Source organism: Astatotilapia calliptera, chromosome 22 (assembly GCF_900246225.1).
Source record: "Astatotilapia calliptera chromosome 22, fAstCal1.2, whole genome shotgun sequence".
Lineage (NCBI taxonomy): Eukaryota > Metazoa > Chordata > Actinopteri > Cichliformes > Cichlidae > Astatotilapia > Astatotilapia calliptera.
The window spans coordinates 32,153,186-32,220,503 of NC_039322.1; the positions used below are offsets into that span (position 1 = coordinate 32,153,186).

General features: G+C 40.4%; 3 protein-coding genes across 4 annotated transcripts; 1 reads left to right on the forward strand and 2 right to left on the reverse strand.

Moving 5' to 3' along the window:
- Nucleotides 1-13,336: 13,336 nt before the first annotated feature.
- On the reverse strand, nt 13,337-15,986 carry LOC113014514 (uncharacterized). The gene has a single exon (XM_026156098.1). It carries the CDS (start codon nt 15,658-15,660, stop codon nt 14,095-14,097), a length of 1,566 nt encoding a protein of 521 aa, XP_026011883.1. The 5' UTR covers nt 15,661-15,986; the 3' UTR covers nt 13,337-14,094.
- A 12,936-nt stretch (nt 15,987-28,922) lies between these two features.
- Nucleotides 28,923-33,799, reverse strand: LOC113014512 (uncharacterized). Of its 2 annotated transcripts, XM_026156097.1 has the most exons (10): nt 33,732-33,799; nt 33,491-33,579; nt 33,016-33,134; nt 32,494-32,913; nt 32,185-32,410; nt 31,856-32,005; nt 30,945-31,162; nt 30,703-30,856; nt 30,512-30,621; nt 28,923-29,608 (listed from the first exon to the last, which is right to left on the reverse strand). In XM_026156097.1, the coding sequence occupies exons 2-10, from the start codon at nt 33,528-33,530 to the stop codon at nt 29,297-29,299; spliced, it is 1,749 nt and encodes a 582-aa protein (XP_026011882.1). In that variant the 5' UTR covers nt 33,531-33,579; nt 33,732-33,799; the 3' UTR covers nt 28,923-29,296. The 2 variants fall into 2 exon arrangements, with proteins under 2 accessions (XP_026011882.1, XP_026011881.1); XM_026156096.1 differs by lacking the exon at nt 33,732-33,799 and having other exon boundaries at nt 30,945-31,159; nt 33,491-33,565.
- Nucleotides 33,800-34,100: 301 nt separating this feature from the next.
- On the forward strand, nt 34,101-38,015 carry LOC113014510 (uncharacterized). The gene is made up of 3 exons (XM_026156094.1): nt 34,101-34,493; nt 35,481-35,579; nt 35,714-38,015. The coding sequence occupies exons 1-3, from the start codon at nt 34,113-34,115 to the stop codon at nt 37,832-37,834; spliced, it is 2,601 nt and encodes an 866-aa protein (XP_026011879.1). The 5' UTR covers nt 34,101-34,112; the 3' UTR covers nt 37,835-38,015.
- The last annotated feature ends 29,303 nt before the right edge of the window (nt 38,016-67,318 follow it).

A 67,318-nucleotide genomic window follows, 5' to 3' on the forward strand; every position in this document is an offset into this window, starting at 1 on the left:
GGTTTTTAATATTTTTACACATTTTATTGTTAATTTTGACACTAAATGGAATAAAATTAACACTGGAAAGTTAACACTGGCCATAGAGTCAATTTTACTCTAATTTTGAGTGGGACCAAATGTTATCTGAAACGGAATTAAAATCAACTCTCTAAGTGTAAAATTGACACTTGGTTTTTGGTATGTGCAACTTTTTTCAATATAATGTATTTGGTGAAATGCACTATCCCTACCATCATTATGTCAGAGCTCCTGTAATTATTGACGTTAATATTCATCTGAACAAAGCTACTGACACTTTGGCACTGGAATTTACATGATTATAGTGTTGTGAAAAGGTATTTGCCCTCTTCTTCAATTTTTGTTTTGCATATTTAGATAACCCAGGTAAATATACAATGTAGTTTTTACATGATGACTTCACTGATTAAGGGGAAATAAAATTTAATTTAAAACCTACCTGGAACTATGTGAAAAAAACAACTTCCACCTAAACCTAATTACTGGTTGTGCCTTTCCTGGCAGAAGGAACTCCAATAAAGCTGTGAGAAGTCTGTGAAATAATTTTGGCTCACTCTTTGTGGAATAGTTATAATACTTAAGAATAGCTTTTATTCAAACACATTGGTGGGTTTTGGAGCATGGATGGCTCGTTTAAAGTCAGGACAAAGCATCTCAACTGGATTTAGCTCAGGACTTTGAAAGGCTAAAGAATGGTTTTGGAGTGGTCTAGTGGGGTTTCTGTTGTGTTTTGGATCATTGTTCTGCTGCAATAACCCAATGGGTTTGAGCTTCAGGTAATGTGGTGCCAAAAGCATGCATTTGATATAAACATGCAGAGTCCTTCTGAGGCAATAATGAGTCACCCAACTTTTGTTTACCGATGTAATATCAGAACATAGGATTGGGCCGAATAGTGTGCAGATTTACATTTAACAGCTTTACAACACTTCTTGGGGAGGAAAAGGGGACAAATGTTTGGGTTATCGCTTTTAATAATGATTGTTAATGGAATAAGTATCTCTTAACTTTTGAACAGAAATAAAGTGGGCACAATCACTTTCAGGAACATATTACAGGTTTTGCAATGATTTAAATCCAGGTTTCCTCTGTAGTGACTCTCATTGCACCTTGATGCACATCTCTCACTGTGACTCGGGGGAACTTAAGCCTTATTTGAGGCAAGCAGTAAAGACCTCATTCCAGCTGTGTAATTACAGTGTAGATTGGTAGATTATTTTGCATTACCAGTGCCTGTCGCTTCCCAGCGAAGAGTCTTACAGAGAATAGAACAAACTATAGAATGAGATCTAAATTCACTACTGGAGAAACATACTCCCAAATTCATTAACAGGTAAAGAAATACATATCAGTATAATGGAAAAGTTGCCTTAGCTTTTACATCTTCTCTCAGGTATCATCTTACCACATTTGATGCTATTGGATCACAGCAGTATTGTGACACTTCCTATTCCTGGTGATATGCACAGTGGTGTTTTCACATTACCAGTGGTTATTATTGTGTGTAACACATTTAATTGCAAACCTTTACATACTATTGCTTTCACATGCTTCATCCAAAGCTCTGCTGAATCACCTGATTTATATAATACCTTGGTAACAATATGATAACCTTCTTATTGCTAGCAGGTTATGTCTGTGTTTGAATTTTCACATCTTTTTAGACTTACCTCATAATAATAAGGTAATATTGGCCGATGTTTTATCATATTTGGATAGTATTACTATATTATAATCCTTAGTTTCCTGCTTTGCTTAAAAGTGTATACCCTGGATTATTAAATGGAAATACCTGTGTTTTCTATGTAATAAACACACTGTAAGACCGAATAGTAATAGTTTGATAAATGAAATGAGTTCCAACTACTTAAAAACCTGTTATAAGTTCATACACCTTTATTTTTTTGAGTAGTTTGAACAAGTTTGTTTTTTCAAGTTATCAGTACTTGAATATATTGATTAGTTTCTGGCATTGCCCTCAAATAATTTGAGTTTTAACACTGACGTCACTTACGTGCCTACGTACATACCTACGTGCGCCACCTGTTTCTTTATGAAGTGCTGGCAACCATCTTGGATTCCTCGCTTCGAGTGTGAATGCCCGCTCATTACTCCGAAAGAAACTTGTGGAACGTTAATATCCGAACAGAAATAAAAACATTTGTCAAGGCATTGCCTTTGACGCTGGATAAAGGAGGGCATGCTATGGTATGTTACGGACTTTTGAACTGGAACAGCTAACGCTCTGCACTTGGCTAGCTGCATTTACCGCCTTTGCAGCATCTTCAGGAGCGCTTTTGTGGTAAGTTTTATTTTTTCTGAAACTGTAGTTCTCCGTTGTAATATGGGTTTTTGTCGTCATAAATGTACAACTCTAGCAGGCATTTAAGAATTACATGCATGTGTCGTTTTATCCATGTCGGCTTGGCCCCAAAGTGTTTTGCATGAATTATGCTAATAAGCTCATATTTAGTATGGCCTGTAAATGGCCTGTATTTATATAGTGCTTTACTAGTCCCTAAGGACCCCAAAGCGCTTTACATATCCAGTCATCCACCCATTCACACACACATTCACACACTGGTGATGGCAAGCTACATTGTAGCCACAGCCACCCTGGGGCGCACTGACAGAGGCGAGGCTGCCGGACACTGGCGCCACCGGGCCCTCTGACCACCACCAGTAGGCAACGGGTGAAGTGTCTTGCCCAAGGACACAACGACCGAGACTGTCCAAGCCGGGGCTCGAAACAGCAACCTTCCGATTACAAGGCGACCTCCCAACTCTTGAGCCACGATCGCCCCATCATGGCTCAAGAGTTGTATAACACATTATTAGTCCCAGCCTCCGCTGGGACTAATAATGTGTTAATAACTTTTAGAATAACTTTTCTAATCTCTTACTATTTTAAAAGAAGTCTTTAGAAGGCATTTCTGGATTTGCAGATTATAAACTGCCTTGTGGTTAAATTGTTGAATCAATATGCACTGCTGCGCTGCTTCACACTTAGCGCATACGTGGATATTGATATTAGCTAGTGTTGTAGAGACCCACCTTTTAGCACATCCCAGCACACCCACTCACTTCACCAGATGCACCTTGTTTAGTTCTCTCACCTTTGATTGGGTGTGGTGCTTGTCCTTGATTGCACTCACCTGTCACACATATGTCACACAGTATATAAGGACTGCATTCACTTTTGGCTCACTCTTTCCGCACTTCCACACGGGGCGGCAGCTGAGCATTGGCAGTCCATGTGTGTCTTTGTTTCCTTCCTTTTTTGCCTTATTTATTTGAGAATAAAAGGAGTACCCTGAAAATAATTCTGCATTAGATGGCTGCTTTTCTTATTCTAACCGGATGAGCCCATGAAGCTGATTGCTTCAGCCCTGAACCTTCCTCCCTTCAAAACATGGTCCTCCGAGCCGGAGAGGTATTAGCATCATGGATACACAGCAGCCATCTAGAAAATCCAGTCGTGATAGTAAACCTCCTGCCTACCTGCAACAGTATGAAGTTCAGTACCCTGGAGCTAGAAGAGCTACATGTGAGACAGAGAGCCAAACTGAATGCCAGCACAGTGATAAAGACACACATGGGCTGCAGGATCCTGTCGGAGAGTCAGAAAGACCACCAGAGACATCCCTTGTTCCTTTACCCACCACCCAAGATGAGGTCATGAGGGAACTCCTAACGACCATGAGGGAGATTAAGCAATTTATGATTCAATCATCTCCTTCCCATTCTTGTAGCTCCAGATCTTCCATTCGCACAGTCTCATCTGAGGGAATCAAAGCTTCTGTATGCAGTATACGAGCCAGTCTTCAAACACATCAACAACCTGAGCAGCTCCCAGTGATTGATACAGTAACCTGTCAATCACCCTTCCAGCCCCCGCAGATTAGCCGTCAGTCTGGCTTAGTTACAGCTGCCAGCCCTCCTTTACCTAATTCAACAATACTAGATGCTGCTATCCCTTCAACTGGTTTGCCTAGACCAGTCCTTGCTACAGAAGATGAGACTCCCTTTGATTTCCTGGCCTTATCACGGCAGGATCCCCACCAGATCTCATGTGTTCAACCTGCTGTTCCTTTAGCTGAAGACCCTGTTCAACCTCTCATTCGCATATCTGACCACAAGCATTGCCCTCCTCTAGAGCAGCAACCAGCTACATCCAATACCTCATATGAACAGAAACCTTTGATATCTGGTACTGCTAGCTCGGGTCACTCCTCTAGCACGAGAACACATGTATATAAGCTTGAAGGTCCTTCATTTCCAGACCTTAGTAGAGAAGACGAAATGCAATACAGGATGTTACGGATGGCCCTTACAAACCTTCTTGATCCTCATGAGACAGAGCACTTCAAATATCATGTCCTTCTTGATCACCTCAAAGTAGACCAAGCTAAACGATTAGCTCTTGCCTTTTCCTACGCTCCTGACCCATACACTCAAGCTATCAAAGCCCTTGATGAGCGTTATGGGCAACCAAGACAGCTGGCATTGAAAGAGCTAAAGAATATACTGGAACTGCCTCCTATCAGAGCAGGTGATGGTCAGAGCCTTGATAATTTTGCTCTTCGAGTACAGGCTTTAGTTGGGTTGCTTAGCACTATGGGAGAACAAGGACGTGCAGAACTAGACTGTGGCTCCCATGTCGATTGCTTGTTAGTGAAGTTGCCTGCAGAGCATTTCAGTCGCTTCAAACGGCATGTTTACAGGGAACAGGGAGAAATGACGTATACCTTGCCTTTGTTCTCATCCTGGTTGCAAATGGAATGCAGGTGTCAACCAAAGAAGGCCAGTCCTGTTCCATCCTTCAACCAGACACGACCTGCCCGTAAGTACGCTTCTCCACTTACAACAATATTACATGAAGCAAATACATCTGATGATTCTGTACATGCAACACAGCCGATCATGACAACTAAGGCTACATGTGCATATTGCTGCTCACCAGAACATCACATTAGTAAGTGTCCTGGGTTTATTCAGAAGACAAAGGATGAGAAAACAAACTGGATAAAAGTAAACAAACGGTGTTGGCGTTGTGCTAGGAATCATCAGGCTGCAAAGTGTGACCTAAAGAAAGCATGTGCCACCTGTATGGGACTACATCTCCAGATCCTATGCGATGTAAATAAGAGATCTAAAACTGACACTCATCCTGTAGTGAGGACGCTATACTTTGATAGACCTAGTGATTGTCCTAGTGTCCTTTTAAAGGTCGTGAAAGTGCTCCTGCGAAATGGCAAAAGAACCCTTGAAACATATGCAGTACTTGACGATGGCTCCCAGCGTACCATTCTTCTGACATCAGCTGCACAGCATCTCAACCTAACTGGGGAAGCAGAGAGATTATCACTTAGAACGGTCCGTCAAGAAGTTGAAACTATTCATGGTTCTTCCGTAAGTTTCAAAATCTCACCCATCGCACACCCAGAGAAAACCTACACAATTACTAATGCCTTCACTGCAAATCACCTAGCACTTTCAGACCACACCTACCCTGTATCATCTCTCCAACGGAGATACAAGCATCTTCAAGGTATCCCATTACCCATTATTAATAAAGCAGCGCCACTCCTGCTCATAGGCTCAGATCATACTCACCTCATCACGCCTACTGCTCCATTGAGACAGGGACCATATGGGTCTCCTGCAGGAGTTAAAACCCAATTAGGATGGACACTTCAAGGCCCGATCACAGATTTTCATCCCCAGAGCAGTACAGAGCACGTGCAGTGTTTGTTCACATCTCTCAGTTCATCTGCAGATGTACTGCGTTATCATGTTGAGAAGCTATGGCAACTAGACACTTTACCTGAATACAGTGAGAAATCTGTGATCCGATCAAAGCAAGATCAACTGGCACTGGAACTCCTTGAACAGGCCACAAAAAGGGTGGAGATCAATGGTGTTAATCGCTACGCCACTCCTCTTCTTCGGATGGCAAACTTTCCTCCTTTGAATGTCCCTCCAAATGTAGTCATGTCTAGACTCCGCAACACTGAGGCTCGGTTAGCTAAAGATCCTGGCAAAGCCATGTCTTACAAGGATCAGATTTTGAAATTGGAGCAAGCAGGCTATATAGTCAAACTTAGCCCAGAGGAGATGCACAATAGCAAAGAAACCTGGTATATCCCTCATCATATGACAAGTCACAACAATAAAGATCGCATAGTCTTTGACTGCTCTTTCACATTTCAAGGTCAGTGTCTCAATAAGTACCTATTGCCAGGACCAATCCTAGGCCCAACACTTCTTGGTGTTTTGTTGCGTTTTAGGCAACATTCAGTAGCAATAAGTGGCGACATCAAAGGCATGTTTCACCAAGTCCGTCTTCTGCCTCCTGATAAACCACTCCTCCGATTCCTGTGGCGTGACATGAACAAAGCAGCTCCCCCTTCAGTGTATGAGTGGCAGGTACTCCCCTTTGGCACGACCTGCAGCCCTTGTTGTGCAATCTATGCACTGCAGAAACATGTGAAGGAATATCAATCTGACAAAGATGTGCAGTCTTCAGTAATGCAGTGTTTCTATGTTGATAACTGCTTGCAGAGTTTTCCATCAGCAGAGTTAGCTCGAACACTCCTAGACAAATTAAGAAACCATCTATCAGAAGGAGGCTTCGACCTTCGCCAGTGGGCCAGCAATAATCCTGTTGTGATTAGCCATCTACCATCTGAGGTAAGAACGGCAAGTAATGAACTTTGCCTGACTGAAGACAAGCCATCTGGCCCACCTGAACGCACATTAGGATTATTGTGGAATTGTGAGACTGATTTGTTTGCCTATAAATACAGAACTCTAGCCTCACACCCCACCACAATGCGTCGTATCTATGCAGTACTTGCTCGTCTGTATGACCCATTAGGCTACTTACTCCCATTCACAACACGCGCCAAAACCTTGGTGCAAGAGCTATGGAGAAAAGAGAGAGATTGGGACGACCCCTCCCTTCCACACGACCTCTTAGAGGCATGGAAGTCCTGGGAAGAAGAACTTTGTTATCTCCCACAAATTGCCATCCCACGTTGCTATACTTCTAAGGAAATGGATGTTTCTACCACAGTTCGAGACATTCATATCTTCTGTGATGCTTCGGAGCGAGCGTATGGTGCTGTCGCATATTTGAGATCAGATGATCTTGAAGGTCACGTGGAACTGAGTTTCTTGTTAGCTCGCTCACGTGTTGCTCCTAAACGGAATTTAACAATACCCAGACTGGAGCTATGCGCAGCCCTACTAGGCGCACGCCTCTGTGAGCTCATACAAACAGAACTCACCTTACCAGTCAGGACTACCACCCTTTGGTCTGACTCGACAACTGTACTTCACTGGCTTCAGTCAGATTCCTGCCGTTTCAAGATATTCGTAGGAGCCAGAGTCTCAGAAATTCAAAACCTCACAAACAGTCAAGACTGGAGATACATCAATTCAGCCACAAATCCTGCTGATGATGTTACGAGAGGTAAATCCCTGAAAGAGTTCCTTAGCTCAAACAGGTGGACTGAGGGTCCCTCGTTTCTGCATGAACCTCCAAATAACTGGCCCACAGTTACAGATCTCCATCCTGATGATGATCAGACTGAGTTAAAGAAATCCTACTACTTTGGTATTGTCAGTATACCCTCCCATACATACACACCCAGCTTCAGAACGTATCAAGAGCTATTGGATTTCACGGCTCATTCACTCTCCAACCAAAAGGGTAACATTCCTTCTGCAGCTGATTATCAAACAGCAGAACAAGAAATCCTTCGTCAGGCACAACTGGACAGTTTCGGTGAAGATTTAGCCCGTTTACAGTCAGACAAACCCCTCTCATCCGACAGCCGTCTATTGTGTTTGTCACCAGTGTTGTGCAGGAATTCTGGACTTATCCATGTAGGAGGCCGATTACGGCAAAGCCCAGACTTGGAATTGAATGTCATTCACCCAATAGTACTTGATCCTGCTCATCCAGTGACCAAACTGATCATACAAATTATGATGACAAACTGCATCATGCTGGTTCAGAAAGACTTTTTGCTGAACTACGTCGGAAATTCTGGATTCTCAGAGGAAGGGAAGCCGTACGCAGGCATCGGTATAGCTGCGTCACATGTCAGAAATGGAGAGCACAGCCCATCATTCCAAAAATGTCAGACTTGCCTGCTGCTCGTCTTAGGTTATTCAAACCACCTTTCTACTCCACAGGAATAGACTGCTTTGGACCATACAAGGTCAAGACAGGCCGCAGATCGGAGAAAAGGTGGGGAATAATATTCAAATGTCTCACCACTCGGTGTATACATCTTGACCTCCTAAACAGTATGGATACAGACTCCTTCCTCATGGCCCTCCAACGATTCATTTCTCGACGAGGAACACCCCTGGAAATTATATGTGATCAAGGAACTAACTTCAAAGGAGGAGATAAGGAACTACGGGCAGCTTTTAACAACCTTGCTCCGACTCTGCAGCCGGTCCTAATGACTAAAAGAATCCATTTCAAATTCAATCCCCCGCATGCACCCCATTTCGGTGGAGCCTGGGAGAGGGAGATACGTTCTGTGAAGAATGCTCTGAAGAGAACCATTGGTGCACAGATGGTCACTGAAGAGGTCTTAAGAACAGTCCTAATTGAGGTTGAAGGCATTCTTAACTCAAAACCCCTAGGCTATGTATCCTCAGACATTGCGGACATTGACCCCGTAACCCCAAACCTTCTCCTTATGGGCCGACATGATTCATCACTTCCCCTGGTATCCTATTCTGATTCTGACCTCCTAGGCCGACGACTATGGCGACATGCACAAATATTGGCAGATCACTTCTGGCGACACTTCATAAAAGACTATCTACCATCCCTCCAAAGAAGACCCAAATGGCAGAAGGAAAAACCAGATCTCACATTGAACTCTGTCGTCATGATTATGGATTCACACCTTCCACGAGCCCTTTGGCCTGTAGGAAGAGTGACGCGCTTGCTGAAAAGCCCAGATGACCACATCAGAACTGTGGAGGTCTTAGTACAGGATAAAACCTATATCCGCCCTGTCTCCTGTCTGATCCCCCTGCCCTCGCTTCCTGACGAAGACTGATCCTGATCATATCAACATATTTCTCACTAGAAATATGGGGGCGGCTGTTGTAGAGACCCACCTTTTAGCACATCCCAGCACACCCACTCACTTCACCAGATGCACCTTGTTTAGTTCTCTCACCTTTGATTGGGTGTGGTGCTTGTCCTTGATTGCACTCACCTGTCACACATATGTCACACAGTATATAAGGACTGCATTCACTTTTGGCTCACTCTTTCCGCACTTCCACACGGGGCGGCAGCTGAGCATTGGCAGTCCATGTGTGTCTTTGTTTCCTTCCTTTTTTGCCTTATTTATTTGAGAATAAAAGGAGTACCCTGAAAATAATTCTGCATTAGATGGCTGCTTTTCTTATTCTAACCGGATGAGCCCATGAAGCTGATTGCTTCAGCCCTGAACCTTCCTCCCTTCAAAACAGCTAGCCCATTTGCTAACTGGTGGAACTTGAAACTTACATTTAGTTCTCTGGAGTTGTACATATTAAAACTGGGGCAGCAAAATTGTAGGCACAGGACATATTTACAAAAGCAGTGAATAATCATTACATAATTACGCGGTAGAACTTGGTTTACATTGCAAATAGTTATGTATACTAAATTGAAATGTAGAATCTTCTGAACTGTAAAATTGTTGTGCCTGGTCTATTTTAGGTTAGCTTAAGGGTGAATCCATCAATAATATATTTACCAAACAGTTAATTTTTCGTTTTATTTTATTCTGATGCCCAGTGTTCATTAGTGAAAGACTTAGTTTTTTTTATCTGTCAGGGGCTGGGTCTGTGACACAGAATTTTGAGTTTATTTTGTATTTTTGCTTTCTTATGTTATATTGAAATGAGGTGAAATTCTTGTATTGTTGTTATTATTAGTTAAGGTTTAGTTGAGTTCTGGGCTGGTTATGTTTCATCTGTGTCTCCTTGGTTGTGTGTCTTTTCTGTTCTCTGTGTAGTCTGTCTTGTCTTCTGTGTTTTACTGTTATGTCCATGCCAGGGCAGAAGTAAATTTTCAGGGGTGAAGATGCTGTTTACCTTGACCAGCTAAGACTACAGATTGTAGATGAAGTCGAGAAAAGTGAAAAGAATCCTGATTACAAAGCTGATGCTCACAACTTTGGCCTTGCAATGCAAAGAGATCATCAATGATGACCTACCAGTAGGTCAGATCCTGGATTGCTGGCCTACTCTGAAATCCCAGTCCCAGGTAAGAATAATAATAATAATAATAATACATTTTATTTAAATAGCGCCTTTCAAAGCACCCAAGGACACTGTACAACAGATAAAAACTGGAAATATACACAATGGTAAAAATAGAAGATAAAAGTTAAAACATACAGAAATTTAAGAATAGGCAATTTTAAACAGATGAGTTTTGAGGGTGGACTTAAAAAGAGAGAATGAACTAATATTTCTGAGGTCCGGGGGTAGGGAATTCCAAAGTCGAGGGGCAGAGCAGCTAAAGGCCCTCCCTCCCATTGTGATCAGACGAGCAGAGGGAACAGAGAGAGAAAGAGAAGATGAAGATCTGAGGCAGCGGGATGGGAGCTTCATCTGTAATAAGTCAGAGAGGTACGGTGGAGAGAGAGAATGAATAGCCTTGAATGTATACAGAATTATTTTAAAATGGATGCGAAATTTGACCGGGAGCCAGTGAAGTTGCTTCAGGATTGGGGAGATGTGGTGGGTAGAAGAAGTCCTAGTAATAATACGGGCAGCAGAGTTCTGGACACGTTGGAGCTTGTTGATAGATTTTTGTGTGAGGCCAAATAATAATGAGTTGCAGTAGTCAATTCTAGAGATAACAAGATTATGGATGAGAATGGCAGTGGCGTGAGGTGTGAGGAAGGGGCGGAGGCGATTAATGTTACGGAGTTGGAAATATGCTGCACGTGTAATATTATTGATATGTGAGTTAAAGGATAATGTGCTATCGAGAATGACACCCAAGCTTTTCACAGAGGGAGAGATAGGGACCAGCGAGTTATTGATGGTGAGAGAGAAATTGTTAATTCTGGATAGCAGTCGTTTAGTGCCAACCAGAAGAAGTTCCGATTTATTGCTGTTGAGTTTAAGAAAGTTGGAGGAGAACCAAGAATTAAGTTCAGCTAGACAGAGGATGAGGGAGGGTGGAGGAAGAGTAGAGTCAGGTTTGGTAGAGAGATAGAGCTGGGTGTCATCGGCGTAGCAGTGGAGCTGAATATTATATTTACGAAAAATATGTCCGAGTGGAAGAAGGTAGATGATGAAAAGAAGGGGCCCGAGGACAGATCCCTGGGGCACCCCAGTGGATAAAGGAGAAAGCTGAGAAGTGAAGGATTTTAATTGAATGAACTGAGTGCGGTCAGATAGGTATGATTTAAACCAGGCTAGTGGAGTGTGAGAGAGACCAATAGAAGCTAATCTGCTAAGGAGAATGGGATGAGAGATGGTGTCAAAAGCTGCACTCAGATCAAGAAGGATAAGGATGGAGAGGAGACCAGAATCAGCTGCTATAAGAAGGTCGTTTGTTATTTTTATAAGAGCAGTTTCAGTGCTATGTAGAGGACGAAAGCCAGACTGGAACTGTTCATAAAGGTTATTATCAGTTAGGTGAAGATGGACTTGTGAAGCAACTATTTTTTCAAGGATTTTTGAGAGAAATGGTAGATTGGAGATAGGACGAAAATTATTAAAGTTGTTGGGATCTAGACCAGTTTTTTTCAGAATTGGGGTAATAGCAGCAACTTTGAAGGAAGCAGGAACAGTTCCAGTGGTGAGTGAAGAGTGAATAATAGCAGATATGAGGGGAAGGAGAGGGAGTAAGCAGGCTTTGACGAGGACAGTGGGGATAGGATCGAGCTGGCAGGTAGAAGGCTTTGATTTATGGATGAGATCAGCAATATCAACTAAGGATGGAAGTTGAAAAACAGAGAGGAAGTGAGAAGGGGGAGAAGTTAGGACAGAGAAGCTACATTGAGCATTAGGGTCCAGGTCTAAGTGTATTTTATGAATTTTATCAATAAAGAATAGCATTAGAGCATCACAGAAGTTAGATGAATAGAGATGAGCAGGGAGAGAATCAGGTGGCCTGTTAACCTTCCTCTCGTGTTAGCTTTCTGTTATCATCTCTTATGTTAGCGGGTCGGTATTGACCCGTGAATTAAATCAGCTATAAAATATACTAAAAACAATAAGTTATCATCCAATTTGTTTCTCATCTCTTGGTTACCTTGTTAGGCTTCCTTATCCATGAAAATGTTGGTTTTAATACTTTTGGTGTGGGCCTCTGGGTCTTTTTTTGTCACTATACCCCTCGATTTCAATTAAAAAAAAATTGTAAAATTAACCTCAAGAGAATCATATTAATAAATAAAAGGTTTCTGTGTTACCTGAGTATTACTGAGGGGTATAGGACACATCTCTTAAATAAATCTGTTTTATTGATTTTTTTCATTTTAAGATTAATAACTAAAATGACATCGATGGTGTTACGGGTCAATTTCGACCCATAGACATTTACATCAAGAAAAGACAAAAAAAATTTGTTTTTTTTCAGCAGTAGACCTTTAATATAAACTGAAAAAAAGAAAAAGTCCTCTCCTTCTTTGTTTTGGTTATAGCCGTGGGTAATTGTGGGCTTTTTATCACTTCCCAATGATACAGCTTCACCTCAGTTTCCTTTGTGAAGTTCTTGTCCAAGGTCATATCTGGTAAAAAATAAAATAAAATAAAATATCACAGCTGATATTGTGATCCTGCAGTCCAGTGGTCATATGGAGGACCACACATTTTCATTGTTTCTTCTCAGGGGTGCCACTCGCAGCTTTGACTGTGAAAATCTGTACATTCCAGGCATAGTTGGTTTTTGCATCACAGGCTTCCCAGATTTTTCTGCCGTTTTTCCCTTGCTTACTGGGTATATATTGCCGGAAGGGGCATTTTCCTCAAAAAGTGGACAAGACATTCATCCACTGTCACTGGCCCTGGGATGAACATCAGTGGAAGAAGCTGCACCCATCTCTCCCAGACATCCCTGATGGGAGCAAGTTTGTCAGACCTCGGTCTGGTCTCTCTGTTGTCAAATCTGAGGACTCTTGAATCAAAATGATATCAAATGTGTGAAGTGACATCGTTGCCCAGAAAATGTTTCTGCCTGTCGATGCATCCCATAGACGATCAGTGGCCTCATTGCAGCATCTGTACACTCCAGCAAGAACAATGAAAGCATCCAGGTATTCCTCATCATGTCGCCATTGACTTTTTTTCCTTCAAGGTTTATCATAGTAATGATGATTCTTTCTAGTGACAATGGCATAAATATCTCAAAACATCTCTTGATGTCACTGACTTTGGTCAGAGCAAACCTTGTGATTCCAGGGGTCATTTTGATGACATTTGCAGCAGCTGCCCTGCCATGTACATCATGAGGTACTGAGCTCCAAAAGATCTTACCATTTTTGGACTTGAATCTTTCAGCAGGAGTAGCTTCAGCACCAGCGACCTCCACCTCTGATCAGATGTGTCTGTGTCTTCTGGATGATAGTCCACATTGTCTTCCTCCTTAGAAACCTGCCCATCTGAATCGCTATGCTGCTCTGTGTCCTCTCCTTCATTTTCACCAAAAATATGATCCAGAACTTAGCTCACTGTGAATCTTCTTCTCATTTTTTGTATGCTGCAAATTGTAAATGTGCACTCTGGAAGTCAAATGGCCACTCAAATAGTGAATTCACCTCACATGCCCGTGTTTATTTTGTTTTGTTTTTGTGCAGGTATACTGCAAAAAACATGCAAAATAAGAATCCCCTAAAGCTCATATGATTAGGAGAGGCGCTTGCTGTAAGTGTTTTAGCTGACAGTGCACTTATGATTTCAGTTTTGGCTTTAATTATTGCTTTATACTCATAATATTATACCTGGGTCGAAACCGACCCTAACAACACAAAGGTCATAATTTCAACTAGGGCATTTTATAATTTAGTGAAAATAATTTTTTTTATTTTATTTTGTAGAAATAGAGGTTCCTGACAAAGTCAAAAAGCCTTGATACAATAAACAAATGTATGTGATTTTTTTATGCATTTGAAATTTAAAATGGGTCGGTGCCGACCCTAACACGAGAGGAGGGTTAAAAGAGTTGAATAGTGAGAAAAGGGTCTTGGTAGAGTTCTCACTTGAGTAGACAATAGCAGAGTAATAAGCAGATTTGGTTTGACTAATACATTCCTGGTAAAACAGAACGTGGTTATTAAACATATCCTTATGAATAGTAAGGCCAGTTTTCTTATAGAGACGTTCAAGCTGTCGGCCTTTAGCTTTTAGTAGCCGGAGTTCAGGGGTGTACCAGGGTGCAGAGTGAGAAAAAAGTACAGTTCTGGTTTTTTGTGGAGCCAGGGAATTTAAAATACTACTAAGGCTATGATTATAAAAAAGTACCAGGTCCTCTTGAATAGCTAAGTTGTTAGAAGACAAGCAGCTAGAAAAAGCAGAGGAAAGGATATCAAGATTTATATTCTTGATATTCCGGAAAGAGATAATACGGGGATTGTTAATTACAGAGAGGGTCATGTGAACATTAAAGGAGAGAAGTAGATGATCCGAAATTAGCAGTTCGTCAGCTGTACAGATGGAGGGGGTAAGTCCAGAACAGCAGACTAGGTCCAAAGTGTGGCCCTTAATGTGGGTAGGGAAGTTTATGTATTGTTTAAGGCTGAAACTATCAAGGCAGGATAGAAGGTCCTTGGTAAGAGGATGGTCGCAGTTATCCACGTGAACGTTAAAGTCACCCAGCAATATTATATTAGGGGAGACAGTAGCTAGATTGGTCAGCAGATCGGCAAAGTCACTGATAAAAACAGAATTAAATTTTGGGGGGCGGTAGATGACAGCTATTACAGTTGGGGTAGGTCCTGAAAGTTGACAAACAACAGATTCAAAGGAGCTGTACGTAGGGGCGGACAGCGGCGAGACTTTCCAGTTCTCGCGATAGATTATCGCGAGGCCACCACCACGGCCGGACTCGCGAGGTTGGCAGGTGTAAACAAACCCCGGGGGGGTGGAGTAGTTGAGTTGCGAAAAGTCATTGGGCTGTTGCCATGTCTCAGTCAAGCAGAAAAAGTCAAACTTACGGTCTGTTAGGAGATCCTGGATGAGATGTCCTTTGTTCGTAAGCGAACGGATATTAAGCAGGCCGAAGTTGACAGAAATACTGTCGGACTGGATGAGAGTGTTAGCCGACCTAGGCAGACCAGTCAGAACATTGTGGTCAATAGACCTGCAGGGGTTCCGTTGAGAGCGACCAGAGGTGGACCAGAAGGACTGAATTGGTTTGGAATTATCCTGATGGAAATACCGACGGGAGCCTCGATGTACGTACTTTCGACGAGGGAGGAAGGCAATGTCCGTGTGGAAATGAAGAGCAGCCAGCGGCGGAGCAGCTAAAGAGAAGCGGAGCCGGAGGAGCTCATCAGCTGTATATTGATGAAGTCCAGTGCCGAGTCGGTAGATCGATGACATAAGGATCCAGACCCACACTGAGAGTACATAGATCCTGAAAGGCCACATCATGGACAGGAACAGCCGGGTAGGGACACCGGTGGGCCTTAGAAACAGGAGTAGGACAGAAGTCCAGAGTCCAGTAGCGTTAACGTTTAGCGATAGTGGTGAGTGGCGGCCGGTGAGTAGCGGCAGCCAGTCGCGCCAGCGTTCACTCAACCGGAAATATTGAATGTATATAGATGTATCTAACAAGATGTATTTTATATCAACTCCTGTTATCTGGCCTGTCTGAACAAATTATGCCTTTGGAGTGTAAGGATTTTGATGTATTTTGCAAAGAATTATAGACTAATTGAAACTTGTAAACACAAATGTATCCTGTGTGTTCAGATCTGTGCAGAATTCCACAGGATTACAAACCTCCACCTGAAGAACCACTTTTATGCTGTTGGACCAACATGCTCCCCGGCTCCAGAGCTTATTCAGAAAGAAAGCTGTTTGCACAGGGAACGTGTCTGATGTCCTGTCTCAGCTCTTCAGAAGCTATAATCTCCAGGTTAGTGGGTTTTTGTCTTGTTTTTTGAGCTTTATTTAATTTGATCAATTTTTCCAATTTTAATTACCATTCTTGACTAGGTTAGCCAATAATTTAAAATAAAAATTTTCTTGTGATGTAGGAACAAGCTGATATCCATGCCCAAAGTGCTGGTGTGCTTCATGCCCTCTCTCCCTATTTGTACGAAGACACCTCTACCTTCATCAAAACATGGGATGTAAGTTTTGGACAAAGTTGTGAACAATATCTTAGTAGCATCCTTGTTTAGATTTCTCAAAACATTATGACACTTTGACAGTTTGAGAAGCATCTCCATGCTTGGATCTGTCTACAACAGTGTCCATGTCACATAATGGAAACACTACATGTTTTTAATGTGTGTAGACCTTCTATAATGTTCCTAGCCCAACCATACATCACTGTACAAATGAAAAAAATATATAACTCCTATTGACTTTCTGTTGTTATTGCTACGAAGAGGTATGACTTTGCTTTACTAAAAGTACTATTTTTGTCAGTTTGTTTTCTCAAATCTTTGGTGTGATGTGGCTTTTTTGTTGTTCAAACAATTGATTTCTGAGCTAGTAATAATCCAGAAATGTGACTTGTATAGATGAAACTAAGAGAAATAGGAATGTACTAACATGTAGTAATTTTGTTTTCTGTAGATGATGCATTCTGATAGACCAGATATTAGTGAAGTGCCACTTGGACTCCTCCTGATCAGAGCCAATTCCAGCGATGCAACATTCTTCTGCCCTGAGAAGACTGCAGTTTTGGTCGAGGGTAACATGATCGTTGTTTTCACCACCCTGGCTGATGCATTTCTAGTAATATTTGGACTGACCGACGTCCTGCACCTAAGCTACCCAAAATGTTTGGCCAACATTTTTGACTTTATTCAGAAAGTTTTGATGGGTCTGGAGGGTGGGAAGTTGAAGCCCAAAGTGCTGAGTCTTAAAAATGATCTTTTGGCAGCAGAATAATGTCCAGGATTCCTACACAGCCCTCAAGTGCCTGTTAAAGCAAGTAATTCAGTTTATCATGTTTCCAAGTCTGGATAAGTTTTTTATAAAAAGAGAGAATAGAATAAAGAAATCTTTGCAGACTCTGTTTCATACTTCATTATCTAAAAGCCACATCCAAAGTAAAAGGGGTGATTTTATTTTATTTATTTATTTTTTTCCCCCATTATCACTTGTGTTTTAGTTGATTTTGATTGTGTTTTTAGTCAGATAACTGCAAATCTATAGAGAAAATGAAGGACAATCTCACTACATTTCTGGCTTCTAGGTGGGATCTTGAATGTCACTTAAGGAACGTTCCTCCTGAACTACTCATAACTGACATAAGGCGCTAAGGAGGTTTATAACACTTTGTTTATGTCTCTAAAGAAGTATTTTTCTATTTAAAGTTTTATTGCTTTGTTGTTGAGACTGTGATTGCACTCTACAAATGTGCATTTAGCATAACCACAGTATTGGCATATTAAAAAGGTTACCAATTATATTTCAGTGTATTAGCTGCACTATACTATACTATTACTTTCATTCGGTTTTCCCTCCTAATAATGCAGGATTTTCTTTTCCTTTTGTTTGTTTTTTAATAAAAAGGCCATACTCATGTGTTAGTCCACAGAAGGACTGGTAGCTCCCCTTAGGATAAGGGTTCAGATCGCGCGAACAGGTGTGGAATTAGAGCTCTGGGTAGCTCCCCAACTGGGTCTAGACTGGGTCTAGAGAGTATTTTAAATTCAGGGAATTTAAAATAGAAAGTAGCTCGTCCACAGAAGGACTAGTAGCTCCCCTTACGATAAGGGTTCAGATCGCGCAAACAGGTGTGAAATGTGTGTGTTTAGTTAGTTTGTTTGTTTGCTTGTTTTAATTAATTTTAAATCATGCTTTTTATTTGTTTTTGTTTCTAATGTCTCTGTAAATCACTTTGAATCACCTTGTTGTTGAATTGTGCTATACAAATAAATTTGCCTTGCCTTGCCTTGCCTTGCCTAATCAAATTTGAATACTCTTAAAACATGTTGTGAAATTCTTTATTTCTAATATTGTAACCTTGTGCCAAAATTTCTGACATTATTCCCTATAAAATGTGGTGGATTTATGTCTTTGGGCTTTTTGTTAGAAAGGCTATGTGTCAAAGTAACTCAATAAATTTGTAACTTGAATTTATATTTTCTGTCTTATGTTTTTACAAGTGTAATTATTTTGGGCACTTTTTTTTTATATCAAATTCAAAACACAGTAGATTTGGATATTACGAGCATTTGTATTTAAAATTTTTGAGTTGTATTAGCTTAAAATGGATAACATTTTGAAACTAAAAATTAATTCCTTAAAGTTACTTGAGCTAGATTTGTACTTGAAACTCAAAATATCAAGTAGAGAGTACTAAACCAAAAATGTGGATATAACATAAAAACATTTATCAATGGTACTTAAAAATATTTATCTAAAGCTAATAAATAAAGTGTGTTTATTTAACTTTTATTTTTAAGTTTTAGTTACTTAAAATATTTTATGTAATCAGTTTCACCAAAAGTTTTGAGTAAAATTAACTTATTGGGTTTTACAGTGCAGGAAACAGAGCTGCAAAAAGCCAAACCGCCTGTTTCTATTTAATAACATCGTGATAACCATTTTAATAACCTTTTAAAACAAACGTAAACAATAGTGATGTCTACCTGGAAAGACCAGTTTCTGTGTAATAAGCAGAAATGTATTACCACGGTAATGATTAAAACAAGCATTAGGAAATCCGGAATTAAAAAGAAACTCTTGGTACAAAAAGCAATTGGAGTTAAAAAAGAAATCATGGAATCAATTTATAGAACGAAATGTATTCTAAACTTTTGACTCATCAAAGCAGCCACCTTTGGCAGATATAACAGCTAAACACACCCGTGGCATTCTTTCTACAATAGAAAAATATCAAATATTGTTCAGAAATGTATCGCACTTGTACATCACTTTGCTTTCACTCTTTTGTCCAGTACATCCCAAACTACCATCTTACCATCTTGTTCTGTTTTCCTGAGGTAGTTCTGGCATAGCTTGGAGTTGTGTTTTGGGTAATTATCTTGCTGTAGGACCCCTAACCAACAAGGTGCATAACAAAGTATACTGCATGGTGCTGCAGAATGCTGTGATAGCCATTTTAGTCCAGGGTACCTCTCACTCTGTACAACTCACCTACCCGGGATCCAGTAAAACAGCCCTAAACTATCACACTTCCTCCTCCATGTTTGGCAGTTGATGCCACACACTGTGGAACCATCCTTTCGCCTACTCGATGGTGTACAAAGATTCTGTGTGATGAACCAAAGATTTCAAATTTTGATTCATCAGTCCATAATACATTCTTCCAGTCTTCAGTAGTCCAGTGACTGTGTTTCATGGCCCAGGCAAGCCTCTTTGTCTTATTCTGAAATATTAGGAATGGCTTTCTTCCCGCAACTTGCCCTGTCAAACCTGCAGCTCGAAGTCTTCTCTTAACAGTGGAAACTGAGACTTGCTAACACAACCACTATTAAGCTGTGCTTGAAGCTGTTCTCCTGTGAGCCACCTATCACACAAACTGTTAACTCTCAGAAACTTGTCCTCTGATTCAGTTGTGGCTTTGGGTCTGCCAGACCTCTTCCTGTCAGAGTTTGCCCCAGTTTCTGAGTGCCATTTGGTACCCACTGGCAGTTCACAACTTACTGTTGTAGCATTTCAAGCTATTCATTAGCCTTGAGCAACTTAAATTGCACTAAATATCTGGAAAAAATGGGGAGTTCTAAAACTTTTGACCAGTAGTGTAACCCTATTTAAAATAGTTTTTGAAATGTTTAAAAGAATAAAACATGTGTAGAGGACTGGCTTTTACAGGATATTTTTATATCAGGAACAAGCAGAGGGACAATACATAATGTGATAAACATATTTCAAATAGGAATAAAAGTGGTCATGGAACACATTTAAAATGTCCAGTATACAAAAATAACATGCCATCCATGGTCTCCCGCTTATCTAATTCAGGGTTGTAGGTGGCGCTTATCAAATTCATGTTGTGGGGAGCACACCAACACCATGCTGCGTCGCCTACATCACTGATTGACCTCTAACCATCCAAAGTTCCAGCCTGTCTCTCGATTAGCACCAAGCCACCCACGTGCTGTCATGTGGCAAGCCTTGTAAAATTTAACAAAGGAACCAAGATGCGGATATGCAGTGAAGTGAGAGGGCTTTATAGGAGGCTGGACCGACGGGCCAGACAGAACATCCTCCGGCGGGTCAGTCATCACAGGCAAATGGGAACCACGAAGAGGCTGCTTGGTACCAAGTACCAAGCAGAGGGTCAGGCAAGTCCTGAGGAGTCAGCTGAATGGGAAGAACACGATCTGGGAAATCAACACTGAAGATATGCGTAGCTTATTTAACCCTTTAGAACCGAGCAGAGCGGTCCCGCTCCGATTTGCCTAACTATTTTTAAATCCCAGTAGAACTGCAACCACGTAAGCTAGCGCAATAATTTTTTTTGCATATGAAACTGGAGAACTTGTACTTACATATCGCACATGCAGCTTTTCCCAGAGAGATGTTTCCTTCCTCTAATATGTTTGCAGAAATCATGTAAAAAGCGAACAAATAAAAAAAAAACCATAATCCTCAGCCAGACTCTTTATCGATCTGATCAGCCGTACACATCACTTCCTACTTTGATTATGCCTCGTCACGTTGTCACCGTGACCTATCACGTGGACCTGTACAACAACAACAGGAAGTGACGTCATTTCACCCGGGAAATTTAGTTATTTCTCTCGCTCGTGTATATTGTCGCTTTTTCTAGAAACATACACATACAAAACACAGAACACACACTTTTTACACACTCAAACACATCCACCCATTACATTATTATACAGCAACAATCCGGACACACCAAATACCTCACATTGCGTGAAGCTTTGGATCTGATTACCGCCCCTCCTGAATACGGTGTTTCTGGCCATTTGTCGGATCCTGATTCTGCCGACAGTGAGGATGAGGCCGACTTCATTGAAGGGATTGACCCTTGCCAAGACAAGTATGTATATTGTTTGAAATAAAATCATGTTTTATATGGTAGAGAAATGTAGGAAAAATTACGTTTGCTGTGCAAAAGTGGAATTTTGCACCGCGACACAATTTTGCCCGAATTACGCACCATTATATTACTCTCGTGCTATACAAACTGAACACACGGTGTAATTTATTTTGCGTATGGTGTTGATAATGTTGAAGAGGAGGGAACTGAAGTCTCTTGCTCAACTGAAGCAGCCTCTACTCCGGAGGGAAGCAGAGGGAGGGGAAGGAGTCGGATGACTTGTCCTCCGGCAAAAAGAGGCAAGCGCTCCAGGTCACTTCCCGGTGATGCAGCTGCCTGGATGAGTGAAAAGGACCCTGACAGCTTGCCTCATTCTCTACCGAATTTCTGTCCAAAAAGAAAGCCAGGTGTGCAGCTGCCATTTTCAGAATGTGTGGACAGTCCATCGCCATCTGAACTATTCAAGATATACTTTGACCATGCTGCTATAAGAACACTGTGTGTCAACACAAACAAAAATGCAGCTAAAAATATTGCTGCAGGCAAAAAATTCACATGGACTGATCTCCCAGAGGCTGAACTGTACCATTACATTGGCATAACACTCTACATGGGGGTTCTAAAGCTGCCTAAAATGAGAGATTTTTGGCGCGTGAATTCGATTTTTCATGTGCAATATCCCTCTGAGGTCATGACCAGAGACCGGTTCCTCACCATCACTTGGAATATTCATATGAGTAACCTGCGGAAGACACTCTCAATGACAGAAAAAAAGGAACTACAGATTATGACTGCCTGCACAGACTACGTCCCCTGTATGACAGTTTATGTGTATCCTGCAAAGCTGTATACCACCCACAGCAAAACCTCTCTGTGGATGAGCGCATGGTTTCCACTAAAGCCAGAGTTTTCCTGAAGCAATACATAAAAAGCAAGCCAACAAAGTGGGGGATAAAACTTTTTGTGCTATCTGACAACACAGGCTACACAGTGGATTTTAACATTTATACAGGGAGGTCAACTCTGGTAACTGGGAAGGGGCTGTCATTTGATGCTGTGATGGCACTTATAAACAAAAACTACCTGGGAACAGGATATCACATTTATTGTGATAACTTTTATACAAGCCCAGCACTTTTTCACCACCTTTATGATCTGGGGTTTGGAGCATGTGGGACATTTCGGGACACTAGAGTTGGAGTCCCAAAAACCAAACTTAACACCCTGACAAAAAAATCTCCACGAGGGACAATCAGGTGGATCAGAGAGGGCTCTCTCATTTTTATCAAGTGGATGGACACAAGGGAGGTGAGTGTGTGCTCAACTCTGCACAGTGCCTTCTCAGGAGACACCGTGAAAAGGATGTGCAAGGCTGAAGGACAACACAGAGCAATTGAGGTGCCAGTGCCATCAGCTGTAAAGGACTACAACCGCTTTATGGGAGGAGTTGATCTGTCAGACCAGCTGATTGGCTCCTATTCTTCATGGAGAAAGAGCAGGAAGTGGTATGTGACAGTTCTGCACCACTTTATAGACATTGCTGTCACAAACAGCTACTTGGTCAGCAAGGAGCTCTGTGGAAGACTGGAGCAGCAGCCAATGACGCACCAGGATTTCCAGGAGCAGTTGGTCGCTGAACTCTGTGGGGTGTCCTCACAATCAGGAGCGAAGAGCTACCAACACATCCCAGTTGCCATTGTTGAAGGGGCATCTGGTCAAAACAAAGCCACAAAGGGGCGCCGGAAGTGCAGGCTGTGTGGGAAGTGCACACCCTTCAAGTGTGAGGCATGCAAAGTGGCTCTGTGCGTCATTGTGGACAGGAACTGTCACAGGGCCTATCACACCTCCACTACTGCTGCTGAAGAATGATATTTGACTTTTTTCTCTCTCTAAAAGTAATGTGACACTAAGAACTTTTACTGCACTATTGTAAACTTTTTTTTAAATTATTGTCATGTTGCCAAATTGTGCAAAATATTAATTTATCTATTTATTGGTTATGCTCCACCGGGGGTACTGAAAAGCAATATTTGACTGTGCCTTTCTGTATATAAATTCCTGTGACACTTATAAGTACTATTATTGTATTGTACTATTATAAATAGTTCATTTTGATGTTGTATTTTTATTGTCATGTTGTTAAATTGTGCCCAATATGCACTTTATTGATTTTTGTTTTTTACTACTGTTTATAAAAATGATTGTATCTCAAAAATGAATTGATGAAAAAACTCCAAATAAATTTTGTGTAGTTTGAAAGGACTTTGTGCAACTTTTTTTCATTTACAATTTTGAGCTATATAGGTTTGATATTTTTGTATCAACAAAAATATGTGAAAAACAAAAAACGTTTTTAAATTTTTTCGTGGTTTATTGCACTTTTTTTTTTTAGCAATTTCTATAGTTACTATGGATTTGTTACACACATATTATTAAAATTTGGGATATAAGGGTTGTATTGATGTATAGTAAGTTGAAATACTCCAAAAAATGGCACTGCAGTATGTAAAAATGTAGGTCTGGCGGACTTGTTCTATGGTAGGTCTTAAAGGGTTAAAATGTGTTAGGTAGAATGTAGAATTATTGTAGAGACACTGACACTGCCCTGGATGCAATAAAGGCCTGAGTGTGTCATGAATTTAGGAGTAGATTTCTAGGAGGCCCTCCCCCACTTTGAACTGTGAAAGTAAGACAAAGAGAAGTTAATGTTGAGTGGAAATTCCCCAGGGGAGACCTGGGTGGGGGTCTCAGTGTTTGTAATATGTTAACTCTGTTTTCTCTGTTGTGTATAGGAATTTGGTGTAGCTTGGGTGAGGAGATTACTTTTATGATCGGCAGGAAGTCACGTACTCAGAGACACACACACATACAGTGCTCAGTGGCGTGTCTAGAAAATTTTTGTTGGGGGGCCAGGTAGGGGCACAGATTTGGAGAAGGGTGGCAGATGTAATTGGCAGATAATGTTTTAAAAAAATTCTACCATCCGTTAACCATAATTCAATAACCCTATAAACCTAACAACCGAATGCACTTTTAACTCTTATTAGAATGAGATTTTAACCACTACGGTACAAAGTTTTTAGATACTGCGTTGATAAAGTACAAGAGATACAATCAGTCAGTGTTTATTCAGCAGTCAAGGACATCAATATTTGCATAGTATTTTTATTGACATGTAGTGCACATATGTTTTGGGCAAAAACATTTTTGAATATTAAAATACGAACATTTGTAACAAACAATTGACAAATTATCCAATGCCAATGTAAAACTTTATCTGCCTATTAAAAAAAGAAGATAATCTTCTCACAAACTGGTGTTTGATTTCGAAACAGGAAAAAAGTGGGGAAACAACTGAAAAGACTAACATTTGAATAAAACCTGAAAGCAAGTAAATACTTTCTATGCTGCCTTATGGTAAACTTTGGTAATATTGATGTATAAAGAACAACACTGGCTGATGACACTGCCAGTATTAACCTGCAGGGCTGGACTGGGACAGAAAATCGGGCAGTTTGACTACTGACCGGCCCACCAGGTATTAAAGCCATAAAGACTTTGACTGAAAACAAACCCTGTTTTGACAGTGATGTACAGTCTCGTTGGTATATGTATGATTTCTATACATTTTACGTCAGATAAAAACTTTGGTTGTAAAATTTAGATAATTATTTAATAAAAGCGAGATTTTTTAAATGAGAATAAGAAAGAAAAGTATTTCTTTGTGTCCCCCTCTCCCTGTTAATGCCCTACCTGCTCCCCTGGCAAAACTTTGCTAGACCCGCCCCTGCACAGTTACCAGCTGTAGGCTGCTTAGAAAAGGATCCTGGTGTTATTAGTCTCTCAGAAACAGTTCATAACGTCCCTTCAACTCATTCATGTGAACTAAAAGGTAAACCTGTTTCTCCATCACCTGTTCAGCTCTGATGATTCAGTAAGGACATCTCCTGGTTTTATCCTCATGTTTCCCTCTCACCACATATCCAAACCGACATCATGACCAGCAGCTTTACAGCTGTGGATCCAGCCAACATCAGCTGATACTAGAAAGTAATATTAAATAAATTCTAACAACAGCTGATCAAGCTTAAACGTGCAGCTGTTGTTTAGCGCGACATCTATGGAACGCCAGGACTGCCATAATGAATTAATTAAATACACCATTAAATAATTAATTAAATGTGTCAATAATTAATTAAAATTGGAATTAATTAATTAAATAAATAGTTATGACACATGTAATTAATTAATTATTGACACATTTAATTAATTATTTATGTATTTCACATTTTAATTAATTATTGACACATTTAATTAATTATTGACACATTTAATTAATTATTTAATGATATATTTATTTATTTCATTTTGGCAGTCCTGGCGCCTGGCTCTCATCATGAAATAATTTTATCTGTCAGCCTCACCCATCAAACTCAGGGGGCGGGGTTAACGCTGATCGAGTCAAAACCATTGCTTTGGCCTGGTGGCCATTGTTTCTACCACACAACAACCGGCATGTGGAAGCTAACAGAACTGAGCTTTGAAAAACCCTGTTTGTATGTCACCAAATACCGTTTTAATATTTTTTTAGAGGAGAATGTAGTGGTTTAATCTTCATGTGTCTGGTCGGTTTGTCAAGATACAGCCTCTTTGCAAAAGTGCTTCGATGATTTCGGAGATGTCTGCCCAGTCTCACGGCAAAGCGTGGGATAGACCCGCTCGCCTCGCAAGCAATCCCACCGACAAAGCGCAGGCCCTGGTACACAGCTGTAGTAACCCCCGCTGACTTCTTTTACTGAGGTTATATTTATCGGTGTTTTATTTCCTGATGTTCTTATGTGTCCTACGTGTTTCAGTCGCCAATTCTGAATTATAACTAACATTAAAAACATGTTTAAGGAGGAGAGAGAGCAAATAAATCTGTTTAACATCTGATCTTTGGGTTTTTGTTCAGTAATCAGCGTGACCTGTGTATAAACGCATAAAAGAGATAACGTTGGTGTTTCTGTCATGTAGTAACTGCTGGCTTTAACTGTACAAAGGTTGTTCGACACTATGAAACACATACAGACTTCATGATGTTCGGCTAATATTTTTATTGTGAATATTAATCATGAGGGTAAACGGCCCTGTACACCACGGAGCGAGGTCAGCATATCCACGATATCCTCAGCTCCATGAGTTAACACAAAGTTTCCCAGCTGACTAACTGCCAACTATTCCAGAGACATGAAAATATACAGCATAAAGAAAAGTGTAAGAGACTCAGCAGCAGATTAGAATAACAGTTATAGATTTAATAAATCACCAAATTAACAAACCTGTTCGAACAGTTTGAGTTTGTGTTCCCTCAGCTGCAGACTCGCTGCTGTTTAAATGTTTGAAAAGGAAGATTAGATATAAACAAACGTCAAACATAGACTCAGTCTGCCTTCACATTTGATATGAGGCCAGCACGTATAGTGGCTGTGTCCTGTTTTAAGATCATACATGTAAAATTGTTGTCTGACCTCCGTCGATCCAGCCGCTCAGAGTCCGTGGTTACCATGGTTACTGCATAAGCAGCTATAATGTTAACAGCTGGCACTGAGAAAACCTACCAGCAGCATGGGTGTTTATGTTTTTCATTGCAAAAGAACCGTCTGAATGGTTAACTGAAGTTAACTTGGATAAATTATAGTTAAGGAGTATCACAGATAACGCCTACGTGAGCTGTGTGACTGTTCACCACTACACTGAAATCAGTAGGCTATTACTGAAATACACGTTGTCATGGTCTGGAGTCTGCGACTCCATGTTTATGTTTAGTTTATTAGTATTCTGTGGTTTTGGTTGCCTTGGGTGTTTGTACTCTTCTGTTTCATGGTTCATGTTCCTATGTTCTGTGTCCCCCAGTCTGTGTTAAGTTGGTGTGTTATGTCATTGCGTGTATGTGTTTCCTGTTTTATTGTGAAGGTCTGCGTCTTATGTGAGTGTTTTCAGTTTGCCTCCCTAGTCTCGTCACGTAATCACTCCCAGCTGTGTTCCCCACCTGTGTGTAATCTCCCTGTGTTCTCTGAGTGTATTTTAGTTGTATCTTCTGTCATGGTAGTGGCTGGTTCGTCTGTGTTGTTTCCCCTCGGTCTCCCTGCGTCTCTCCGTATGTATTTCCCCGGACCTCCCTGCATCTTCATTTCTGGTTTGTGTTGTTAGTTTACCTAGTTTAGGTTTCCGGTTTCATGTTTTCCCACCATTGCTGTTTGTACCCACCCTTGTAAATAAATATTCACCTGCACCAGAGCTGCCGCCTTTTGGGTCCTTTCTACTACTCCACACAGCTTGCAAACCGTGACACACGTGCTATATCATAAACTATGATATAAATAGGGAGGTCCTATTAACATGTTTAGTTTTAAAGGACACCTTCCTGCCTTTAGTCTCCTTCATGAGCAGTATTAGTTTTCTTCTAACATCCAGAAGTCTGCACGATGTGTTTCACAGTTTGTAACAAGCCTTTGACAGGTAAACATAACATGACCGAAAAAGCCAAAAAAAAAAAAAAAAAAGAGAGAGAAAGAGTGTTGACATAAGAAGAGAAAATGCTCTCAATTATGGAGACAGGCAAATGGTTCATTTATGTTTGATGTGTGTTTATTCCTCCCTAAATATCGTCGGTGAAGTTTGCCATGCACGTCAGATTTTCCTGCGCATTTTTATACCTCTGCCAACAGAGAGAGAAAAAAATCACATTCTAACAGACAGCTGGTGCTTAGAATACAGTTGAATAACTATTAAAAAACAGATGATATTTAGATGATAGTTCAGTCTAACACATGTGCCACTGAACCATTAAACGTCTGTGAAACTATGCAGTTATGAAACATAACTTTAACCTCAGCCAAACCGATTTGCTCAGTTGTAAATAAAACAGCGAAGTAAACGTGACCCGACAGACAGAACCTGAGTGAATGAAGTCCAGCGTTTAACCACTGAGAGCTAAAACTCAGCTGAGGTTTCAAAGCTGTGTGCCGGTGATTGGACATCAGCCGCTGATGAAGCTGTTCGCCTATAAAGTGCTCTGTAAGGAAACAAGCTCCAGCAGCTCTGCGCTCGGGGAAAACACTATATTTACTTATCTTGTGCAGAAAAATGCGCTGACATTGCGTTATATCGAGCACCGGCTGCCCAGTTAAACTGTGACTATCACCAGGTACACTGCAAAAATGGCTAGTCTATATTTAGGAAAAAAATACTACATTTGATACAAAAAGCACTGAAAACAAGTGAAATTATCTGTCCATGCAGCAAGTTTATTTTACTTAATAAGAAATCTTGAAATAAGATTTTTTAATCCAGAAATAAAAGAACACATTTGAGAATTGAAGAGGGTTAAAATAAGCTTTAAAAAGCTCAATTTAAGATAAAATTACTTTATATCAAGTCCCAAAAGTAAGTTAAATATGCTAAATTACAGTCTTTTTTTATGTTTTGAATTCTTACTTGCAGCAAATGAATGCACTGCAACGAGAAAAATAGTTCTAATACTATGAAAAACTACTCAATATTAATTTGTTTCTTGATTCAGGTTGGCTTATCTTAAAATAGAGCTGAATCAATATTAAATCCAGGCAAAAAAACCTTAAAACAGACCTTTTTCCTAGAATACTCCTTGGCTTCTACTGAAATCACAACCAGGACAGGAGTGATATATGTCAACATTTATTTCTCTCATGAGAACAAAATTCTTTTTTTAAACAATATAGGGCTGCTGCACAATCCCTAAAAGTCTAAATCAACCCTTTAAAAGGCCTAAACAGAGAAAAGAAATTACATTTTTGGCCTTAAACTTTTGTGACAGTCACATAGTCTCACAATGTTGTAAATAATGGCATTACTGACTTAAAACTTTACATGCCTCAGGTAAAGTGTCACTAAGAAAAAAAAAAAAAACAACAACTTTCATTTGTAAAGCATTATAAGTACAGCCGTTTCTCAGGACATTGCTAGGCAAATTAGGAACAAAGTTGTACAAACGTACTACAAAACTAAACAAACTGCAAATGACCTGATAAAATCCTGCTTGGTATTCACCTATTTTTCAAAGAACGACTTCCACTCAGCTATTGCTTTCTTATATGCACTAGTGGCATCTTGATCATGGATGGCATCAGTTATTACCTCAGTTTGTATGACAGAGAGGACCGTTGCAACACATTTTGGGTATGTTAAGTGCAAGGTGTAGTAATATGCCATCAACACCAACATTCCTTCCCAGAAATCCTCCAAGGAGAGAGTGGTCACTGGTATGTTTCCTACAGCAACAATGCTGGTTGTTCCATCAAAAAGCAGCACTGGGGAGGAGAGAGGCCGCTTCTCCAGGTATAGCATTGCATCTTCACCCGGCTAGAAAAGCACAAAAAAAGGACAAATTCTTCAAGATTTTCAATGAAAGGGTTGCTGTGCATCCAAACAGCTTAAGACACAAAAAGCAATATCAAGAGTTTAGAATGCTCCAACTGATTTACTGTTGGAATAGAAGAAATAAATGTAAAATATCTGACTTACATAAATATGAAATTTTGGAAATGTACACAGCAAAATCTCCAGTGTTAAATTAACACTGGAGAGTGTCTATATGGGTCCACTCCTCTGAGTGTTAAATACAACACTGTTGAGTGTTAAATTAACACTTTGACAGTGTTATATGTTTAAAAGTAACCTAGTCAGTTTTGAAGATTAACAATGGCTAACACTGAGCAGTGCTGATTTTCTAACACTGGAATATTTCTAACATTTTGATTTATTTTCCAGTGTTAGAAAATCAGCACTGCTCAGTGTTAGCCTTTGTTAATCTTCAAAACTGACTAGGTTACTTTTAAACATATAACACTGTCAAAGGTGTTAATTTAACACTGGAGATTTTGCTGTGTATTAATTCTGAGCATGAATTTTCTCTAGTTTGCAGCATTTTTATCATGTCTATTTGTGCTTTTTTTCTCATTTGTTTTTTAAAACTATTTCTTTTAACTTTGTTACATATTCTAGTTTTTGAAGGCCTTTTTAAATATATCATTTCACTACTTCTACTTGTATCCTAACTGCAATGTGCTTTTGCTCTGTGCTGCCTCTCTGGAGTAGGTTTTGAATAACAATTAAGAAATCCTGACTAAGGAGTAATTTAATCCCTGCTGAATTGAACTTCAATCCACTCTTATTAAGCAGGAAAAGCAAAATAATAATATTAATAATAACAATACAAGTAAATAGAGTACAAGTTACAGTGGCTGGTATTGCAGCTGTTCGCACCTTGAGGATATGAAGGAGAGCCTCACTGGCACCTCCCAGCCGCTTTGGTGGTGTAGTTTTTGAAGGAAAAAGAGATGGAAGTGCATTGAAGAGAGTGACAGTAAAATCCACTGTGAACGGAGAAAAGTATCTCAACAAAGCAATCCGAACATATCTGATGTGTGGATTTAATGTATGAAAAGGCCACTTACCTCCACGTACATCCAAGGGGAGAGGAGGTTTCAGGACCTTCTTCCAAATGCCATAGAACTGCACCTTCGAACAAAACTCTGCCCATCGACCCTTCATTTGATCTATGTATTTGCAGTTGGAGCCACCAATGATGCGACGCAGTTCATCCATCGCCTATGACAAAGTTGTGCTCAGTTAGTCAAGAACTAACTAAACCTATCCAGAGAAAGCAAGGAATTTAACTGAAGGTAGTTGAACTTACATTTCGTATGTCTTTGAAGCACGGGTATGCTTCAAATATTTTTCTAGGCCTGTCTTCTTCCCTTGTAATATCTGCGTCAATAAAAGTTCGTCTGGCCTCAAACTCCAGGTCCAAAATTTGAGCGACGTCACTTTGGTTGGGTTTTGCATTGGGTTTCCTGTACATGTTGCTCAAGGTTTTGTAATGTCTTGCCTGCATCTTCAGGCTGTCATGGTCTGCTAGGGAAAGCAAAGAGCAATTGTAAGACATGGTGTAACTAGACTAAATTCAGATTTTTCTAATCAGTCATTTCTAGTAAGGTTGCATGGTTGTTTTTAAGTATAATATTTATGAGAATTAATGTTTAGGTTAAATATGTTTGAGTAATGAACTGACCCTATATATCCTGATCATTTCCCTTTGTGTCCTTTTCTTATAATGATCATGGATTTATGTTAATTGTTAGTTTGAACAGAATCAAATATTAAAACGAAAGTTTAAGATGCCCGTGAATAAAACTGTGGTGAAAATAAGGTAAAGGTTGTTTACTGTGTATATCGTTCACATCAGTGTGAACAGTGATTATGAGCTGATGGATAAAAATCTTTTAGGTAATTTGATCTATGACAGAAACACTGTGATAAGGCATGATAGATGTGACCAGCATGAGGATTTACATGTGTAAATAATCAGCACTGAGTAACACCCATTACAACACAAAGTGGTAAAATACTTACTATGGCTAACTGGCAAACTGGAATGAGGGATCTATCATATGTTGATTTTACACACCAACTCGAGTTAATGCCAAACCACTATGATTTTTGGAATAAACACTTAGAACGGGGTTCATTGCTGCAACCATATTTTGGAAAGAGCTGTAAGAGGAACCACAGTCAGACAGAGGTAGATAAGGGTGATGGTGGACTTACCAACAACATCATCTGGAGGTGCAGTTGAAGGACCTATATCAGACCTGGGTGCAGAGCATGAGGCTGACTTGGATAATAGTGGTAAAGCCAGCATAGTATTGTTTGACGTAGTTGGTACAGTGGAGGGTAGCGGCAATTGGGATTCTTTCTCTGAGGAAAAAACAGAAGATGAACAGAATGTAATAACAGGGAATAGCTAGAAAGTTAAGGAAAATACTCAACACTGTATAAATCTTGTGATGCACTCTGAACAGAAAACTGAGGGCAGGTGGTCTCTTTGAAGTTTTAGATGTCCAAAAGTCATTAGTACAGCAGACCAAAGTACACACCTGCATTTGAGTTATCCTCGCTGAGGTCATCATTGCTCTCAAGAAGTGTGGTATAGTCACTTGAACCACTTGCTTCACCACTTAGGTCACCTTCAGTCCCATTGTCTGTGTCATCTGAGCTGAAAAGAGTCTTCCTGGGCCTGCCTCGTTGTGGCATGGAGCCCTGCCTCTTCCTTGGAGACTTCATATTTTGGAGTCGTTTGTACAGTTTGGTGTAGATGGTCAGCTGTGGTAAAATAATATATATTTGTACATCATTTTATTATCTCACTCAATTTTAGATATTGTAGTGGGTAAAGAATGACTTACGTATGGCATGTGTGTGTCAGCATCACGTAACATGGGGTAATAGTCGACAATCTTCTGTGACATTGCTCTCATTTCGAGTTTGGAGGGGTATGTTACTTCTTTCCCCATGGGACTAACACGGAGGATTGCAACCATGCTGGTGACTGTGTTCCTTACAAGTCTGCAACAGAGCTCCTTCGACATCCTGCAGTCCTTTTCCTTTCCACTGTGGAGCAATGCAAAGTACTGACTGCGCACCATGTCCAACTCTGAATCTGTATACACCACATACTCTGGTGGGTCTGGCATTTTCATTTTTTTGTCAGCAGTGTAGGAAATGGGAGTGGAAGTTTGAGGCTGACATTGTGACACATCAAAGCCGAAGGGGTTACTCATCTCGCTTCGATGGAAAGTGTTGGCATCTTGGTCAGTACTCTTAAACTATAACAGTTGTGGGATATAAACAAAAATACACAATTATGCAAATTAATGCTAGACAATATGGACAGTAATCATCTTCTTAGTGGTATAATGTGTATTTACCTTTTGGCTGATAAAATCCCAAATCTTCTTTCTACGGAAGAAATTTTCATGGCCCGGAAAAAGATCCTTTAGGTCATCCCGGGTAAAGCTTCTCAAAGTTTCCTCATCAATATTCGCAGCTGTAAAAGAGAAAAACAACTTCAAAAGTGATATTTATTTCTCTTTTCCTGGGCGTGGCTTATTACATGTCGAGGTCATTTTTTGTCAATAAATGTATTTTAGCAATAAGTAATATTAACAGGATAAAATGTCAAACTTAAAACAGTTTATCAAATATTTGGGAATGCAATAAAACTATTTTTGGGTGTCTTCAAGAATGATGTTCCAAGTCTATTTAGGCAAAGACAGCTCAAGGCTATAATGTGGATAAAGTTCAGAGTAGAGTACAATCCTAGCTCTAAGTTTCAGAAATGATGCTAACAGATGCTAAGGCTGCTTAGCTAACGTACCAAAATAACTGAAAAATAAGACTTACCCTGCAACACAGACAGTATGGCATCATCAAACTTGTCCATGCCGTGACAGCAGTTCTCTAGTTCGTTCCAAAGCCTCCACTCACAGTGCCTGGAAATATCCTACAGCTTAAATAAGATCATTTAGCTAAAGTTAACACATTAGCTAGATTGCCAACTAGCAGCAGCCCTCACAAAACACGACTTTATCTTAATAACACCGTTGTACCATAGTATTTTTCAAATCAACTTAATGTTACCAACCTTAAATTACTGTTCACTTTGTTTAGATAAATAATTTTGATCTTCCTAACGGTCCTGATGGTTAACAAAGCAGGGGGAAAGAGTTTGTCCCGCGTGAAAGTAACGTCACGACAGGAACTGAGAATGCGCATGCAGAAAATTATTTATATTTAATTTTTTTTATGTAAAAAAAAAGAAAAGAAAAATATAAATTCAGTCTTAAACACTTATTGCCTAAAAATAAATATAACTGATGTAATTTAAACCTGAAAAATTGGATAATTAAGGATACATATATTTTAAAAATTGCCTACCTTTCCCATGGTCCCACACTCTCATCTGTGGCCTTCAGTGGAGAGCGGTAAAGTATGCTGCATGGCTACAGCGCGAAAACAGTTCACCATGGCGCTCTGGAGATGTATGATCTGTTTTATCTTTGTTTCTTTAACTCTGAAGGTGCTCCTTAGCCACATAAATGCAGCTCATGGTCGAAGGCAGGATTTTTGGGTTTACTGTGGAATAGATGGCTGTGAACAAGATTTCAGAGTTTTTAACTCATTCTTTCGCCACATTAAACGGACGCACCCTCTGTATTTGACGAATGGAAGCCCACCAAGAGGATGGAGGATCCCCCCAACATCCCACTCTTTAGGATCGGAAAATTTTGGTGTTTCAGTCTTTGCCAACTGTAGTACTGCAACAACAACCAGCACCGTGGAAATATCAACTGGTGGATCTTTGGCTGAAGTGCAGGAGCCTCAGGTTGTTGACAGCCCGATCACGGTAAGTGTTAAACTAAATAAAATGTAGTGTGGCTTCTGATGACAAATTTAGCTATGTCTAACTCCTCGTATTTGGTCCTATATTACTTTTAATCCTTTTCTCCATTTTTAGTCAAGAGAAATTTAACGAGATCTCGCGATATTATACCGCTAGATATTGTTCTTCAATCTGTTACAAGCGATTTCCACTATGGTTGGATTTTAAATCACAATTTCATCCTGCAGGATGAAATAAAAAATAAATAAACAGAATAGCAGTTCAGTGTAGATAGTACAGGCTATGCTGCAGCCGGAGAAGGCACACACTCTGCGGCTGGCATGTCTCCTGGTGAAGTTTGCATCAAAGACACTCTCAGCGCGCTTAAATCTTTCAATGTGGCAGCAATTTGGGTATCTCGTAGGAATTATAAGTGGTGAATACGGTTTCAGGTAAGACACAGAGTATTTGGAAGCACTGTAAAAAAAAATCTGTTGGCCAGAACTACTGCCAAAACATGGATAAGAATGATTTTCTTGAAAATTAAATAAATTAATAAATGCATACAATAAAATATATCCATATACTAATACTAACATAAATTCTGAGTGCAAATCTAAATTACGTGATTTAAAAATACATAAATAATTTAATAAATACAACAAACATGTAAAGAAACTAATATCTAAGTGCAAACAAAAATTCATTATTTAAAAAGATAAAATCTCATTCTCATGAATCCAATCCCTAGCCTCATCAAAAAAATGGACAACCCCTTTTTTATTGTTTCTTTGTCTTTGATTTCTTTTCCATTTCTTTTTTCTTTATTCCAAAGAATGAATATTATATTATCTTATATTATATTGAATATTCACAACTGTAACACTAGTCACTGTCATGCACTTTGTTTTTTAATGGACCAATCATTAGGAGTAACTGATTATACCTGTTATGTAAGAATTTCTATAATTGGCCAGGAATTTGGAGTAACTTTGTTTTTCTGCTCTAAAGGAAGAAGCTGTTGCTACAACATCCTTTACCAGACATGATATTACCAGATCTGCTGCAGCTTTTGCTATCTGTGTTCAAGAACAGTGCCACTTATCACAGGTATGTTATAGTCTTAATGGATCAATACATTACATAAGGCAATCAATGTCTTACTTGTTCATAATGGAATTCAGAATTATTATTATTTTATATAAATGCAGAATAAGTTACTTTTATTTCAAATGTTTTCACAGAGAACGGTCAAACATATCATCTCAGGAGTGCAACAGTATCAGGCTGTTCTTTTGGATACGCTCAAGGAAAGAATGAAGACAGTGTTTGAAGATAATGCCGAGGGAACCACTCAGCTTCAAGATGAGGCTTTGGCTACATTTGATAAATTCATGGATCCTTTCTCCACCATTGCATATGGACAGAGTAGAGCCATAGGGGAAATGTTCTGTCCAGTCAACGCAGAGGAAGTAGTAGTATCCCAGAAGATATGTTGGGTAAAGCAAGGTCTTTCAAGGGTCATGTCTTTAAGGAACAAAAGTTTTTACTATGTACCATTAATTGAAAGTCTAAAGCAGTTAATGACTAATGAGAGAATCTTTACCATGTTGAACACTGCACCACAAAGAAGCAGAGAGGGATTCTTCTATGATTTTAGAGACGGGTCCCTCTTTACATCTCACCCCTTGTTTTCTCAGAGGCCAAATGCATTGCAATTAATACTGTACACAGATGAAATTGAAATATGTAACCCCTTAGGGTCCCATGCTTCTGCAAACAAATTGGTCATGTTTTATTATACTTTAGGAAATATTGATCCAAAATTTAGGTCAAAGTTAGCTGCAATACGACTTCTTGCTATTGCTAAAGCAAATGACATTTCTCAGTGGGGTATTGATGTTGTACTGAAAAGAATACTTCAAGATCTATCACTGCTTTACAATGGTGTAAGGATTAAAATGTCAAATGGTGAAATTGAATTGTTTGGTGCTGTTATAGCCATTTGCGGAGACACGCTAGCCCAGCATGAGATTGCTGGCTTTAAAGAAGGGATTGGTTTTGCTTATAGCAAATGTAGACACTGTGAATGCAACTTTGATGATATGCAAAGTGTTTTTGAGAAGAAGTTTGTTCAAAGAACTCTGGAGAAACACATGAGGCAGTGTTTTGAAATAGATAAAGCAAGCACAGATTTATTGAAAGCATCCCTCAAAACTACTTATGGAATTAATAGAAGAAGCAGACTAGTTGATGTTCCTGCATTTGACCTGATCAAACAAACTCCACAGGACATAATGCATGTTATTTTTGAAGGTGTTGCATCAATGGAAGTTAAATTTGTATTAAAACACCTAATTCTCTCAGGACAATTAGAATTAGACAAGTTTAATTCAGACATTCAAAATTTTCCTTACTCACCTCTTGAAATACGGGATAAACCATGTCCTATTAGCTTTGGCACTTTAGCGGCTAACGACAACAAATTGAAACAGTCTTGTGGACAGATGCTAATTCTTTTAAAAATATTACTTTTTCTTTTGTATGGTGTGGAGAGTGAGTATGTTGTATTTATTAGAAAGTTAATTATGATAATTCAAATAGTTCTTGCTCCCATTATTTCTTTACAAACTGTATTGCAACTGAGAAGTATGATTGAAGAACACCTGTATCAGTTCAAGCAACTTTTTCCCGAAGCCAATATAATACCTAAGCAACATTATATGTTGCATCTTCCCAGTCAAATCTTATCCCTTGGACCTTTAATAAGGAGTATGTGCATGCGCTTTGAGGCAAAGCACTCCTATTTTAAACAGTGGGCTTCTAAGTTAAATTTTAAAAATATTTGTAAATCCCTTGCAAACCACAATCAATTTCTTGAGTGTTGTCAAAATGAAATAGGCACTGAACATCCTATTTTTGCGAAAGAAAAGGAATCCGGGCCAGTATCAGCTAAAAATAATGAATATGTTAGGAAAAAAATTAAAGAATTTTTTGGAATAGATGTCATGCAGTCTGTTGTCTCAGTGAAATGGTATGTTCTAAATGGCAATAAATACATTGCTGGGAAGTCCATGATTATTGCAGACGTGGATGGCACTTTCCCTGTGTTTGGACTGATAAAGGATATCTTTTTGATTGACTCATCTTTTATTGCTTTTGAGTACCAACGCTATGAAACTTTGAATTTAAATGAAGACTTATTGGCATATGAAGTAACTGTGCCCATTGTTGCTCAAGCTACAGAATTAGCCCATGAGCTCATTGATTATACTTCATACTTTTCTATTAGTTTTAGGGACAGTGTGTTTGTGCCAATCAAATACAGTCTTTCTGATATTATTTCCCATAGAAATCACCCTTAAGATTAGGGTTGCACCAAGTATTGGCTTAGTGTAGTTTGTGATGATATCAGTTGACAGTCATTAAATGTTCCCTAAACCAATGTCAATGTTGTACCACATAATGCTGGCATGCTGTGACAAACAGCTGTCTTTGAAATGTGATTTGTATCATAAATTGTGGTTAATTTTTTTCCTTTATATGTACAACTTTGAAGTCAGACATGATTTTGAATAAATCATATTTTCAACAGGTGCCTTGTGTGAATTTCCTAAATCAAGCAAATTGAGTTTGTCACTCTATCTTGAAACAAGTGATATTTTGAGAGACATCTGGTGAGAGACCTAATGTAGGCTATTTTAAGAGTTATTCTTCCCATTTCTGGATTTCTGTACTAATATAGACACAATTATATGGTTATTCTCAATTTAAGTTTATTATCTAAAATCCAGACTTAGAAACAAGTAAATCTTTTTTAAAACAAGGCAAATAATCTGGCCTGTCTAAAAATAGGATTTTAAATCATGGCAAGCACCAGATAATTTGCAGTGTAACGTAGGCGTGTTTCTTGAATTAGCAGCAGGTGTTAAACAGCTGACAGATGAGGAGGAGGATGCATGCAGGTAAACTGAGGGTCTGTTGAGCTGATCGCTGGTTTCGTGAGAAAAATGTCAGCTCGTTCTTTATGTTACAGAAGCACAGAGACACAAGACCAGGCGGAAAGAGACGATCGTTCGGTGAAAATGAGAATCTGCGAATGCAACATGTGGAACACGGAGAGTGGAATATGTAAACAAACTGGTTAACGTAACCCCTGGGTGCACTCTGCATGCTAATTGTTAGCAGAGCTAGTGAAATCTCTGAAAACATCTGAGCACTTTTGCAAACATGTTCTATGTTGACAACCTGACCAGACATACGTCGCGACATTCGCGGCTAAAACACTGTTAAAAGTGTAGCTGGTGACAGAAAAACGGGGTATTTTAAAACTACACCACCACCATTGCTGCCTGTGATTTGATCTGCATTCTGGGATACCTGGCTGCCCCAAGTCTACACAAGCAATCGATTATCTAGGATCGACCTGTTTTGACTTACTTTGCACGGCAACCAATCAAATGTTAGAGAAGCTGCATGGGCAGCGTTAACCCCGCCCCCTGAGTTTGATGGGTGAGGCTGACAGATAAAATTATTTCATGATGAGAGCCAGGCGTCAGGACTGCCAAAATGAAATAAATAAATATATCATTAAATAATTAATTAAATGTGTCAATAATTAATTAAATGTGTCAATAATTAATTAATTAAATGTGTCAATAATTAATTAAATGTCAATAATTAATTAATTAAATGTGTCAATAATTAATTAAAATGTGAAATACATAAATAATTAATTAAATGTGTCAATAATTAATTAATTACATGTGTCATAACTATTTATTTAATTAATTAATTCCAATTTTAATTAATTATTGACACATTTAATTATTTAATGGTGTATTTAATTAATTCATTATGGCAGTCCTGGCGTTCCATAGACATCCGCTGGTTTCCTCTTTCTGGCGCAAAGTGGGCGATAAATAAACAAGAGAGCCGATCAGCTGATCATTGATCAGGTTCATGATTGAAGTAGCAACAGGAGAGGGAGGGGGAGAGAATGAGAGAAGAAGAGGCAGCTGTGCAGCGTAACGACAGAATAAATCCAGCTTTGTGTCTTTTTTTCATTATAGCTAAAGTCCGGGACAAACTGCGTCTCTTCTCAGCTCAATACGAAACGCGTAATATTTTCTCTGAATGAGGGACCATTCCATTTTTTTAAGGAGCCATTGGCAACTCTACTAACTAACCTTATGAATAAAATAAAGTTCACTATCAGTAACATCATAGCACCCACCCAGCTGTACTGTATAAAAACTCCGTCAAGATGGCTAGAACGCAGTATGAGTTATTGTAACTGACGGTAAAAAGTCAGCACAACGAAAATAAACTCCACCTAAACTTGGTTTATATCTGACCCAGATAGACTGCAGGTCATAACTTCTTACCTGAAGTTCAGTTCACCTGACACTCGGACTGGTGGCTGCCTCGGGTCTCTCCTCCTGCCTCCCCTTCCCTCATCCACCTGCTGGCCTCTGTGGAAGCCCCGCCATAGCCACCACCAAACAACTGAGTTATTTTTACACATCGACCTGCATCTGGCCAATCCACCACCTCTCATTGTTCATGCCATTACAAAAAAAATTAAAAATAAGTCACCGGGCATATGCCCGGTATGCCCGATGGCCAGTCCAGCTATGTTAACCTGCAACCAAATCTGCAGCTCCATACAGAAGTGTTACGACTTAGATTATATCTTATAACTCATAACTCTTATGTTAGCTGCCCTCAGTAGCATACTGTCTGATATATTCCACGGCTGCAATAATTCTTTAAGTGTTATTTTTTCCTTGGTATTCTAATTTCACCGAAGTTTACTAAACTCAACAAACTTAATATTACTTACCGGGACATTTATTCTGTCCTCATTTTCTTTTACCGAAAAATTGTTTCCTGCAGTGCCGTCTTTCGTGCTTGGCTCTCCTACCTCTGCTAAGGTGATAGCGCAGAAGCCGATGCTGTATTCACTTACACTCGGATATCTGAGCTTCACCGTGACAACATAATCGTTGGTACACGCACACACAGGCACTCACATGCTCGTCCATACACACAGACACAGAGTTTGCAGCACACCATGGGGGTTTTATGATTGGGTCAGTTCTATAAAGCTGACAGACAAAGGAGTGAAGATTTTGCAGAGGGACACCGGCCTTTGCAGGTCTTCCCTTCTAGAAGATGCATGCGTAAATAAAGATGAATAAAGGTTTTTGTGAAAATGACTACTGAGTCCGGTGCCATCTCTGGATGCCCGAGGAATAAAAAAGAACCGGGGTAAAACTGATTTCTTAACAACACCTACACCCTGCTACTTATCAGATACCTTGCTGGGATAATACGCTGGCCAACGGAGGAGATAGAAGCCACTGACATCAAGTAAAAAAAAGTTCCTGACCATAAATGAAGAGTTTCACCCTAAATTCAGCACGCTGAGACTGTACGCTAAGCGGAAGGAAAGAGGCTGAGGACTGGTGATTGTCAGAGCCCCTGTCCGTGATCAGACAACAAACATCCATGAGTACATCAGGAAGATGGTCATAACTAACCGTGTGGACCACTGTGGAAGGATAGGCTCCGGTATGGTATGTACCACCAGCAGACAGAGGAAGTGGATGACATGCTGGAGAAGGAAGAAGAAATACAAAGGGCTGAGAAAACAACTTGAGAAGATGTGGAGGGTGAAGACAACAGTGGTTCCAGTGGTAATCAGAGCACTAGGTGCAGTGACCTCCCAAGCTAGGCAAGTGGCTCCAGTGATCCCAGGAACATCTGAGATCTCTTTCCAGAAGAGATCAGATTAACACATATCATTTGTGATTAAGTTTATGTGTAAGTTTAATAAGGAAGATTTGTAGTCACACATCAACTTGCTTCCCAGGTGTTTGGTGGCTATTCTAAGCTTTACATCACTTCCACCTTCCCACACAGTAAAGCTCACTGTGACATCACTGATCTAGTCCAATCATCTTTCTGCTGGCCTTCTTCAGGCAAATAAGCCTCCAATCCGCGTGGTTTAAACCTTTAAAGTCTTTGAAGGTCATTCAAAGTGAGTCTGTAGAGGTCTTCCAAGAACTGCTGATTAACTTCTTGGTAATGTTTGAATTGATCTATGCACTACTCTCTAGACCACTACAATTATCCCACGGAACTGAACAACACTGTATTTATTCAGTGAGTACAGTAGTCTGGAAGCTGGTAAACTGTAGCGCAACTTTCATACAGTAATCCAGACTCTTGAGTCTCTAAGCAAAGTTTCTAGTTTCATTTTTTGTTGCAATAAATTGCAATTTAAAAAAAAAACAAAAAAAACATAGCCAGGACTGTGGTATATGTACATTTTAAAATTTTAGTTTTGACAGTTTACACTATAATTAATCAAATCTGCTACTGATATATTCAGAGGTACATGATTCCGTTAGCATTTAAAATTCCTACAATTATTCATTTAAGTATTTCTTGAATATTGACAGTGCAGTGTATAACTGGAGGAGGTCAAGACTGTTAAACTGAAGATATGTACTTAAGCTGTTAAATTACTCAGTACAATTGTGTAATATGTTTGGCTCTTTTGCCATCAGAATTGTTGTCTAAAGGCAAAGAAAGATGCCCAATGGATTTACTTTACCAAATTGACCATCCCAGCCTTGCCGTAATGGTCCATTTGATTCACCTTTTATTGTTTATTTTATTTTCACTTACTGAATACGGGACAGACTTGACTGGGGGAAGGAAGGGGAGAAAGAAAGAGGGAAAGAGAAACAGCTGAGAAGAGGGACGGGGGAGAAGGGCAAAAGACAAAAACTAACAGAACGGGCAGAAAAAAAAAAAGGACAAAAAATGCATATATCAATCACCTGGATAACCTGCTGAGAAAGAAAAAAGAAAACAAGCAGAAGAGAACAACAGTAATAGAGTAAACAACATCACAATGATATATGGGAATATGACAGTAAATACTAAATATTAAACATTATTGTGCAGCACATAAGATCAACAGAACACAGTGTGCTTTGAGGTAGGAGCCAAAAAGGGTGTAGTTTGTGGGTGTGATCACCCGTGTGTACACCTGTGAGCATGGACGCGCTTGTTTTTTTTTAAAAGGTTCCTTCATGTAATGATCTGCTAGAGGGTGTGGGGGGGCACAGCCCCGTCCTCCAGGGCATGAAGCAGGTATGGAGGAGATCAAAACTCCAGACATCCAGAGGCCCCCAGAAAACAAGAGACCAAGGAAGACCAACAGAGGGGCAGCCGCACCACTGTCCCAGAGAGAGCTGAGGAGAGTCCCAGATGAGGGCTCACTCAGCAGCCGCGGAGCAGAAGCCAGGGGGAGTTGCAGTGACACGCCCGTGAGCTCCGCCGGCAGCCAGCCGTGCCTGAGTGACCGAGCCCCAGGCCGAGAGGCCGGGGGCACCCCACCTCCGAAGTGGCCCGAGCGAGCCCCAGGCTCCAGGCCCCGATAAGGAGTGAGCCGGTGTGTACCTGGACGCCCATCCCCGGACACAAAGAACCACCAACGCACCGATGTCTGAGGGAGTCCGCCACTGGCAGGGGAAGTGGTGGTAGGGGGAGATAGACCTCCAAACCTTGGAGGGCCTGAGATGTCCCCAGAGAGGTGGCCCCTGACACCCAACCTGACATATAGACACAGACATACAGGCACACACAGATACAAACATCCATTCCCACCCTCATGCTCTCATATGCACTTACTCCACACTCAACCAACGTGGAGACAGACATAAAGAGACGCTGTACACACGATCACACTCCCCAAGCGTACTCTACAAACCGGGTCTAGGTACCCTTGCTCCTGGAGGGGGGAACTGCACCCAGACCCAGGTGGTGTTACCCTTTTCCCTGCGGTGGGGGGAGGCAGACCGCCCCGACTCCGCAGCAGCAGGGAGGCCCCACACTCCAGACCGCAGTCGGACGGCCAACTCCTCCTCCTAGCCCCCCCCCCCCCCCCCCCGCTCTAGCAGGCCGCAGAGAATGGGGGTGAGAGAAGACTCCAAACCTCCCTCCACCCGCTCATTGTAGTGTTGATGCATGTGTTCTAAGGTGCATTTAAAACCCAGGAGGGCATGGAGCTACCTGCCAGAGAGCAGCAGGTAAGCGCATGGTCCCTCCTGCTAGCCCTCAATGTCTACGTGTATTTAAAATTGAGAGGTGGGCAACGACGCCAGGGGTGAGGTGTACACCCTGATGGTACTTTGGATTCCGTGTATCGTGCCCACCCCCAAGATCCTATATGTATGTGTAATGAGAGTGTGAGTAATGTGAATGTCTAAGTTGTGAGATACAATTGAGGCAGAGGCAGCCAGAAGGGGACAGGGGGGGGGGGGGGGGGTAGCCTCCTCTGCACCCTGGTGACATACCCCTACTCCAAGGTCCTGCATGTGTGGGTGGTTGTGGTGGAGCGGGAAGAGGGAGGCAGCTGGAGATGGGGAGGGAAGGAAGGGAGGGGCAAGTGACCCCTCCCTTGGGCCAGCTCCCCCGCTGAGCTGGAGTTTTGATAAGTTTCAACGTTTAAGTTCATCAGCTTAAAAAATTAAGACAATCGTTTGCCTTATATTTTTTAAGCTCGGCTAACTTCTTTGGGTTTACATTGTAGTTAAATAAATATCTACCATATTACAGAGAATTATTTATTGTGAGAAGAAAATAACAGCTAGTGGAGGAATTCTTCAAATCATTCCTTTAGGAAAAGAAGCAATAAAACACAATGAAAACAGTCAGTACACATGCATTACTGGACAATTGTACATAAAAAATGTGTGAAAATTATTATTCTGCAGAAAAATGTCCTCTAACAGTCTTAATATGTGTTTAAGAATGAGCTCATCTTAAATGCTTTATTTCTGTTTATATAATACGGTATCATAGTAAAAAGTTGAATATTACGTTAAATTACTGGCAATTACTGGCAGGTTAATGGAACAAACATTCCATTAACCTGATTACAGTTTTGGATTGTTAAATACAGTGAAACTGTATAAATTAAATATTAAAAAGTTGAATATTACGGTAAAATACTGGCAGCTGTAGTTGCCAGAATTTTACCGTGGAAAATATAGTGATAATGCAGAATACATAATGGTATACTTTGTTGAGAGATGTAAAAATCACAGTGAATTTTGGTTTTTGCACAATAATTACATTGAAATAAAAAACTAATATAATGTAAACCTGTTAAAATACAATTTTAATAAGCTTGATTACCGTCTCCTATTGACAAAGCACAGAAGAGCTGTATAATACAAAACATGTTTTTTAATTTCATAGTTCATATTTACAGTAAATTACTGGCAGCTGTTGTAGCCAGAATGTCATCTAAAAAAATTAAGCTCTATGACTTTGTTATAATTTGCTAGAAACATTAATGAAAAACCAGTAGAGACAATGATTAAATTAAATAGTTAATATTAAATAATCAAATTAATGACTAAAAAGGCACTGATCTAATTAATATCAAACTTAATACAACCAAAAACAAATAAGTACAAAATAAACAGTCAAATAAAATTGAAAACACTTGATACTTGCAGTGGATGACAAAGTTTCTTTTTATCCAGACTTGATAGTAGAGAGCTTTCAAAACAGTCTCTGATGGTGTCTGAGGAACTGAAGCAGGTTTTGGATCCAATGTGTTTGAGGACTTGCATGTTGTTGTTCAGATGCTCGGTGTAGATTAGTGTTCTTTCCTTGCAGTCTGAAAGCAAATACAAAGCACAATAAAGCAAACTGCCCATTTCAAAAAAAAAATAAACATGCATCAAGCAAATATACGATCTTACATTTAATAGAGCTGTGTTATGAAACGGCTGTGTGGAGGCAGGAAAAGGACCCAAAGTGCAGACTCCGGAAACAGACAAAAAACAACTTTAATGCCGAACTCCAAAAAAGTAACAAAACTAAGACTCCAAGGTAAACTTACACAAACATAACACACAGCTGGATGACCATTTTTCAAATGTGCAGAAGGTCCTTTTCTTCTGTTGCTGCGCATCACATGCAATACCGTCTCGGTCGTTGTGTTCTTGGGCAAGACACTTCACCTAATGGTGATGGCCAGAGGGGCCGATGGCACGATATGGCATCCTCGCTTCTGTCAGTCTGCCCCAGCTGTGGCTATGACTGTAGCTTGCCTCCACCAGTGAATGAATAGTGGAATTGTAAAGCGCTTTGAGGGTCTTGATAAGCACTATATAAATACAATCCATTATTAGAATGGAGTAGGTGAACCATTCTTTTTTTTTCACAAAAAATTTAAGAAACAGCAACATCATATGACATAATGCCCTAAAAATGTTGTGTCCTAAACAAAATGGCAAACCTGGCTGACAGATGTGAAAATATTTGAAACAGTTGAAAATTGACTCAAACTTTACTCCTTCTATATCTGGTGTACCTTCAGCCTTGAAGTGTTCAACAGGAGAGTTGTACATCTCTATGGTGCATTCTGCTCCACACTGATTTGCAGGTGGTATCACACTCAAACAGATTGAACAGTGGTAAATCCATGATTTAAAATCTCCTGTTCCACCACATCCCAAAGGTGCCCTTGATTTAGGATCTGGTGAATGTGGAGGTTGGTGGAGTTCAGTAAAGTCATTGTGATGTTTAAGAACCCAGTTTAACATGATCACAGTTTCGTGATATGGTGCATCATCCTTCTGCCAGTAGTGCTGGCAAAGATAGTTGTAGTAAACCATGATCACTAATGAGAAATCAGTAGGGCTACAGTAAACCCTGTGTGGATCAGAGAATATCCAAAATAAAGTAAATTATGCACCCAATTCTTTTGAGTCATTAAAGATTCATGCTCATGTTAATTCCATCATGGAAATAAATTCATGCCCAAGATGAGTGTATGTACACTTTTGACCACAATTGTAGAAACAGTACAGCTAGAAATGTCAGACACACACATGCACACCTTTAGTGAACACCCAAAACTGTACCAGTTAGTTTAAACATGACCACACTCAAAAGAATCGCAGCCATACTGATTAACAGAAAGAAACTTTACCATTAGAAACACTATAATAGATCCATAAAGTAGATTTATAATACTTAATATAATACTTAGAATATTATATTATATGTAATATACATATACATATACATATAATATATGTATATATGGAAAGATACGACATAGAACAACAAGAGCCGTTGCTGCCCTCCAGGTGGACTTAAAGGAACACAATTGGAATGAGGTTTTTGCAAATGAAGATTCAAATAGTGCATATGATGCATTCTTATCAACAGTAATTTCACTATATGAAAAACATTGTCCTTTAATGAAGATCACTAGAAAGCATCACAGATCAAATAAGCCATGGATCACAAAGGGGATAGAAGATGCATGTAAAAAGAAAAATAATCTATATAAGAGATTCATCAAACAGAGGACAAAAGATGCTGAAATAAAGTACAAGTTATATAAAAATAGATTAGTAAATATTATAAGAACAAGTAAGAAAGAATATTGGCACAAATTATTGGAGCAAAGTAGAAGTAACACACAAGAAAGATGGAGGATATTAAACAGTATAATCAAAAAGGGCTCAAAAAATAAGAATTATCCAGATTATTTTAAAAAAGATGAAGATATTGTGCTTGATAAAACTAAAGACATTGCAAATGAATTTAATGATTTCTTTGTAAATGTTGGCTTTAATTTAGCAAAAGAAATTCCAGAGTCAAGAAATAATAACGATCTAAATAAACATATTACTCAGAATGTGTCCTCCATGTTTATTGGTGCTGCAACTCATGGAGAAATAATTAACATTGTGAAGACATTTAAAAATAAAAAGTCCACTGACTGTTTTGGTATTGACATGATATTAGTTAAAAGTATTATAGAATATATATAGTGCAACCTTTCGCATACATTTGTAATCTGTCCTTTCAAACTGGTGTGTTTCCCTCACAAATGAAAATAGCAAAAGTTATTCCAATCCATAAAAACGGAGAGAGATGTCAGTTTACCAATTATAGGCCAATATCACTACTCCCACAGTTCTCAAAAATTTTAGAAAAGTTATTTGTTAATAGACTTGATAAATACATTGAGAAGCATAATCTCCTAAGTGATAACCAATATGGCTTTAGAGTGAAAAGGTCCACTTCGATGGCAGTGATGGAACTTGTTGAAGGGATATCTAATGCAATAGATAATAAGGAATATACTGTTGGTGTTTTTATAGACTTAAAAAAGGCGTTTGATACAATTGATCATTCTATATTAATGAATAAACTAGAGAGATATGGCATAAGAGGGATAGCATACAAGTGGATGAAAAGTTACCTGGATGACAGATATCAATATGTCGAATTCAATAATCTAAGCAGTTGAAGGTAACTTGTGGTGTTCCTCAGGGCTCCTCAGGGCTCTGTGCTGGGCCCTAAATTATTTATATTATATATAAATGACATATGTAGCATTTCCAAACTGTTAAAATGTGTATTGTTTGCTGATGATACCACTCTGTACTGCTCAGGTAAAAACCTAGAACAGCTTCTGACTACAGCGGAAAAGGAGTTAAATATATTAAAAAACTGGTTTGATGTAAATAAGTTATCATTAAATATAAAGAAAACAAAATTGATTATTTTTGGCACTAGACAAATGAAAAATGTATCTAAAATCAGGGTTAATGGAATTGAAATTGAAAGAGTGTACGAAAATAAATTTCTTGGAGTGATAATTGATGATAAGTTGAGTTGGAAGTCTCATATAAACCATGTGAAAACAAAAATGTCAAAAACCATTGCTATTCTCTATAAAACAAAGCATGTACTGAACAAAAAATCATTATACACACTTTATTGTACTCTGTTGCTTCCATATATGACTTACTGTCTGGAGATATGGGGTAATGCATATAAAACGAACACTCTTCCTATTTTCAAGTTACAAAAAAGAGCTATAAGAATTATAAATCAATCAAACTATATAGAACCAACTAACACTTTGTTTATTAATCTGAATACCCTGAAATTTTATGATTTAGTTGAATATAAAATGGCACAGATAATGTATAAAGCACAAAATAACTTGCTTTGCCCCAGTACTCAGAAGCTGTTTAAAGTCAGAGAGAGTCAATATGCCTTAAGGGGAACAGATTTCTTTAAAAAAAAACAAGATGAGGACAAATATAAAGCAGAGATGTGTTTCTATTAGAGGAGTTAACCTGTGGAATAGTTATGACAGTGATTTAAAAAGGTGGAGTTCATTTTCCTTGTTTAAAAATATGTTTAAAAATAGAGTATGAGAAAAATGCTAATGCTAGTGTTAGCGGCGCTAACGGCTGCAGACAGGAAGATACTGCCAGCACCAGAAACGTGCTCGTCATCTCCGAGCATGAAGTAAGGAGAGCCTTCAAGAGAGTGAACACCAGGAAAGCAGCAGGACCAGACGGCATCCCAGGTCGTATCCTAAGAGACTGCGCATACCAGCTAGCTCCTGTGTTCACTGAGATATTCAACATCTCTTTATCTCAGTCGGTGATCCCCACATGCTTCAAAGAGTCCATCATTGTTCCTGTCCCGAAGAAACCCCACCCTGCTTCTCTCAATGACTATCGCCCTGTAGCCCTCACCTCAGTAGTGATGAAGTGCTTTGAACGCCTGGTCAGAGACTTCATCATTTTTTCACTACCAGACACACTGGACCCACTACAGTTCGCTTACCGTCCAAATCGTTCCACAGACGATGCCATCTCTCATCTCCTCCACACATCACTCACTCACTTGGACACTAGAAGGGGGAATTATGTTAAAATGCTCTTCATAGACTACAGCTCTGCATTTAACACCATAATTCCCTCCACACTCACCACCAAGCTGGAGCATCTGGGACTCAGCTCATCTATGTGTCAGTGGATCTCCAACTTCCTAACTGGCAGACCACAGGCAGTAAGGATGGGCGGACATGTCTCAGCCTCCACCACTCTCAGCACTGGAGCCCCCCAGGGGTGTGTTCTGAGCCCCCTGCTGTACTCTTTGTACACATATGACTGTGTGGCCACTACCAGCTCCACCACCATCATCAAGTTTGCTGACGACACCGTCGTGGTGGGCCTGATCTCTGATAACAACGAGACGGCCTACCTGAAGGAGATTAGGAATCTGGAGAACTGGTGCCAGAGGAACAACCTCCTTCTAAACGTCAGTAAGACAAAGGAGCTGATAGTGGACTTCAGCACTAAGCAGGAGAGGAACTACCAGACCCCCGTCATCAACGAGTGCCCAGTGGAGAGAGTGGACAGCTTCAAATACCTCGGAGTTCACATCACGCAGGACCTGTCATGGTCCTGTCACATCAACACCGTGGTGAAAAAGGCCCGACAGCGTCTCTACCACCTCAGACGCTTGAGAGACTTCCAACTGCCCTCCAAGGTGCTCAGGAACTTTTACTCGTGCACCATAGAGAGCATCCTGACGGGAAACATCTTAACCTGGTTCGGGAACAGCACCATGCAGGACAGACGAGCTCTACAGAGGGTTGTGCGATCAGCTGAGCGCACCATCCGCTCCGAACTCCCTGACCTGCACTCAATCTACAGCAGGCGGTGCTGGACCAAGGCCAGGAAGATCGTGAAGGACCTCAGCCATCCCAACAACAGACTGTTCTCTCTGCTGAGGTCAGGAAAGCGATTCCGCTCCCTGAAGACCAACACAGAGAGACTGAGGAGGAGCTTCTTCCCGCAGGCGATACGGTCTCTCAATCACACCACCACACAGTACTGACCCACACATATGGTTCTTACACACACACTGGACTTTCTGGACATTGTTTTTGCACACATTGTTTTTTTGCACAACACTGGTCACTATATTCTTCATTTCCGGTTAATACTTGTACAGCTGCTGTTATTGTGTATATATTTATTTATATTTAGATTTCTTCATACATTCTTATATAGTTCTATATTGTGTATTTTGTTGTACAGTTATTTTATTTTCAACTTTAATTTATATATTTTATCTTATTCTTCCCAGTTAAATTTACCCTTCATTCTAATTTGTGTTGTACAGTTATTTCATTTTTAACCTTAATTTATATTTTATTCCTTCTTAATTAAATGTACCCTTTTTAATTTTTCATATTTATTTCCTATCTTATTCATAGCCTTTTCCTTTTTTGTTCTCTTTAGGTCACGAGCAGTTGTCCAAGCATTTCACTATATATCGTACTGTGTATGACTGTGTACGTGACAAATAAAATTTGAATTTGAATTTGAAAAATATATAAATCAAGAATGAAAAGAGCAAAAAATAAAATAAACCCAAAAAACCAAAAACCTCTTGATTCTTTTGCTTTGATGTAGTTACTTATCTAAGGTGGAAAGTTTTTTTTTTTCTTGTTTGTTTGTTTGTTTTGTTTTTGCTTTGTTTTATTATTTGCTTCAAGCCCTGTGTACAGGAGCTGGATGCAAAAAGATCTTTTGTTAAAAGGGTTGGCGTAATAAGCAAATGCTTCAGCCAATACCTTTTGATTAACCTTGTCTCATGCTTTCTTGCTTTGTGGTAGATCTTTGTTCTGTTTTCACTGAGATATTTGAATGCTAATCAATAAAAATCAAATCAATAAAACAATAAACAATAAAGGCAAAATCATCAAAACTGAACCACAGAGCAATGGTGGCACGGTTGATGTTTGCATGTTTGTATTATGTTGATGGCCTGGTGTGCGTGCATAGTACCTGGATGCACTATGGGAAGAAGGTAAGCTTGGCGGATGCAGTGTGATGCTTTAGGCAATATTCTGCTGGGAAACCTTGTGTCTTACTATCTATGTGGACTACTATCTTCCTAACTGTTGTTGCAGACCATGTACATCCTTTTAGGGAAGTGGTATTCCCTGATGGCCTCTGTCAGCAGGATAGTGTGCCCAATTTTTCGAGGAGCATAATGAGATTGAAGTGTTGACTTGGCCTCCAAATTCCCTAGATGTCACTCCAATCGAACATCTGTGGGATGGCACAACTTATGGGATCTGGTGCCAACATCTTGTTGCCAGATACCACACCTTCAGGGGTCTAGTGGAGTCCATGCCTTGATGGGTCATGGCTAGAATAATGTTCTGCCTGATTGGTGTGTATTAATTTAAATACCATCTTTTATGTATTTTATTGATTTCTTTAAAAATAATTTGTTATAATTTTATCAAGAGGGTCTATAAATCCTTCAGTTAGTTACAAATTAAAGATACAGTTTCATTATTTATACACGATACAGAGGCTCCATAGACTCCACTTACAGCAAATTACAAGCTGTGGAGTGTGTTATGACTGCAGTACATTAAACTTAGGTTGAAGAAAAGCTTTTAGCTGAGCACCATCAACAGACAGAGCTGGGCACCAGCCAGTGAGTTCCTGACGTCAGTCAGTCAGTCAGCCAATGAAATCTCAGCTATTTTATTCTATGAGAACATGCCATGAAAGTCTGTAGCACAGATAGGACCTGGAATAAGGATATGAGTTTTCACCTAGACACTGCTGTAAATATTTCTTGTAAGATCTTTCTTACCTCACTGTGAAAATTCTATTAGTATCTGTTCATGGCGGTTTCCCTGTTATTTGCTCCTGTTATTCAGAGCTGAAGAAGTAGGTTGGTTGAGCTCCATAAGCAGGAAACTCTAAAACTTTAGCTATGGAAAAAAATTGCTGTACTCCCAGAAATAATCACATAATGAAACCTGCTGTGACACTTTTGTTATGTTGCCGACCAGATGAGGTGACGGCTACGGGTGAATCCTAATCAAGGTTTTCCATTTTCACCATCGTGGGTGTTTCCAGAGTGGCTTGAAATATTATTCCAAGATCATTATTTTTAATTGGCTGTATCAAAAAATACTGCATGTCATGTTGTCCTCTGTGGTATTCTATGACTGCCTTAAAATAAACCCTGTAAATAAATGGATTAAAGGGAACATTAGGGATGGAAATTGATAATTTATCAATTCCAATTCCATTATCGATATTACTTATCAATTAGATTCATTATCAGATCTCTAATTGATTTTCATTGGGTTCTCACTAGTTACCACCATCACTAAGCAGCATATCGAAGACATTACATTTCTGCAAATTAATTGCATGATTTGTGGTCAAATGTTTGTGGATGTTGGATGTATTTTATCTTTGTTGTGATCAGTGTTGGGTCATTACTCAAAAAGAAAGGTATTACACATATCACACAGAACACTTTTATTAAAAGTAATGCAGTACATTACTTTATTACTCCAAGGAAAAAATAACTCATACTACTCATAACCAGTGTTGGGTAAGTTACTTTAAAATAGTAACTTAGTTACATTACTAGTTACTTCTCTCAAAAGTAACTCAGTTACTTCAAGTTACTCGTTACTTTCAAAGTAACTAGTTACTAGGGAAAGTAACTTTGGTTTTACACAGAATTCTCTTGTTAATGTGTTGCTTCCATAACTTTGCCAGTCTTCTAGCTTGCTTACTTGCCACAAGTGCACTGTGCCACCTACCAAAAGAAAGGAAAAGATAATGTGCATATTTCCACGAGAGAAATCCCACGCCTGGACCGTCATTGACTGCTGCCATGATTCTAGCCTACGTCACAGCGTCATGCGTGCCTTTTACATCCAACACAAAAACTGCAGTCGTGGTGCTTTCGACTGTACTCAGAACTCGGAAATTCTGCCTTCTGAATAGGAAGATGTAGGCAACACCAGACTGCAGATGAGCTGCATACAGGGCTGGACTGGGACAGAAAATTGGCCCGGGCATTTTGACTAGAGAATGGCCCACCATTATAGGAAAAATCATAAAGCCTTTGAATGAAAATAAACACTGTTGTGACAGTGATGTACACTGTTTTGATCATATATATGCATCAATCTATCAATCGTTTGTTGTAAGATTCAGATAATTATTTTTTAAAAGCTAGATATTTTAAATGAGAATAAGAAAGAAAAGTATTTCTTTGTGCCCCCCTTTCCCTTTTAATGCCCTACATGCCCCCCTGGCAACACTTTGCTAGATCCACCCCTGAACAGCTATCAGCTGTCAGCTATCTAAAAAAGGATCCTGGGGTTATTTGTCTCTCAGAAGCAGTTCATAACTTCCCTTCAACTCATTCATGTCACCTAAAAGGTAAACCTGTTCCTCCATCACCTGTTCAGCTCTGATGATCCAGTAAGGACATCTCCTGGTTTCATCTTCATGTTTCCCTCTCACCAGATAACCAAACCATATCATGACCAGCAGCTTTTTTGCAGCTGTGGCTACAGCAAACATCAGCTGATACTAGAAATTAATATTAAATAAATTCTAACAACAGCTGATCAAGCTTAAACATGCTGCTGTTGTCTAGCGCGACATCCGCTGGTTTCCTCTTTCTGGCGCAAAGTGGGCGATAAATAAACAAGAGAGCCGATCAGCTGATCATTGATCAGTTTTCATGACTGAAGTAGAAACGGGAGAGGGAGGGGGGGAGAATGAGAGAAGAAGAGGCAGCTGTGCAGCAAAGACACAGAATAACTCCAGCTTTGTGCCTTTTTCATTGTAGCTGAATTACGGGACAAACTGTTCCTTTTCACCTCAATAAGAAACGCGCAATATTTTCTCTGAATACCAGACGGGACGGTTGGCAACTCTAATAACTTATGAACAAAATAAAGTTCAACATCATTAACTTCATAGCACCCACCCAGCTATATAGAAACTCCGTCATGCTAGCTAGCACGCAGTACGGAAAAAGTCAGAATAACGAAAATAAACTCCATCTAAACTTGGTTTATATCTGACCCAGAGAGACTGCAGGTCATAACTTCTTACCTGAAGTTCAGTTCACACTTGGACCGGCGGCCGCCTCGGGTCTCTTTTCCTTCTGCGTCCCTTTTCCTTCATCCACCTGCTGGCCTCCACCACTTGCTAATGTTACTGAATTTAACTACTGATTTTATCTACTGTTCTGATTTTATCTGTTTTGATTTTATATACAGTTTTGTTTGTTTGTTAATTAGTTTGTTTGTTTGCTTGTTTTAATCAATTTTAAATCATGCTTTTTATTTGTTTTTGTTTCTAATGTCTCTGTAAAGCACTTTGAATCACCTTGTTGTTGAATTGTGCTATACAAATAAACTTGCCTTGCCTTGTCTTGAATCTGTGGAAGCTCCGCGATAGCCACCACACGAAGTAACGAGTAACGACCCTATCTAAATCCCAGTAACGACTAACGCGTTCCTGATTTTGGCATAATAACTAGTTACCGTGCTCGTTACCACAATAATAACGTAGTTACTGTAACGCGTTACTTAATAACGCGTTAGTCCCAACACTGCTCATAACACCTTTCATCTCAGTCTGTAAAATGACCTGAAACACATTGTCTCATAATTACCATTTAACAATATAAACCTTAGGCTACAATCGTACACACCAACACAAATCCCTATCCTGATGAGGACACGCATATAATCTTTCTCTTACTATTCAGGTATGAGCACAAAGCCAACAGTACAAAACAAAGATGAAAACCAGCACAAAGCCAAAGTGATCATCACATTGATTTTACTGTAGAAAGATGAGCAGGCAGAAACAAAGGCTGCAGCCTGACTGCTCACCTGTTTGTTACCTGATGAAGTTCAACAGTGGCTTGCTTCACTGCAGTTCACAAATGATGGCTAACTTGACCACGCTGCTGGGTTGGGATCGGCATTCAATCAGCTTTAGCGTCACTATGGGTTTTTGGCTAGGTTGGTGTTAGCATGCTGTCTGTGCAGGTGCCTGCAAAGAGCTGAAGTTGTGTTAGCAGTATTATGCAGTTGTTGCTGTTCTGGATGCAGTTTGCGCTTTACCATTACACTCTTGTCCTTTTGTGCAATAAAAATAAAAGTAATATCCAGGCTGCAAACTGCCCTACATTGTTCTGGGGCGGATCTACTGTGGTGGCAGGGGGTGTGTAACAGTGCGGCCCTTAGCGGCTGGAAACACAGTGAGATAGACCAAGGCAAGTGTAGTGGAACAAAGTATTTATTTGCTATACAGCCCTCTTTACAACAATTAATTTGTCGAGTTTCTTCACAGCACAAAAATCTATCCTCTAATGACAACCGGCAGCCTTAAATATGTTCAGCTGTCACAGACTTAACCATTATTCTACTCTCAGGTAAATTCTTAAATCCCAACCTTCCACCACAGTATACAATATATCAATTAGAATAAATAAATACATAAATACATCTTCACATTTACATATTAATAAATATTTCACACTTAATGTTACACCAAACCCAATATTATAAAAACCCAGAAACCCAAGCACAAAAAGATTCACCACACTCTCTTTACCAATGGTCTCTCCCGGAACCTTTAAATGGTGTCTGTACCCCCAGGGAAACATTTGCCCAAACACCTTGAAGAGGACACAGGCAAGAAAGGTGAGTAATCATTAACTTACAAACACTTATTTGCACCACTTTTATCCCTAGATTTCACACACAAATTTGCATTAGTTTTCCTTACTGGTCAGCCTTAATCACAATCTCAATCACCATTCTTCTCTCCTGACAGACAACCACCACATTCCTTGACGAGGAGCAGCTGTGCAGGATCTGAAATAAGGCTACCAACTGATTTTAAAATTCCCAATAAATAGTCAATAAATATTTAAACTTCTTCTGTGCAAATCCATGCTTAAAGTGCAATGCTCATAAAGTGTTTGATAAGGTGCTTTTAATAAAGTGAAAGGTGTGCTCCAAAGTGCTATACATATAATATAAATAAATGCAGTAAGGGAGTCCTCTTCCTTACAGGGTGGCATGTGCTACCCCTAAAATCTCTTCCCACTTTAGTGTCACCCTAGTTTTGGATATGACAGTGTTGTTTATTAACATATGTTAGCATTAACACTTTGAGCCTAGCAACAATTAACACTGAATGTAAATCCTAAAACTGAAAATATTATATAGTGTAACACATTCCCCCATTAAGAAATGGTTCAGCCCATAGCCTTAGACTGGCATAATCATAGAGTCAGTTCCCACTGACAACAAGAAATAAAGCCACAGAACATTTTGAATCATAACTATGGGAATTTTTAGATTTTAACACGGGCCGTTGATTGTTACACTCTGAAAATGAAATGAAGGTACGTTTTATTAACCCAACAAGTCATGAAAACTGTGTTCATGGCAGTGCAGATTTCTGACATTTCCTGTAAATTTAAGCATAAAACAATTTGATAATTTGTAATAAAAAGACTGTGAAACTCAAGTTAAACCTGTTCTAATGAAACAACCTCTTGTGTAGCTTTCTGAATTTTAGACTTAGTGAACTACATACACCGTGGGTAGCACGGTGGTTAGCACTGTTGCCGCACAGCAAGAAGGTCCTGAGTTCAATTCCACCATCAGGCCGGGGTCTTTCTGTGTGGAGTTTGCATGTTCTCCCCATGTTTGCATGGGTTCCCTCCAGGTACTCTGGCTTCCTCCCAAAGACATGCACAAAAGACAGTTTGTGGGTATAAGGTTAATTGATTAATCCAAATTGCCCATAGGTGTGAAAGGGAGAATGAATGTGAGTGGTTGTCTGTCTCTGTGTGTTAGCCCTGACTGGCTAGCTCTGTGACTGGTGACCTGTCCAGGGCGTACCCCGCCTCTTCCCCTATGACAGCTGGGATAGGCTCCAGCCCCCCCCCCCCCCCCCCCACCCCAAGCGGGAAGCGAATGTATGTATGGACTACATACATATTTATTATAAAGGCTATTCAGAACATAAAATCAAAATTCAAATTTTTAATGCAACTAAAATAAAATATGTAATATTTGGGCGATCGTGGCTGAAGAGGAAGGTTTCCGGTTCGAGCGCCGGCTTAGACAGTCTTGGTCGTTGTGTCCTTGGGCAAGACACTTCACCTACCGCCTACTGGTGATGGCCAGAATCGCTTCTGTCAGTCTGCCCCAGGGCAGCTGTGGCTACTAGCTTGTGAATGTGAGAGTGAATGAATAGTGGAATTGTAAAGCGCTTTGAGGGTCTCGAAAAGCACTATATAAATGCAATCCATTATTATTATTATTATTATTATTAATTATGAGTGTAATGTCCCATGCCTCTGACGCCTTGCTAGAGTTGACATTCAGACTACTCCTCTTCAAAATGAACACGCAGACAAGAGGGTTTGACTTCACTCCCTTTACTTCATCAAATCAAAAACAAGAACAAATACACAATAACAGTACACATGAATTCTTTAGCCAAAAGGGTTAGCAAATTCGAGAAGCTTTTTCAGAACTGAAGATGAGAGGTGAAAAGTCTTCAAGCAACTTAAAGAAGTCCAGATGCTTTTCTTTCCAAGTTCATTAGACTACGATGACCTGGATGACTGAGAACCTTCACAGACTCATTGCGGGTTCCCGCCCTCGGTCCACACCCCTCGGAGGAAGAAACACCTGTGCCTCATTAGTAGGGATGGGTACCGGTCTCCGGTGCCATGATGGCACCGGTTCTGACATAAACGGTAGTAACCAGACCGAAAAGCAGCGCACATTTCGGTGCTTTATTTTGGTGCTTTTTTTTTCCTGAGCTGTGATACACACAGATTCTAGCCAATCATTTAGTAGGCGGGTCCAGGTACTCACGTTCTTTTAGAGCAGAGCTACAGATTAAAACTGCCCAAGGCGAAGCGGTCAAAAGTCTGGCTGTACTTCACAGCAAAATATGCAAACTCAGCAGCCTGCAACAAGTGCTTTAAGCTGATACTGTGATACTGTCAAAGGAGGTAACACCTCAAATCCAATGAAACACCTGGCGATGCATAGCGTTTTTTTTAAAAGCCGAGAAATGCGCCGTATTTGATAGCTTGCCTCGAGACCTCACACCGAGCACATCTACTGCGGGTGTGGTGCCTGTTATCAGACCCAGTTAGCAACATCCCCCAAAAACCCGAAGAGTAGAGTCCTGGCCCCTAGCCCTGCCAGTGTAGCAGAAATGATGACGGATGATGATGGCAGCAGCAGCTATTCTTCTCTGCGTGAGTAGCTTAATGTTGTTCGTGTGTAATTTACATTGAGTAGGCTAACCACGTTATTACATTAATGCTTGTAAGGTGAACTAGCAAACATCATCATAGCTACATGCTGCTGTCTTCTTGTTTGATGGCAGATAATCCCTTCACCCTGGCCAAAAAGGCTAAAATGACCAAAGAAAAAGTGGAAAAGCTAAACATGAGAGGTTTTTGGACAAAGTTTATGTTTTTTCCATTGTTTAAGCACTGCTTCCAGCCAAGAGTGATACCATATATGCCCCATAGCTGCAGAAAAGGCTAACATTGTTATCTTTTTACAAAAAAACAGCTGAACATGGGAGGTTTTTGGACCAATTTTGTGTTCTCCATTCTTTAAGCACCGGTTTGAGCACCGTTTAAGCACCAGCACCGTTTCAAAAGTACCGGTTTGGCACTGGTATCGGATAAAACCTAAACGATACCTATCCCTACTCATTAGTGTGGCCAGCATTTAAGCCAGGGAGCGACTACTGTTCTTCGCTGGATCGTTGTGTGACTCGCGTTAGTGAACTCAAGCGTCAGCAAGTGTTTTTGTGTTTCTTAGTGTTTTTGTATTAACGAGTGTTTCTTTGTGTACAGACTCCCTGGACTGTTTCCCCTGTGCTTCCCGTGTGACGAGGGTCGGAGGGAAAGGCTGGTTTCATGTGTGGATTGTTTGGAGAGAAACAAGAGCTTTCCCCTGGATTTCCCTGAAGCCCTATCCCCTCACCTTTTGTATATAGCACTGCCCCGCTCCTTTTTGTATATACACCCTTTGGACGTTGTAAATAAATTCTCTTGTGTGCATCTAACCTCGGAATGCTGTGTGTGAGTCCTCCATGTCAACCGTAACAGACTCTCAATGGCAGGTTCAGCGACTGTAGCACTTGACTTGAATGAGTAGACAGCTGATGTGCCAAAAAGCTGCAAAACATCAGACAGCTTCAGTCCATATCGGATGTACAGGATGGAGTTAAGGTTTCGCAAGGGCATCTGTTTTCTAAGTTTGCTTTTTACCACACTCATCTGGCTGAATACACTCTCAATTTCAGCATTTGACTGTGGCAAGGACAACACAGACACAGCAGCCATGACAAGTTCTTGAAACGTGTTGATATCAGCTGCATCCCTGTACTTCCAAATCTCACTCCAGAAGCCCATTGTGTTTTTTTGTCTCATTCCATTTACTAAGATGGATGGTACACCATTGGTGGACAATCTTATCTATTGCTTCAGGGGAGAAGCCAAGGAGTTTAGCAATTTTTTCTATTTCTCTGCTTTAGACTTTCCTCCACATTGAAAACGGACATGTACTGCAATGTTACAATGTTATTCGGCAGTCTCAACCTCAACTCATTAGTGAGGGATACGGTGAAGGCTACACATCGCTTTCTGACATTTTTTTCATCCTCAGGGTCAAGGTGCAACTGAGCTGCTTTTGACTCAAAAAGCTAACAAAGCTATGGTTTGGAACTGATTTATCCTTCTATTGGCTCTTTGAATACATCCACATTTGCCAGTGGATTCAGCACCCTGCTGTTCACAGACCTGATCAGGGTAACCAAGCTGTAAAGTAGTTTAAGAGGATCTACCTGTTCTCCTTCAAAAGCCTTGATGGCGGTCTGTACCTTTCCCAGCACTGACTTTACAAAAGTAATATATATGATATTTTGAGGATCATTGAACATGGAGTATAAAACTTTAGCCATGTAGCAGTGTTCACTGGACTTGGTGACCACAAAATGTTGCCTAAGCTCATCCCACTGGTCCAAAATTTCCTGAAACCACAGGTTCAATGGTTATCTGTAAGGGTTTTTCCCCACAGTTGATGGTCTCACAAATGGCCTTATAGGCCTCCCTGCGCTTTGGAGACACTGAAAACCATTAATAATTCTCTCGTACCAAGTACTCGACACTACGGGGATGGCATCATTGGAAGCATGACTTACAGCAAGCTGCAGAGAGTGGCATTCACAGCTAATAAGAACAAGATCTTTGAGGCCATACTCCTCTTTCAGCCCTTTATGGACCCCATTGTTAATCCCTGTCATCACAGGTGCATTGTCTGTCCCTATATCCCCAAGAGTTTTTTTTTTTTAAGACTCCACTTCTCAAGGAAAGCCACAACAGTACAAGCTATAGCTCTGGCATCTCCTCCCTCCAACTGAACAAGCCCTAAAAAAGTGGATACAATTGTCTGCTTGGTGTCACTAAAATACCTTATGACAACCCCCAGGTACTTAGAAACACTTATATCTGTGGACTCATCGAGGAGGAGGCTGAAACGTTGATCACCCACATCTGCAACTAAGTTTTTCAGAAAGTATGGTGCCAGAACACCATTAATCATTTCTGTGGACTTTGTCCTGTGCATTTTGAAATAGGTAGCAGCAGTGGAGTACATGAAGTGGTGGTTGCAAGTGAGAGTAATTCTTCAGATTAGAAGTAGGTGGATTTCACCAATTCCAATTAAAGTCAAAAACAAAAAAATCATAGGGGAGGAGCAAAGTTCTATGCCAGCTGTTTTATTGAACAGTGCAGCTCAGCAAAACAGAAGGAAAAGCAAAGCTCCCTTAGGGTGTTTGCCGTAAGCACATGCAGGTTGGGACCAACCCCAACAGACAGAGAGCAGGAAAAAAGCCCAGAGGGCTTTCCCAGGTCCCCTTTTAAAGGTACCAGTAGTCCCACCTCCTGCTGCTGAGTAACTATCCCACACGCCCAAAAACAGCAGGTGCAGGGTCAAGTACGGGCCAGGGTCCGGCCAGGGCTCTGGTTGAGGGCCCTGCCCAAAGGGGCACCCTTAGGTTAACCCTTTGCTGGGTAACACCACCTGGGTCTGGGTGCAGTTCCCCCCTCCAGGGGCAAGGGTACCTAGACCCGGTTCGTAGAGTACGCTTGGGGAGTTTGATCGTGTGTACAGCGTCTCTTTATGTCTGTCTCCACGTTGGTTGAGTGTGGAGTAAGTGCATATGAGAGCATGAGGGTGGGAATGGATGTTTGTGTCTGTGTGTGCCTGTATGTCTGTGTCTATATGTCAGGTTGGGTATCAGACGCCACCTCTCTGGGGACATCTCAGGCCCTCCAAGGTTTGGAGGCCTATCTCCACCCACCACCACTTCCCCTGCCAGTGGCGGACTCCCTCAGGTATCGGTGCGTTGGTGGTTCTTTGTGTCTGAGGCTGGGCGTCCGGGTACACACCGGCTCACTCCTTGGCGGCCGCTTATCGGGGCCTGGAGCCTGGGGCTCGCTCGGGCCACTTCGGAGGTGGGGTGCCCCCGGCCTCTCGGCCCGGGGCTCGGTCACTCAGGCACAGCTGGCTGCCGGCGGAGCTCACGGGCACGTCACTGCAACCCCCCCTGGCTTCTGTTCCGCGGCTGCTGAGTGAGCCCTCATCTGGGACTCTCCTCAGCTCTTACTAGGACAGTGGCGCAGCTGCCCCTCTGTTGGTCTTCCTTGGTCTCTTGTGTTCTGGGGGCCTCTGGATGTCTGGAGTTTTTATCTCCTCCATACCGGCTTCATACCCTGGAGGATGGGGCTGTGGCTCCCCCACACCCTCTAGCAGATCGTTACATGGAGAAACCTTTGGAATGCAAGCATGCTGATCCACACAGGTATGCACCCAGGTGTACACACGGGTATTCACAGACGCGGACTACAGCTTTCTTGGCTGCTGCCACAAAGCACATTGTGCGCTGTCTATCTTGCGTGCTGCACAATATCGTTTATTATTTAGTATCTACTGATATCTACTGCTAGCTAGTTTATTGTGATGGTGCTGTTTTTTTTATTATGTTGCTCCTTGTTGTTTGCTTTCTCTTCTGTTTTTTCTCTCCATACAGGTGACCCAGGTGTTTTATTTGTTTGGGGGTTTTTTTGTTTTTGTTTTTTTGTTTCTTCCCCCCCCCCCCCCTTCTCACCGTCTCTTCTCCCCTTTGGTTTTCTCTCTCTCCCTCTCTCTTTCTTTCATTCTTTCTCCCTGTCCTATCCCCCAGTCATGTCTGTCCCGTTTGTAGCAACTGAAAATAAAATAAATTCATAATTATAATTATTTTTTTTTCACATTCTGTCTCTCACAGTTGAAGTGTACCTCTGGTGCAAATTACTGACCTCTGTCATCATTTTAAGTGGGGGAACTTGCACAATCGGTGGCTGACTAAATACTTTTTTGCCCCACTGTATCTCATCTGACCACATGACTTTCTCCCATGCCTCCTCTGGATCGTCCAAATGGTCATTGCCAAGCTTCAGACGGGCTTGGACATGTGATGACATGAGCAGGGGAACCTTCCGTGCAATGCATGATTTGAGACCATGACGGTATAGTGTTCTACTGACAGTGACCTTTGAAACTGTTGTCCCAGCTCTCTTCATGTCATTGACCAGCTCCTCCCGTGTAGTTCTGGGCTGATTCCTCACCTTTCTTATCATCAGTGATACCCCACGAGGTGAGATCTTGCATGGAGCCTCAGTCTGAGAGAGACTGACAGTTGTCTTCAGCCTCTTCCATTTTCTTGCTGAATCTTGCTGATTGCCAGGTGTTCAGATACTTATGTGCAGCAGTGCAATACAAATAAATTATTTAAGAATCATACAATATGATTTCCTGAATTGTTTTTTAAATGCTGTCTCACACAGTGAGAATGCACCTACATTATGAATTTCAGACCTTTCCGTGATTTCGAAGTGGGAGAACTTGCAAAATCGCAGGGTGTTCAATTACTCATGTTCCTCACTGTATATATAAGAGCATTGTTTAGATCTGTGTGCCTCATATTCTCCACAGAGTAGTGTTATCAAGATCTCATTAGAACAAAAGTGTTACTGTTGATACTGTTGATATCAGTGTCAGATTATTTAAAACCTTGATGCATTTCTGACAAAATTGCTTCAAACATTTCAATGTTTCACAAAACCCTGCTTTATACATAAGTAATGGCTGCTTCTTCTGACTGCCAGTGTTAGTGTAACTGAATCCAGATAACAGAAGGATGCTCTGGATATAATGTACTTGCTTCAGGCCTAAAAGGAAAAGAAAATACTATATGTAGACAAATCACTAATCAGGGGAACACGGCATAGGTGAGAGCAGAACGCAGAAGGAAACAATTATCTACAGGTGAAAACAATCAGAGCAGTTGGCAATCACAAAGGAAGGAAAGGCAGGAAGTAAAACTACAAGGAGTGCAGAATTATTAGGCAAATGAGTATTTTGTCCACATCAACCTCTTCATGCATGTTGTCTTACTCCAAGCTGTATAGGCTCGAAAGCCTACTACCAATTAAGCATATTAGGTGATGTGCATCTCTGTAATGAGAAGGGGTGTGGTCTAATGACATCAACACCCTATATCAGGTGTGCATAATTATTAGGCAACGTCCTTTCCTTTGGCAAAATGGGTCAAAAGAAGGACTTGACAGGCTCAGAAAAGTCAAAAATGGTGAGATATCTTGCAGAGGGATGGAGCAGTCTCAAAATTGCAAAGCTTCTGAAGCGTGATCATCGAACAATCAAGCGTTTCATTCAAAATAGTCAACAGGGTCGCAAGAAGCGTGTGGAAAAACCAAGGCGCAAAATAACTGCCCATGAACTGAGAAAAGTCAAGCGTGCAGCTGCCAAGATGCCACTTGCCACCAGTTTGGCCATATTTCAGAGCTGCAACATCACTGGAGTGCCCAAAAGCACAAGGTGTGCAATACTCAGTGACATGGCCAAGGTAAGAAAGGCTGAAAGACGACCACCACTGAACAACACACACAAGCTGAAACGTCAAGACTGGGCCAAGAAATATCTCAAGACTGGTTTTTCTAAGGTTTTATGGACTGATGAAATGAGAGTGAGTCTTGATGGGCCAGATGGATGGGCTCGTGGCTGGATTGGTAAAGGGCAGAGAGCTCCAGTCCGACTCAGACGCCAGCAAGGTGGAGGTGGAGTACTGGTTTGGGCTGGTATCATCAAAGATGAGCTTGTGGGGCCTTTTCGGGTTGAGGATGGAGTCAAGCTCAACTCCCAGTCCTACTGCCAGTTTCTGGAAGACACCTTCTTCAAGCAGTGGTACAGGAAGAAGTCTGCATCCTTCAAGAAAAACATGATTTTCATGCAGGACAATGCTCCATCACACGCGTCCAAGTACTCCACAGCGTGGCTGGCAAGAAAGGGTATAAAAGAAGAAAAACTAATGACATGGCCACCTTGTTCACCTGATCTGAACCCAATTGAGAACCTGTGGTCCATCATCAAATGTGAGATTTACAAGGAGGGAAAACAGTACACCTCTCTGAACAGTGTCTGGGAGGCTGTGGTTGCTGCTGCACGCAATGTTGATGGTGAACAGATCAAAACACTGACAGAATATATGGATGGCAGGCTTTTGAGTATCCTTGCAAAGAACGAATCAGAATCAGAATCAGAATCAGAATACTTTATTGATCCCTGGGGGAAATTATTTTTTGTTACAGTGCTCCATTTTAAACCAACATTAAGACAAGACAGACAATACGCTAACTAAGAATAGTACAATATATACATATATATACATACATACATACATAAGTCACTTATAAATAAATATTTGGAAAAGAAACATGTGTAGTTGTAGCAGCAAACAGTGTGTTAAGTGGATGCGTTGTACAGGGAGATGGCCACAGGCAGGAATGATTTCCTGTGTCGTTCAGTGGTGCTTTTCGGTAATCTCAGTCTCTCACTGAACGAGCTCCTGTGACTGACCAGCATGTCATGGAGTGGGTGGGAGGTGTTATCCAACATTGTCTTTATCTTGGACAGCATCCGCCTCTCCGACACCACCTTGAGGGAGTCCAGCTCCATCCCCACAACATTGCTGGCCTCACGAAAGGTGGCTATATTGGTCGCTGATTTGTTTTTGTTTTGTTTTTGAATGTCAGAAATGTATATTTGTGAAAGTGGAGACGTTATATTGGTGTCACTGGTAAAAATAAATAATTGAAATGGGTATATATTTGTTTTTTGTTAAGTTGCCTAATAATTATGCACAGTAATAGTCACCTGCACACACAGATATCCCCCTAAAATAGCTAAAACTAAAAACAAACTAAAAACTACTTCCAAAAACATTCAGCTTTGATATTAATGAGTTTTTTGGGTTCATTGAGAACATGGTTGTTGTTCAATAATAAAATTATTCCTCAAAAATACAACTTGCCTAATAATTCTGCACTCCCTGTAGATCTAGGAAAACACAGAGGCGTGTAAAAGTAGTAAGTGCTACCAACTGTTAGTGAAAACAATAACAATAACATGAACCACAAACTCCTTACTGGACAAATCATGAGATATTATGAGAAATCAAACTCAAAAACACACAAACTAACACTCACAATATACCACAATCATAAAAGAGTCAAAGCAAGGATCCAAACCTTTCACAAACACACAATTTAAAAAACTCTAAACAGAAATCCAAATAGTAACAAAGAAAAATAAACCCTACAACACTACACAAAACACTGAGACCACGACAGTAGTGATGTGCGATACCACTGATTTTCTTTCCGATCCGATACCAAGTAATATTCAGGGTGGTATCGGCGATACTGATCCGATACCGATACTTTGTACAAAAACTTATTTTATTTATTGTATCTCAAATTATAGCGTCATAATGATTACAGGACATCAGATTATTTGTTCTTATCACTTAATAATGCAGGGTTCTTCATATAGAAATAAAAAAAATGAAGTTGTGCTATTTGAACACCTTGCCTGCCTGCAGCACTAAAGGACTCTGTGAGAGACATCTGTCTCGCCCTAGCAGCACATGACTCTCTCCTCCTCTTCAGTTCACCTCAACATACGCTCGTCATATTCTGTGATATGATTTACTCTGAGGTGTTTGACAAGGTTAGTGATGTTGCCACAACCATACATGCCAGCCCTCCCGATTTTTCCGAGAGAATACCGAATTTCAGTGCCCTCCCGAAAATCTCCCGGAGCCACCATTCTCCCAAATTTCGACCGATTTTCTAGGACAACAAAATTGAAAAATCATATTGCAGAATTCATAGCGGGCCCAGCCAATTCCAGTTTCCAACACTGGCAGCAGCAACTTAGTTTTAATATTACTCTTATTTCTCTTTTTGGGTCGCAAAAAAACTTTTAACATATTTTCAGGTGAGAATGTAGCTGTGTAAACTTCAAATATCTGAGCCGACTGATCGTCTTCAACCCCCCCCCCCCCCCCTCTTTCCCTATTCGGGTTAAACATGATATATAAGTCACTTTGATAACTTAAAAATGTTATTGTTTGGCTTTTTCAGTGTTTTATTTGTTCGTGAGTAAATCGGTTTGGCTGAGATTAAAGTTATTAGATTTGATTAAATTAAATTTGACTTTATTAATCCTTCGGAAGGGTTCCTCCGTGGTTTTCACACAGCTGAATAAACGTCAAACAGAAAATGGTTAAACATAAGTGTGAGACGGTCGAGAGTTTACGTCAGTTCCCGGTTATATTTTAGATGGCAAGGAGCAGACGGCTGAGTTTCACTCCACCGAGGGAGCTCGTGACGTACTACCCGGCTTTCTTTAGACCGCGAAGGCCGGGTCCTCCTCTGAATTTGGACACTCCCGCTGTTTCCGGGCCGGCCAATAATAACGGTGACATTTAACGTATTTTATCCGATAAATAAACCCTGTAAAATGTATTCCCCCCCCAACAGCCCTTTTGAATGTCTCCCTAGTATGGCCACAACACCTCACTCTTGGAGCACTTTTTTTGCCACATGTATCGCAAACCACGTCTCAGCTGTGTGTGGAGGTAAAATACGTCCGCACATGACTTCAATTA

Excerpts from the sequence above, each read along its gene's own strand:
- LOC113014514 (XM_026156098.1), bottom strand. The coding sequence starts at position 15,660 with ATGATGTGGCCTTTCAGGATCTATGTACTCTCAGTGTGGGTCTGGATC.
- LOC113014512 (XM_026156097.1), bottom strand. The coding sequence starts at position 33,530 with ATGGACAAGTTTGATGATGCCATACTGTCTGTGTTGCAGG. Across the intron at positions 32,006-32,184 it reads CGAGGATAACTCAAATGCAG|AGAAAGAATCCCAATTGCCG; the intron begins GTGTGTACTTTG and ends TTTTTTCCTCAG. Across the intron at positions 30,622-30,702 it reads CCCCTTGGATGTACGTGGAG|TGGATTTTACTGTCACTCTC; the intron begins GTAAGTGGCCTT and ends CTCCGTTCACAG.
- LOC113014510 (XM_026156094.1), top strand. The coding sequence starts at position 34,113 with ATGGCGCTCTGGAGATGTATGATCTGTTTTATCTTTGTTTCTTTAACT. Across the intron at positions 34,494-35,480 it reads TTGTTGACAGCCCGATCACG|GAAGAAGCTGTTGCTACAAC; the intron begins GTAAGTGTTAAA and ends TCTGCTCTAAAG. Across the intron at positions 35,580-35,713 it reads AACAGTGCCACTTATCACAG|AGAACGGTCAAACATATCAT; the intron begins GTATGTTATAGT and ends ATGTTTTCACAG.